The 72089-nt window shown below is 43.9% G+C and overlaps 1 long non-coding RNA gene across 2 annotated transcripts; it reads left to right on the top strand.

Annotated features, from left to right (window-relative positions):
* Positions 1-40378: 40378 nt before the first annotated feature.
* On the top strand, positions 40379-50760 carry LOC142851159 (uncharacterized). Of its 2 annotated transcripts, none has more exons than XR_012910745.1 (3): positions 40379-40442; positions 46341-46417; positions 50248-50760. It is a non-coding gene; the product is annotated as an uncharacterized LOC142851159 (long non-coding RNA). The 2 variants fall into 2 exon arrangements; XR_012910744.1 differs by lacking the exon at positions 50248-50760 and adding an exon at positions 49162-49339.
* Positions 50761-72089: the final 21329 nt, after the last annotated feature.

Genomic DNA, 72089 nt, shown 5'->3' with positions numbered 1-72089 from the left:
CCAGTTCACTTGGCATGCTGAGCTGACTACAGTCATGTCCCAGCGCTCACTTACACATCTTTCACAACGTTCTTTCAGGAATACCCGGGGATTCTTTGTGCACTGACAATGAAGTCCAGGCTTCTTATCAAGCACCAGAGGCCATTTTCAAGCAGGAGCCCGTTCTTTCCCACCTTCTCTCTTATTTCAGAGACTTTTTTCAATGCAAGATAAACTACAAATAACTCCCTGTACAAAAACTCAAAATGGCAATTTCCTCACTATCTCTTTTCACAGCTGTCTACCTGCTGCTAATGCCCACTTCCCCTTCGTGGTTACTCTGCTCCTGTGTGTGTGTGTTTGTGTGTGTGTGTTTGTGTGTGTGTGTGTGTGTGTGTGTGTGTGTACTGTCCTGCACTTTCCTAGTGGCTCATAATGAATAGTCTGTAACTCTAGTTACAGGGGTTCCAACACACTCTTCTGTCCTCCTACACAGACAATTCATGCATGTGGTACACAAATATACATACAAGCAAAGCATATATGTGTGTGTGTGCACACATGTGTTTGTAATTTATTTAATTGCATTTACTTGTTTAGTTATCTTGTTATGGCATGCATGAACACACACACACACACACACACACACACACACACACACACACACACACGCGCGCGCACGTAGAAGCCAAAGGCTATTTTGTTGATAAAGTTCTCTTCTACTATATGGGTTCTAGGGATTGAACTCAGGTCACCAGACTTAGCAGTAAGACCTTTTAACTACTGAGCCATCCCGCAGCCCCTCTGGTATCTTTTTAATGATCTCCACTTGTAAGCACTTACTTAACAACCTCCAGGATTATATCTTGTTCCTCAGTGCATCCTCAAAGCTCAACACAAAGGGTATAGTCAGTACGTACTTGCTCATGATGATGACAAGGCCCACCATTAACACAGCTGTACTACCTCCTGTGACAAGCAGGAAGCCTTGTGAGAAACATCTCCTTAAATGCTGTCGAAAGTCTCAAGAGATTTACAAAAATTTTACTTGAGTGGAAGAGACATGATTAGTGGAAGCGAGGAGAAAGGAAGGAAGGGAGGGAGGGAGAGGAAAAACAAGGGATAGAGAAGGGAGGGGAAAGAAGGAGAAGAAAAAGAGAATGGAGAAAGGAAAGAAAAGAAGCAAGAAGAAGCAAGGGTTATTGTGCAGTTTCGCATGCTGTATTTACTGTACTGCGGCCCAGAGAACTGTGAAGCAGCCTAAAGCTATAAGATCTCTGTCACAACCATGAAGTTAGGCCTCAGTTCCTAAAAGTAAAAGTCCCAAAATATGACCCCAGGCTTTTCCAGTGCCTTTGAGAGTCTCCAAAACGCAAAGCATGAAAAAGACCCAAAGCTTGGGCTCCCAACTGGTGTCACCTGGGATGCAACTTTAACTCTATGAAGAACTGCTTGCTTGACCACAGTCAGGTTACTCAACTTTTCTACACTTTATTTTCTCCTGCTTTGGAAGAGGAGTCACTGTCCTAGAATCTTAGAATGTAATTACCATCCAGCTCTCTTCTTCAAAATCTCAGATTTGTAACTTAAGTGTTTCTGTTTGCTTGTTTTTGAAAGAAGGTCTCTCTGTGTAGCCTTGGCTGGCCTGGAACTCTCAGGGTCAAGGAGGCTGACTCATAAAGATCTTCCTGCCTTTGCCTCCCAGATGCTGGAGCTAAAGGTGTGTGCTACCGCACCTGATTTGTAGCATACATTGATTCCTATGATGTAAGTATTCCTAGAGTAATGGATTTCAAACTACATCAGGTTCACAAAATTCCTGGAAACCTAGCAGTTGGCTTCCACAGGTTCCTCACTAACAGGGTGGTTATGAAGCCGTAATGAATTCATGCACATGAAGTACTTAGAACTTGCTCTGGCATACCGTGTGCTTGGTTTGATGAATATTAGCTATTTCGGGCTTACCATCTCAGTTTGCCCTCTTCTATGGAAATGGGGGATTGAAATAGTATATTGCAAAAAAGCAGTTGCCTTGAATTTAGTTCAAGCCAACCTCCTCTTAATCGCATGCTCTATGTTCCCGACTGCCAAGCAGCTCCATTGACTTACTTGATTTCCTTTCCTTTTCCTTAATTCATCTTTTTGGAGCATTCTAAGAATCAGAAGCCTGGCTTAAAGCCACACACCAGGAAAGAAAAGGGTTTGCAAAAAAAAATATGGATAATCCCAAATGAATCATTTTTCCTGAATAACCATTTTAAGAAATGCTTAAGAATTAACTCAACTAGCTGTGGAAGTTTCTTTGGGTATGATAACGTATCGCCCATTTTGAAAGGAAAAATGAACTGTATTCCACCTAGCCTTATTTTAAAATAATTTTACTCCCTGATATTCTTCCTGACACAAAATAAATAAGAATTTTTATTAAAAAGAATCCCCAAATATATTACTGTGAGCAATATGACTTTCTGCCTTTTGATTCCTGTGGGTATCTCTATGACTCCACCAATAAAATATCTGCTTACGAATATCAGTTACTGGCTGTTGCATCAGAACTAATAGTTATGCAATAAATATTTGCTACCTGTAGAAAACATGGCAGTTTTTGATCTTTAAGCCAAATCTTGGCCAGCTGACAGCTCTATTCATCACCGGGAACTCCAGACTCAGTCATTTTTTCTGAAAAATGCATTGCCTTTTCTTCCCTACCTATTCTGTTCAGCCTTCCTCCTACACCTTCCCAAGTACTTTTCTGCTTCTTTCTCTCACAATTGGGTCATCATTTTGCTCGGGCGATTTCTGTTGTCTTCTCAGTCCCTTCCTGAGTTGTCCATTTCTTCCGGTCCCTATGACATAACTAGTTACTTCTCTCTGGAATACCATACTTCACTGTCCCCCTCAGACACCGGGGAAATGTCAAATTATGAACTTTACTGTTGACAAAATGCAGGAGGTGGTGAGAAGCCAAGGCTGTCATCACACAAAAGTGTCTGCTTGAATTCTCTACATTTAGAAAACATAGAAATGTCTCTCCATGCTTTGCTTGTCATTGCCACCCATCCCTTGCTTAGGGTCCTGGAGACCATCCTTCTGCTCTCTGATTCTGTGATTTTGGTTGTCCTAGATAATATAAATGGAACCACACATTTTCTGTCTTTGTGATGGGCTTGTTGCTGTTAGCATGATGAGTTCGTGTTTCTTGTATGCTGTAGAATGGGACAGAATGTCCTTCCCTTTGATGGCTGAACTTTATTGTATTGCCTGAACACATCATCTTATTTAGTCATTTATCCATCAGCATACAGGAAAGACATCCACGTTTTGGCTACTGTCGATAATGCCATGAAGGATGTGTGTGTGCTCTAGCCCTCATTTTCAGTACTTTGGGAAGATCTCAAGAAGCAGATTGTTGGATCATATGGTAAATCTATTTTAAAATCTTTTATAATTTAAATTTTTGCATTTATTGATTTATATGTATGCATGTACATGTGTGTGCTTGCATGTGTGTTTTGTATATGTGAAAGTATAAAAGAATGGTTCACAGGATTTAGTTCTCCCCCTCTTCCATGTGGGTTTCAGGGATCAAACTAAGGTCATGAGACCTTTCCCACTAAACCACCTCTCCAGTCCCCTATTTCTAATTTTTAAGGAACTGCTGTAATTAAATTCCACAGTGGCGGGGCCACTTTACATTCCCATCAGCAGGGCACAAAGGCTTTTGATAGAATATCTCTTGGAGTAAAAGAACAGACATTATCATTCCAACTTCTCCACATCCTCACCGGCATCATCAGCATCACTGTTTCTTCCTTCCTTCCTTCCTTCCTTCCTTCCTTCCTTCCTTCCTTCCTTCCTTCCTTCCCTCCCTCCCTTCCTCCCTCCCTCCCTCCCTCCCTCCCTTCCTTTCACTTAAAAATAGAACCCAGTTGTCCAAATTTGCTTTTCTTTTATTGTGATAAAACACTGACCAGACCAGCTTGAGGAACAGAAGGGTTAATTTGCCTTATACTGGAGAATCAGAGTCCATTACCGAGGGAAGTCAGGGCAAGATTCAAGGCAGGAACAAATCCGGAGCAGAAACTGGCACCAAAGCCCTGAAGAAATTTGCTTACTGACTTGCTCCCCAGATCTTACTCAGTTTGCTTTTTTATACAGCCCAAGACCACCTGTTTTGGGATGGCACCATCTGCAGTGGAATGTGCCCTTCGACCCCAATATAAGAATCAGGAAAATGCTTCAGACCTGTTTAATCTGATAGGAGCATTTCCTCTTGGTTTCCCAAACATGACTTTGCTTTCTTTCCAGGTGACAAAAATTAACCATCATTTCATCCTAATCTGAATGGTGTATTAACCCTCGTTACTGATTGTACCAGTGATCTTTGTGCTTAAACAAAAAGCTAAGAATATTCATTTCTACCATGTACCAACTCAACTCCATGTTCATATTTTCCACAATTTCTTGAAATATGGATTATCGCCGTCTCATTTTTTGATCAAGCGTAAAACAGCTCAGGGTTTCATTTCCAAGACCAAACTAGAGACTACAGAATCTATTTAAATTCTTGCTGTGCTTGCTAGTGATGATTTCCTTTTTTCATTGGTAGAAGTCGTTCTGCCTGACCATCCAGGTCTGAGAAACAGCTGTCTACAGCTAAAGGGCAATGGGCGACTCCTCTTTGCCCTACAATTAACCTGCTGACCTTCCTGCTTCCTTTTCACCAGCTCCACTTTGTGTAATTTTATAACTCGAATGTAAAATATCGTGGGTTTGAACAAATCTGCCTTATGCTGGAATCATCAGTACAACCATGACGTAGAACAAGCTAAGAGGCGCCGATTTGAACTCTGTGTTAACCCAGTAGAAGTCTAGGCTATGTATATTACGGTTAACACTTACATAAACTACTACTCATAGGTTACAAACTATACCACTCTTATATTTTTATGCTTACTACCTCTTTCGGTTCGGCTTATTATTGGTAGAGCCTTCTTTTGAAAATAAAAGGAGAAAAGAGGCTGGGGAGATGCCTTATTAGATGAAGGGCCTGCATTGCAAGCTTGAGGGCCTGAGCTTGGATCCCCATCGCCCACATAAAATCCAGGCTGAATCCCAGTATTGGGGTGTAGTAGAAGAAGTGGGGCCCCTTGTTTGTCCTGGCCATGGAGGATTGGGCTGTGTCCCACCGCCCAACTAGCTTAACCCCTAAAATAACCACACAGAAATTGTATTAATTAAATTACTGCCTGGCCCATTAGCTCTAGCCTCTTATTGGCTAACTCTCACATCTTGATTAACCCATTTCTATTGTCTTGATAATCTGTGTATCACCACATTACTGTGGCTTACTGGCAAGATTCTAACCTACATCTGTCTCAGGCCGGAGATTCATGGCATCTGCCTGACTATGTTCTTCTTCCCAGCATCCAGTCTGTCTTTCCTGCCTACCTAAGTTTCTGCCCTTTCAAAAAGCCAAGGTAGTTTCTTTATTTAACCAATGAAAGCAACACAAATATAGAAGGACCTCCTACACCATTGAGGAAAGACAAAACTAGTGGATCCCAGGAACTCATTGGTGAACTTGTCTAGCCTGTGGTGAGCTCCAGATTTAGTGAGACATTATGTCTCAATAAATATGATGGGAAGAGATAGAGGCAGATATCTTTGGCATCCACACTCACATGTATACCTAAACAAGTGCACCTATACTAACACATGCCACAGCCACGAGAATGTCCACCCACCCCAAATAAACTACAGAATGGGGAGATGGAACCATTTGAAGAGAGATTGATAAGAGGAAATAGTATACTTATCCTAAAAGTCTATAGGAATAACACAATCTAGAATTACTTGGGAAGGGAGTCTCAGTGAGGGGCTATCTAAATCTTTGCTCGTGGGAACATCTTTGAGGGATTTTCTTAATCTGGCTAATTTAAGTAGGAAGATCAATCTTGAATGTGAGTGGCAACACTTCATGGATGGAGCCCCAACTGAATGAAAAGGAGAGGGAGCTGAGTCCCCAAATGCATGTGTCCCTTACTCTGCCTTCCTGATTGTAGACCTGATATGACAAGCTTTCTCAAGTATCATCTGTCTTGATTTCTAGACGATGGACCTGTGAGCTATGTCAAATCCCCACGCTCTTTCTGGTGGGGTGCTTCATCACAGTGAGAAACGAAAGCAAGGCAGCCGCTGTCACGTGATAGGTGTGTTCCTCCATCTGCGCACTGAATGGCTGTCTTCCCGGGATCTGAAAAACTCATCTTTCCTTTCCAGGACTGGCCCTAATGTTGGGCCTATGGACATGCAAGGAGGTTGGCTTTCTTAGCTCCCCCACTTTTCTTCTCTCCTTTTGTAGAGATGGCACTCCACGAACTGTCCTTGCTTCCGTCCATCACTACTTAACTTTAAAATGCCACTTCTCAATGGAGATATATTTATTCTGCTCCCACCAACTTCATTTACATTTTAGGAGTTTTCTTTTTCACTTAAACACACAGGGCACTGCGTATTTACTCCATGCAGGGTACTCATTTGTTCTTCCAGAAACTTCATTCTGAGTCAACAAACTCTTTACTGAATCGTTACTGTGCAGTGGGCGATTTACCATATAAGAGTTCAATTAGGAACTAAGTTTTTCTCCTTTCCCCTCATTACCTAGGTATCCACCCCGGCCACCACGCCACAATTTTTAGTAGCATTTATTACTATTTCCCTTCTACACAAACACCACTGTATTCAATAGCGCAGGAAAGGGCTTGAAATTTCTCAGCTTGTTTCACAGGTTTTCCTCACGGTGTGATTAGACTTCATCCATTTTGTCAGGTTCCCTTTAATGGAACTGTTTTAATTAGAAGTCCTTTAAGATGCCTTACAATATGTATTTCAAGGCTTCTGTCCCAAATCTCCCCATTCCTGTATAATTCAGTTTCATCTTAACCTCTCTGAATCGTTAATGCTGGGAACTAACCCCATATAAAACAATGCCTTATGTCAAGTCCATTCAGGTGACTGGGTCAATAACACAAAATTTCCCCCGAAATCCTAATAGTTCTTTCCATCTTAAAGGTTCCAATACTATTTGATATTATAAAGCATTAAAACTTAAAATTAAAAACCCAATAGCAATAAATAAGCTGAACATGATCAAAGTTGAAAATGTTATGCTTCAAAGGACGTTATCAGGAAAATGAAAATCCAGTCCAAAAACTGTGAGAAAATATTTGCGAACCACCGTACTGACCATTGGCTCAGCGTGAAGATGTAAGAATCCCTTACAACTAGATAGCAAGAAGACAGATAACCCACTGAAAAATGAGCAGAGGATCTGAATACACATTTCTTTAGCGAGGTAGATAAGAGACCAGCAATTCCATGAACAGATTTTAATATTATTAATAAACACATAAATGCAAAGTCATGTCACAAGAAGATATACCTTCATCCTGTCTAGTATGATTAAAATAATATCTATTTTTTAAAGTAGAATATCACGAGTGTTGGTGGAGGTATAGAACCTGTATATTAGAGCCATATATTAGAAGCTGTAGATTCCTGGTGGGAACACAAACAGTAAACCACTGAGGAAAACGTTGTCATAGTAGCTCCTTACTCAGCCAAGAGTAGAGTCACCCAGAATCCTATTTCTAAGGATAGTCTAAAATGAATCAATATTTGAAGTAGCTCAAAGTTGGGGCAACTAAAACATCCAACAGCAGGGGAATGAATAAGTCAAATGTAGCATAGCCATCCAATGATATAGTACTCAACCCTTAAACATGACTACAAGTTCATGATGTCACACTCACAAATCTCAGAAATGTTATAGAACTGAAGGAACCAAGACGCAAAGCTTCCACTTATACAGAACATCTAGCATAAGGAGATCCATAAAAAACACAGAGAAGGTCATTTGGCAAGAGGGAAGATTGGGAGTGGCTGCTAATAAGGATGGGGTTTCCTTCGAAGGTGATGACAATGTTCTTAGCGTAGGTAGCTACTCACGACTGCACAGCATTCTTGGTGTAAATGCCAATGACTTACAGTTAAAAGGGTAAATTTCATGTTGTATGACTTTTTCCCTTGAATTTTACCCGAAAATCTTATAGAATATTAGTCGCTGTCTATGTGTCAGACATAGTGGGTATGACATTGATTACGGTATTACTGCTCTCTCTGGCCTTTGAGCTGCTCAAAACACTGACAGCTCAAAGGGTGCGGAGTGCTGGGATGCTCCCAAACATTCACACAGCTGCTAGGGGAACATCCCATCTTGGGTGACAGTGGGACATCATGGCCTTCCAAAGGAGGCAACTGAGCAAGATTCTAGGAGGATAGATTGAGGAAGCAGTTAATTCCACATCTTCAGAGTGTTCCTTTTGTGGGACAGGCTCTGAGCTCGGGCAGAAACTCAGCGATGGACAAGCATAGAGGCTATCCATAACTCCTGAATATTCTTTCAGGGATGTCGCCACACATTAATCAAGTTATCAACTACCCACACTTGACGTTTATGCTATGAAGAAAAACTCTCCTGTGAACGGGTAACATAAGCTGCCCGTGAAGCTGGGCTGGGAGACGACTCCTTGCTGGTTAGCTCTCAGGGTGTTGGCAGGTGCTATGAGGCTCCAGGGAGAGCTACTGTCTAAGGTCTTATTTTTAATGACCTCGACCATTCTAAACTCTATCTCAGAAACCCTTTATTCAGAAAACCTCAGTTGCCTATGGGAATTTATTCTTTTCATTTGGATAGATTAATTGTATAAAGCCACGAGTTTCACTGTGGCATTTTCTATTTTTTAAAACCATTATGTATTTGTGCATATCTGTCTATACTGGACATACATATGTCTGTGGGCACACACATGCCGTGGCACACATGTGGAGGTCAGAGGACAATGTCTGTCCTGACTTTCATCTCGTTTGAGTCGGGGTTTTCTTGTTTGTCACTATGTACGCCAGGCAAAGTTGCCCCTAAGATGCAGGGGTTTTGTCTTTGCCTCTCCTCTCTTTGGAGGAGTGGGAGGCCCACAGATGCGCATCCTACTGTCTGGCTTCAGAGTTCATGAGTTCTGAGCTACAAACTGAGGCCTGCATACTTATGCAGCAAACACTTGGCTCACTAAGCCACCTTTCCAGCCTCAACATGACATTTTCATACATGTACATGACTTCCCAACCACATTCATCACTATTACTTTCTCTGATTATGAGGCCATAATTTCAGGGCAACAAGAATTCCTCCATATGGGGTAATCCAGAGAATAGGACACACACTACCACTGTTTGAAGCTTACCAAGAATAGCTGAAATCTGAGAAAGCAATCAGAAAAAAAATGTTTATTTGATGTGTGATCAATAGTCTCTAAATGTGTGTAAAATTTATACATATATAATTTATTATATATTTAATATATATCTTAGCTGTCTTTGTCTGATATTTCTGATTTTAAAAATGGAAGAAAGGTCAAATGTGCATAATATATTCAATATATAATATATATGTATCAGAATTTGTGATATAGACTCTAAAATTCTATACCCAGCCTTTTTTCATAAAAAATACTAGCAGAGCTAAGGGCTTCTTAATAACCTCTGTGTAGTAATAAGGAGCGCGGCGGCGGGGCTGCGTCCAACACCCCAGCTGCCTGCTCCGGCTAGCTTATGCCCCAAATAATTACACGGACACTGTATTCTTTTAAACACTGCTCTGGCCCATTTCTAATCATCTGTGTAGCGCCCCTAGGTGCGCTTACCGGGAAGATTCTAGCCTAAGTCCATCCTGGGTCGGAGCTGGGGCATGGCGTGCGTCTTCCCTGGAGCGGGTAGCATGGCGTATCTCTGAAGGCGTCTGCTCCGGAGAGGAGAGCTGCGGAGTCTGACCTCACTTCCTCTTCCTCCCAGCGTTCTGTTCTGTTTACTCCACCCACCTAAGGGTGGGCCTATCAAATGGGCCTAGCAGTTTCTTTATTGCTTAAACAATGAAATCAACAGATTGATATATGACACTCCCACATCACCTCTGTGGCAGGCTACTTTGGAACTAGCTGGCCTTCCTCCTGCTAATGTAGCAGATGAGAATGAGGACATACGATGGGAGTAAGTAACAAGAGAGGCCTGAGGGGGAAAGCTAAGTCAGGCAGCCAGGGCAGCAGGAACTCTCAAGGAGCTTAAATTCTCCCTCTGTTCTTTCGCATTCTCTGCTCTTCTGTGCCTTTCTCTGTGTTGGAAGGAATACGAACCTCTTCTATAACTCGGTCCTCTTTCTTCTAGCTAGTAGTAGTGGGAACTGGGACACCTCTGGGGATATTGGGCATAGGGGACAGTGTGAGTGAGGTATCCATTCTCCTGGTTGAACTTGGACCTGGTAGTAGGCTTGCATCTCTCCCTGTGGTTTTGCTTTGGAGCAGGGGTACCCTCCTCTGTGGGTTACTTTTCCAGAACCTTTCTCTCACCGGCCACCTCCTAGGCCTTCAGGTTCCCATGATCCTCCATTGTCAAAGCTCTGGAGATGCCTTAGCACATGCTGTTGTTTCCTTGAATTCTTGTCTTCAGTTTAGAAGATCCTCCTTTAGCGTGTTTCCCATTCTTTTGAACACCCAGGTTGCTCTTGGGACCTTGACAGATAAAATTATCTCTACCCGAAAGGGAGCCCTCAGCTCAGACAAGGTGATCTTCTAAAGTCCCAAGGAACTGAACAACAATTTTTACTGACCTCTTTCTTTGGCCTTCATAATGAAAATGAAAAAGGATATTTAAATGTAATCAATGTTAAATTATTGATGGGACAATGCTACCTTTATTAGTGCCTACTTTCCTCTAGCAAGCCCTGCTCCCTGAATAATTGTAAAGAAACTCAAGCAACTACTTTAAAAATTAAGTTTTGAACATATTAAGTTGGATGTATCTTGGTGATACTTCCTAAGGGTTCCCTCATGATTTTTTTTAACCTCTGAGTTCCACATTAAAAAATATTCAGACCTAATCTTTAAAAGCAATGGGTTGATTTTAAGTTCCTTTGCAAAGTCAACTGCTCTGATTCTAAGCTTTATATACTAACATTCATTCATGATTTGAGTGACCAAATTCTCTTGAAGGGGTCTAAAAAGGCATGGGCTTACACATTCAACTCTTCCTGGGACTAATTCCATAGTGAGGCTACTGGGAAGACGATTTTCAGAAGGACAGAGATAAGGACGAAGGCTAGAAATCAAAGGGAATCCTGCCATCCTTACCAAAGTGGCTTGTTCTGGCTTTTCCACACGCTTCTGCTATCTGCAGGCTTCAAGGATTTGGCACACTTTCAGTCTTAGTTCAGAAATCATTCTCCTGATTGCATGGTGTAAACAGGAACACAATAGCCTTAGACCCAGGTACCATGACGTTCTCGGCTAATAGGACTGGCATTTGCACACTGCGTTCAAAAGCTGAATGAACTTGGGTGCGAATGTGTAGTTAATAGTGAGACTTTAGACAATGTTGAGTTTAATGTGACCCTTCAACTTTTTCTCTGCTTGGATTTCTTCTGTTAGAGGCAGCTGTTATCCCCCATCTTTAGTTGTTTTCTATTTATGTATGATTATTATCTTGGCGTGCATAGGTATGGCGGGTGTATGGAAGTCAGATGATAACAGAGGGAGTTGGCTTTCTCCTTCCAACATATCCATTCTTGGGACTGAACTCTCGGCACCAGCCTTGGCACCAGTGTCTCGCTGGGTTGAGTTCTCTCTCTGGCCTGGGTTCCTTGTCTTTTCTTAATTTGGTTCCAGTCAATTTCAGTGAGTCCAGAATACATACTGGGCTCCTGTGATTCCATCTTCCCAACTTGTCGTTCTTTCTCTCCTTCTCTTCGCCATCTCTCTGTTGACTGGGCAAAATCCCCATGTAACTGAGGATCGCCTCCCACGCCTGATCCCTCTACCTCTACCGCCAGTACGCTGGGGTTACAGACACGCACCACCGTGGCCACTTTAGGGGCAGATCAGAGCTTCACGCATGCTCACCAAGCACTTTACCACGTGGAACCCCAGCCCTTGCACCCCCATCTTCTCGACTTTTCTTGGAATAAAAGTAGAGCCTCCCTGGGTTTAAAAAACGCTTTTCTGGTTAATGAGGATCATACGGTTTTATTTCTAATTATGGTAGTCCCTTTGATAATGTCATGTTTCTGGAAGAGATCGGAAAGTTTGCATCCTTAAGTGCCAAGGCAGCCAAACAGTTGCGGCATATATTAAACTCCGAGTAATTACAATATTCTATCAAATTCGTTAAGAGCAGGAGAGAGGCTTTGGCATGAGCTATCTTCAGAGACTCGGAGAGCAGCACAGGAGAGCCTTTCTATCTACCCAATGTTTAGGAGACAGGATGGGGCAGGGAAAGCTGCAGCTCGGAGCTTGTATATTAAAAGGAATCATGAGGCGAGCCTAGGAGATGCCTTTCTCAGCTCTGCCTGCTCCAGGAATTATTTATCTCTCCCCTTTCTTAAAGAAAAAGGTGACCTTTCCCTGCTTCTTTGGTAAACATGAAGAATCAAAACCTCACTGGTTTAGAAGGCCCTGCTCGGATCATACGCCTCTATTGTAGTCTGTGGATACTGAGTTTCAGTGGACGTTTCAAAACATTCCCTCGGATCCCTCCTCAGCAGCTTTTTGACTCCTCCCTGGGGATATCCTGTCCCTTTACTTTGACTTTGTATCTTTCTAGTTGGTTCCCCTCTGTTTTGATTTTACTCTATATTTATTCTTAACCTGCAAAACCGAAGATGGTTTGGCAACCGTCTTCCCCCTTTATACACTGGGGTGAATAGCACCTGCCTTACCATCAGTGGGAATTACAAACTAAGCTAATAAGGTGCCCTCTTTGCCCACAGAAGCACTGGTCATGCTAATTCAGGTGAGGCTTACTTCTCGGAAGAGGCCAGTGTGGTTGCGTAGAATCCTGATGGCTGGCCTGCGTAACCACACATGACCTTTGAACTCCGCGTCAGCATCTTGCAGGTGAGCTAGGAGATAACAATCCTCTACCTAGAGCAGGAATGAGCCTGGCGCCGAGGGACTGATTACTATGCCAGAGTTGCATTTCCTGCTTGCAGCAAGGCCATAGAGAACCTGCTTAGGAAAGAAAAAAAAAATCAACAAATACTTTAGGATTGCTAACATAGTTTAATGTGTTCGCATGAGCAACTGGAGAAAAAAAAAACAGAAAATTGGAGCAATGAAACTGGTTACACGTAGTGAACCTTTGCTCCTTCAGGCAAGAGGCAGCAGGAACATCCAGCACCAGGGATGTGTGATTGAGCAAGAGGTTCCCAGCTGCCTACTCTCTATCAGGGATACCATCAGCTTGAGCTCTCTGCAGACCTCCTTAAGACATACTGAGTTGAGCAAGACCCTGTGCTCAACCTTTAACCCTAAGAAGACAGAGGGAGAGGTGGGGGAAGGGAATACAAATAGATCAGACTCAAAATGAGGTATGGGGGCTGGGGACGTGGCTCAGGAGGTAAAAGTGCTTGCTATGCAAGCGTGAGGGTGTAAGTTAAGGCTGGGGATGGTGGCATGCCTCTGCCACCCCTAGGTGGACTAGGTGGACCCTTGAGGCTCACTGGCCAGCCACTGTAGGCCAATCAGCCAGCTTTAAGTTCAACTAGAGACCATGTCTCAAAAAAAATGGGTGGAGAGTGGAAGAAGACACTGGACACCAACCTGGCCTTCATATATTCCTGCACACGTGGGCACACATATATACCACGCACAGACATGCACACACAATTAAAAAATAAGTATGTGTTATATCCTTCTAAGAACATTCATGCGGGGCAAGGCGGGGGTAGAGAACTCTGGGCGTTGCTTTGTTTGGTTACTTGTTTGTTTGGTTGAGAAAAGGTCTTGCTGCAGAGCTCAAATTGGCGACAAATTTAGAATCTTGCTGACTCTGCTCCTCTAGTTCTGAGGTTACAGGTATGGAGTGTACTCACGTGCTCATGTGGTTAGAATAGTGAGCTTTGACTCCAAGGCTGACAGTCTATGGGTCACTTGTATATCTCTGAAATACAGTTGTTGTTGGTGTGGGTGCCCGTGAGTATATGAGTATGACGGTAGAAGCTATGGGCCCGGAGTCTCCCACTAAACCTGAAGCTCCCTGATTCAATTAGACTCACTGGCCAGAGTCCCAATGACCTTCCTGTCTCTATCTCCCTAGCATTGAGGTTACAGATGGATGTTGTCACACCTGAGTTTTCCGTGCATGCTGGGATATGAACTCAGGCCCTTTCAACTACTGCCTGGGCTATCTCCCCAAACTTGATTTTGTTTTTAATCAGCAAAACAGGGAAGGACACTTTTGTTGACATCACAGAAGTATATAAAGTCAAGCTTCTCAAGCTTCTCTGTGTGTATGAAAATACATCTTTCTGAGAGATCTTGTTAAAATGCAGAGTCAGTAAAGGAGGTGGAGTCTGAGATTCCATTTCCAGCACTACGTATCAGGTACCAATTTCTGGTCCGCTATTATAATGTAGGAAGGACTGAAAAGTGTGTGGGTACAACAGGTGGAAGGTGATGTCATTAGGTATAGCAGTGTTTATATGGCCTACTTGTTTTTTTTCCTAAGTAACACTTGGGATGGATGCATGCCTTTCACCTCACTTCTCAGTGCTTCAGCTAGCACCTGTATCCAGTCATTTTTTAAAAAGTCTGACAAAACAGGGTTAATAATGGATCTATCTTACACAGTATAGCCCCTGGAAAGAAGAACAGGAAGGCTAACGGGAAGAGGAAGCAAAGGACAAAGGTTAGAAATACGCTGTGCTTCTTGGAAAGAAATAGATGTTTTCTCTTAAAGACAGGTAGATGGGATAGAGCTTCTGGCAATCAACAATAGGATAGACGGTGGACTGGAAGGCGTGAGTAAGAAAAGGCAGCCAGGCAAGTGTATTTCTATTGATGATGATGAAGTTAGGGCTGCTATTCAGAATAGCTTTGACTTGATGGAGTTCCAGAAATTATTTCTGATGTCTCATCAATCTGAATGGCAGTATCTACTCAGAGACCCTGGGAGTGAGACCAAAACGTGGGGGAAATGACATTTATCACAAATATTTGTAAGATCAGATCCAAGACCCCTGGCTCTGACCCGAAAGCCAAGCATGTTTATTGGGCCCCCACTGTGCTGACAACCTGATTCCAGGTACAGATCCTCTCCCCAGGGCTTTGTGGCCCATGGCTGTTCTGCCTGCTCTTTGGCAAGGTAGCCCTTGATGGCAAGGTAGCCCTTGATGGCAAGGCAGCCTTTGATGGCAAGGCAGCCTTTGAAGTTCTGAGAAGAATTTACGGAGGACTCAGTTCTCTCTAGTAAGATCTGGACTAAGGACAAGGACAACAAAAGAAAAAGCTCCCAAGGATTCTTGACTCAAATGCCACCTCACTGTATCATCCAGTCTCAGATTCTCCTGGCACACAGAGACCTCGCCACCTTGCTCACTTCCTGCATAGCACCTTCACTACCTTAGACACTCGGCCTCTGCTGTGATCACTTGTCTTACACATTTAGACACAATCTCATGAGCGGGGTCTTTATCATCCTCTCTTCTCCAGGGTCCCAACAGCTGGATTTACATCTGCATACAGAAGTTGCGCACTAAGTGTTCTTTGAAAAAATAAATAAAGGGTGAAGGCTTATAGAAGGTTAATAGCTAGTAAAACTTCCTTAGAGAGAAAAGGCTGTGACTAACACTTGGGAGGTGAGGCAGGAAGATAGCTGCAAAATCCAGCACTATCTGGGCTAGACAGTGAGATGTTTGCCTCAAAATCATTAAAATAAACAACACCCCCCCCCCAAAGTGGAGTGAGACTGTGAGAAGGAAAACCTAAGCGTCTCATACTGTCTGTGGAGCCTTTGCCTGGGTTGTGTAGGCCTCATCTAATCTCTCACTTAGCTCCTTCTCTTCAGATAGGCAGCTTTCTTGCTAATGATGGCACCTAATATAACACCCTCCCTGGGATCCACAGAGGTTTTGCTGAGGGATGAACACAAACAGGACACGTTTCTTCTGGAGACTTCCAAAGACAGGTGCTCATGGAACAGGGAGAGAGAGAGAGAGAGAGAGAGAGAGAGAGAGAGAGAGAGAGAGAGAGAGAGAGAGAGAGAGATCCCTACTTTAGAACACCCCATAGAATACAAATGACTGCTGAAGACCCTCAGAGAGGCTGCCCTTCCCTTCACCTCCGGGAACCACAGGAACAGGAGAAGGAGGAGAGTTCATTCTTAGCAGGAGAGACTTCTGAAGGATCCCCATGTAGCCCCTACTACCATTCCGTGCAGCATCTCCCTAGGCAGGCAAGAGTGCCGGGAAATGCACATCTGACTCCATGTTCCCCAGGATCGTGCCAGTTGCATTCCTGTCGAGATCCTGCTTTCCTCCTACCTTGGGATGCCTTCCAGGTAAGGGTCACTTTAACTCCAGGGTCACTGGGGAAGCTACTGAGGTGGCCTTGGTTCACTCTCTTAACCCTTTAAGGGTGTTGCTAATGGTGTCTAACAAGATGGAGTGTCCTCGTGACCTGACCTTGGAAGTGGTTTGGTGAGGGCTGAGCTCCCGCTTGTCACTCCTATTTTCATTCCTCACGTAGTTTGAAGATTTAGCCCGATTTCCAGACCATCTCCTACCCGTGCTTGAAAATGGCTTTATTTCACACTCTGCGGCAGGAGGTAAGTGGGTTTCTATGTGAAAGTGATGGTGCCAAAGACATTTATGAACATTAAAAAATGTCTGAACATGGCTTAGAGCCACTCAGCCTATTTCTCATCCTGCGCCATGCCTTGTGGAGCACATGTGAGTTCAGAGCTCTCTTTGAAATCAGTGGCAGTTATGAGCTTGGAGCAACTCTGTGGGGCGCTGAGCAATATAATAAATGAGCCCCTTTGAAGGCCAACCATTGTAGCTGGCCTCTTTCTGTGCTGTGTGACACTGATTTCTCGGGGGTGTTCTGTGGGGTGGGAGTGGCTCACCAACACAATGCCCTCTGGGTTTCAACTTTGGTCTTGAAAGTTGGGAAGGGTCTAGGAATATAAGCTCTTTCCATTTCCTTAAAAGAATCGGCCTAAAGCTTTTGCTATCCTTTTGATAGCAACAACCAGGATAAGCCATCCCATGTCCACATGCCTCCAGTTAAAATTAAACCAAACAAAAGCTGCCTCTCCACCCCCACCCTGACCTGGGCTTATGGCCTATGCAGCAGCAACAGTTACAAGAAGGAACCCCAAAACAGGACTTGGGCATCATCTGCCAGGAGATAAAGTAGGCTTATTTGCATGTAGGGGGTTTCCCCCCCAGATCATTAATTTAATTAAAATCAGAGAATATAAACAGATAGTTTTTATGTTTCTCTGTGACACTGAAGGCCAAACTGATGTTCTAAAAACAAGAAATCTCTTCTTCTTCTTCTTCTTCTTCTTCTTCTTCTTCTTCTTCTTCTTCTTCTTCTTCTTCTTCTTCTTCTTCTTCTTCTTCTTCTTCTTCTTTTCTCAGTGTAACAGTCCTGGAACACCATCTGTAGACCAGGCTGGCCTCAAACTCACTAAGATCTGCCTACCTCTGTCTCCGAGTGCTGGGAATAAAGGCATGAGCCACCACCACCCGGCTAATAAAAGATTTCTTAAGGATGATAACTTTAAAGCATGTCGCTTTCCTTTAACGTGTGTGTGTGTGTGTGTGTGTGTGTGTGTGTGTGTGTGTGCTTGTGTCTACATGCTACAGTACATGTATGGAAAGAAGAGGACAATTACAGGAGCCTACTCTTCTTTTCCACCAGATAACTTCCAGAGACAGAACTCAGGTCATCAGGCTTAGTCGCCTTACTTGCTGAGCCATCTTCTCACCAGCTAAAGTATGGTATCCTTAAAGCAGCATTAAAACTTGTAGTTTTTACTTGTAGCTAAATATTTTCTAAATAGATGGTGTCAATATTTTGGATAAGTAAGTTCAACGAGGTAAGTATGGCTAGGCTGTTTGCCTGTCCAGATCGTTTAGAAGGCAGAATTATTGGTCCCAAGTCTCAGTTTGAATGACTGTCCATTGCCTCCTGAATAGGATGCAGAACCAGCCAATCTTTGCTGAAGCTTTTCTTGGCTTCTCATAGCCTTCTTTGCTTCTCACTGGCAGATCTACATGCGAGCCCTACTTAGCCAGAGACCAGAGAGTCCCAGGGTAGACTGGGACTGCTGTGTAAACTGACGACAAGTGACCCCCAGGGCAGACTGCATCCCATTGCAAAAGTTTAGCCCTTTCTTGAGCTGCTAGTCTACCCCACCCTGCAATTATAGTGACATGATACTTATCCCCAATGAAAAATAGGCAAGCAAACATTGACCCGAAGCCCCCAAAGGAGTCAATCAAAAATAATTTTAAGAATGAGGTGAAATAGGTGTCAAGGAAATTTACATTTTAACATGCAAATGAGAAACAACAAACTTCTGTGTCCTCTCTACTGCCTTTGAAGCTTTTCCTAAAATGGAGAGGAAAAACATAGAATGGTGCCTTCATCATTACTGATGACATAAGACATCCTGTAGTTCAGATATAGTCTGCTTCATGTCAAAATGATGTTAGGTGGATATTAAATATAAAAATAAGTGGTGTGGATAAATTACAAGTGGAAAAATCATATTAAGTTGAGACCAAAAGGAAATTAGTACATTAAAAGGTTGCCGCACTTGGAATGAAGACAATTCATAAAATCCTAACCAAAAATTCAGCTGTCATTAATGTCACCAACAGCTAATGTGTACTGGGAGTTGACCAGATGGAGTACTGAACACTTTTGCAATGACTATCTTGCACTATTATTTTTGCTATTGTGTAGATGAAATAAAAGGAAGCCCAGAGAAGTTAACAGGCTCAAGGTTATGTTGCTAATGCATGGATACAATTTGGTTTAGAGACTGTGCATTTTGCCATCTCTATTCCTGTACCAAGGAAACATACAGACTTGCTGGTGTTGCTCAAGTACAATTGATTGTGTCCTGGTGTTTAGGTCTAAGAGAAATGCTCTTGGGGCCCTCAGGAGAGGAACCCAAATGGTACAGAGAGTTGAGTGTATTTTTCTGAACATCCTTCTATGATGCTAAAGGAATTAAGACATTCAGGGCTGTTTGTTGTTTCTTGGGTCCCCCAGTGTAAGCCAAGGCCCAATGCCAACACACATTTTAGGAAAAGCAACAGTTAAAAAAAGATCAAAATAGAATGGCTCCAGAGTTTAGTTTGGATGGTTTACCTTGATCTTGAGATGTAATCTAAACTATCTGAAGAGATGGATGGACTTCTTGTCCTTCAGCAATCCTCTGTGGACCCTCCTACGCTGTAAACATCCCACAAGTGCTGTTCTGCTGAGGGAACAAGAAAAATCACAACCACACAGACTGGAGACCATAAATCTGGATTGAAACTAATCTCAGCTGTGCCTTTAATGTTGCTTGCCAGCCCTATTACATACACTTCTCCCATGTCCCTCGGCTACTACTCTAAGCCTCTCCTGCTCTTCGGAGCGCTCAATCTTCTGTCTTCAGGATGACCTTGATTTGAATTGAGGGACTAGCAGCCATCAGGAATGGCTTCTTTCATTTCACCATTCATTCACCCAAACCCACCTGGACCTTCTGCATCCTTCTTCTATAAGCATCTCTAGCAATTCCACCCATGAAGCTAAGGACTTTTTTCCCACCATATGGATATCCTCAGGGAATTTGCTTCATCAATGTCCTTTTAACTGCAATATTCCTTTAGTTATTCTTAATCCTCAAGGGTGTTCCTTTTCAAGGAAAGCACAGAGCAAACAGATAAAAACCCTGGCCTGATTTTAGTCTTCTCTCTTTCATATACTAGTTGTTCTTTTAGAAAATGCTACCTGAATTTGCTGTCTGAGATTCCACATCCTCCATTCACCATCTGATTTACTCCACGGTGGTTCTACCCATTTCACTGCACAGGCAACCTTGCCTTCTTCACCTCCAGAGCCAATGCCCTGGTCCTCATTACTCTTCTGTTCTTAGAACATTGACTTTTAGGCAGCCCAGCTCTTCATTCTCTTCCATTCTACTTCTTCGTAGGGTGTGCCTTGGTAGTTTCTATTCCTCTGCTCTTGCTCTGAAGTCAGCATCCACCCACTTGATTGACCTTTGAGAGAAGTTGTCCTTGCCAACGCTTCACATCTAAATTAATCTTGAGCCTCTTATGCCTCTAAACTTTTTCTAAAGCATTCTACGCAGATGTCGCCTACGGGCCATGAAAACTCAGGGAGTCCAGAGGTTCCATGCAGTTCATCTGTGCTTTGTTGCCACAAAACCTATTCTCTCTCCTCTATCAATTAGTGAAAGTTTGGGGAGCTTCATTCCATTTCCCAAGCTGTAGGCTAGAGAGATTTAGACTCCTATCTTTCATCTAAACAACACACTCTATTTATTATTTTCCTTGCATAGTGAAATAGCCATGAGTCAGTCCATAAGCTCCCTTACTTCCTGGGCTATCGTCCTCGATCTTTCCCAGGTCTCCAGGAATTCCCATCTCTGATCTCCCTTTCCTTTTGGCCTCAGTGTTAAAATACTAAAATTGATCATGTTACTTCCTTACTAGTTGAAATATGGCTTTTCTTCTCTGGGTGTAACATAACATGTCCATTCCACCACCATCTTAGAGTAAATGCTGTTTTGGCCAGGTTGCGATGGCAACTAACTGTGCAGTACAGTTCAAACGTAGCTTGGTATATGCTAACAGGAACGAATCTATTGATAGTTCCTAGCAGATGGATGAAGGGATGCTCACAGACTCTTTGCTTGTAGTCCAGCCATTATTTTGTCTTGGAAAGGAAAGGTTAACTGAAGGGGACACTCCACGATGGAACTTCCATGAGAGTCTCATGATGAGTGAGTGGGACTTTACCATGATGCCACTGCCTTGCCATCACCCACACTCCTGTAAATGTGAAAGTGTCCATGTCTGTAATAAGCCAATAACCTCATTGGCTCTCCAAGCTGGACTTTGGTGGAACTGTTACTTGGTCTGCTTTTGCACTCTACCTGGTGGCTAGGCATTTGTTTACATCTCCCTAGGAAACACTGGCACAAGAGCATCCCATGACTGATAGCATATAGTTTAAAATCTTCTGTCTGCCCAGGAAACACCTATTCATTCATGTTTCTTCTTCCTCTGCGAGGTTTTCCAGGGCAGATTAGATGCATTATTCTGTCGCTCGGCTTTGGGCACCATTCAATTTAGTATATCTCATTGTTTTGCCTGCTTGCAAGTCTGACCCTTCACTTGTTCAAACACCTAGACAGCACACCCTTGCCTTTCTTAACGTTGCATCTTTAGTGTGCAGTATACTAGTCTCTACTCAATAAACACCGAGTGACTGAAGACATATATGCATTTTAAAGTATATAATAATGATAAGTAGGAAGACATTTACTCAGGGAATCACAAAACATTATCCTGCCAAAATTAAACTCAGGAATGTCTTCTTGATTATATGCATAACCCTCGAGACACACTTAGGGATATATCCTGACCACAATTTGTGCTGCAGTCAGAGTGTGTTTCCCGAATCACTCTTGGTACATGCATTTGTAAAGCATTCTATATCATGGTGATGATTGTGCTTAATGTCCTTGACTGGGAGAGAGCAGCTTTGGCAGAGAATCCACTGGAGTGGATGCTGGGAAAGGGATGAGGTAAGAGGTCTACAGACACCTGTTCTGCTGAGACACTTCTCTTTGTGGAGACGGCTTTCGGGATTTCTTCCAACAGTTCCCTTAGCTCATAACGTATAAATTTCAAACACTAATCAGAACCCAACCATATGCCAAGGTCAAAGGTTCAAGGCCCTTCTCTGGGATGGCATTGCCTTTCACTCAGTCTCCATGTGCAGTGATGGGAAAGCCCTGTGGAGTTTTGTTTTCAACGTAATGTTTTTCCACTCTTCTAATCCTGTGAACTTTCGCTTTAATTCCTATCATCCCAACAAGAGACCAATATTCAATTACTTCTTCTTAGCAGCTCTATCTCCCTCCCAAGGGAGACATCTATACAAACTTAAAAGATCATATACTGAGCTATGAAAAGTGATAAGATTTGCCAGGAAGCAAAGATAAAAAAAAATAATGTACAGCCGCTTTAGGAGCACCTTGGAGGCAGGTGGCTTGTGATGGACATCCATTTTCAAACCAGATACCTGGAGCAAACTTCTTACATTCATAACTAGGGCTCTGCCTCCTTCCTGACTCTAAGATTTTTATCATAGGGAAAATGAACTTTATCAAAATCTGTCTATTTGGACTCTTTGTCTAGTCTCCATGGGCTTTCAATCCGCACAGCATTTGTTACTACAGTCAGCATACAACCACGATGCTACTAGAGGCATATGGGCTGACATCTTCGTCTTTGCCACATTCTTCAGTTGATTTAATGGTGGATGAAGCTGAGCCTAGAGCCTGCTTCATTCATTGGAATTTTGACCTGGCCTAGAGTTTTATTAAAACTTAAATTTTAATGGTCAACTTGTATTTTAATGATTAAATTTGCTTAGCTTCCCCTTTGAACCCTTCAAAGAACACCCAAGTTACTAATTTTGAATTAAGATAAATATTCAGATTTGGAAATTAGGGCCAGTAAGCTGGTTCAGTGGTGGGAAAATACTTGAAAAGAGCCCGATGCCCTGAGTTGGATCCCTTAGAAGCCACCTAAAGGAAGCAGGAGAGAATGGGCTCCAAAAAGTTGTCCTTTGACCTCTATATACATTCCCTGGTACAAACGTGTGCACAAATAAGGCATTAACATGCATACACACACATACACACTTGCACGTACGCACACACTAATAATAGACGAATAAAAAATTTAAATGAGAAATATAGGAGAAGCAGCCAAATTGCAAGAAAAACATGGGAAAAAAGCCCTATCACCAGTGCCTCTCTCTTGAGGTGAGAAACGTGTGCTGTAGCACAGTGGTACTAGTTGCTCAAGACCAAAAGCACCTAAGCGTTTTTACACGCTCACTCTCTGGCTAATGAGTGCCGTAAGAGTCAGAACACACCACCAGGCAAGGCTAATTATGTCCCTCCTCTTACCCGCCTGGTAAGGCTATCCCAGGGATGAAGTGCCATACCGACGTGATCGCAATTGGCCAGTGACGAAGCCAGGGGCTTCTAGGGGCTGGAGAGATGGGTCCATTTGGGCTCAAGGATGAAAACTTGAGTTAGGACCTCATCATTATGTGAGAAGGTGGGTGCGGTTACAGGCATGTTGTAACCTCAGGCGCTAGGGGGGATGGGAGAAAGGATAATTGGATGATTAGGGTTCCAGCTGCCTCTCTAGTTCCAGGTTCATTGAGAGACCTTGCCTCAAGGGAATAAGGCAGAGAATGATGGGGCAGGAGAGTTGATGGCTTCCTCTGTCTTTCAAAAGCATAAGAGCTCAGCCATCCACAGAGTCACACACCAGATATGCCCCCACCACCATTCTCTCCAAAATATCTAATATTGCCAGAACACCCACTTCTTAGAAGGTTAGATTTGGGGTCACTAATTTCTACTGTGGCTCCGTGGGCTGTCATGCAATGGGTTTCAGAAAACATCAGGTTTACAGGCACAGCGTAAGTTGTCCCCCAAAGAATACCAAAATATACCACCTGCAGAGATTTTATTTGCTTTAAAGGCCAAGGATCTTTTCCTGATTTTCCACATGCAAAAGACTTTGTGTTTTTGAAACAATAAATGCTGACATCTCTCAAGACTGAAAGCGCTATTGTCTCGTCTGAAGCACCACCTTATTATTAGGTGAGGATGCTGTTGGCAGGAATGAATAATTAGGTAAGTCTTTGTGGGCACATTTTATTCTGGTCCCAAGGGGAATATATGATTGTAGCATCTCCTTGGATTATTTCACAAGCATATGGCGAAGTGAAGCACCTGAGCCAGATGTACAAGCATATTCCAGTATGTCTGTTTCAACTTAAAACTGTGAAATACATCAGATGGCAAAGCTATTTTGGTCTTGCACATCCATCATGGAAAGAGCGTGGAGGCATCTTTTCCTTTGCTGTCTGGTTTACCTGGACTGGAAGTAATCAAGAACAAAATAGTTGGGAAATCATCACTCCCAGCCTAGGGTTCCGGGCAGAGTTCAAGACCTAATGAAGTTTATGGTGTGGATTTACATGGGCCTCCGCCGGCTCCACATCCTTTATTCATGTCTGGTCCCATTGTTCCCTGCTGCCAGGCCTGGAATCTCAACTTACCCATGATTATTTTCAATTCTCTTCCCTTATCTTGTGCACTCACTCCCCTGGAGATGCATATGTGTAATTTAATATGGAATTTTTTAATAATGAGAAGTATTCTGTACTGATTCTGTAGGGAGTTTCTGTTGTTGCCTTTTTTTTTGAAAGCCTATTTTATTATTACAACATCGGTGGTTTATTTTACTAAAGAATTTGCATCTGATAGTGACTTCTTGAAATCGCACGGATCAAAACAGAAATACCTCCTCTCATTTGCTAGCGGAAATGCTGTATTTCAGCAAGAGTGGCATGATTTTTAATCCGAGTTTCCCAGGTCCCAGAATTAAAAGATCTTGATGCCACGGGGGGCTCTCAAGTGTACAATACCGCTCTTGATCTACAAAAATGGAGAACATACAGGCATTGACAGCTGTGTTTTCCCTTCTGCACGTATGTGCAAATTCCATCGGTGTTAGTGAGCACTCTGTCCCTCTGCTGAAGAGAATGTCGACCAAGTCACGATGGAATCTATCGCTCTATTGAGCCTAAGAGGAAGGGGGATGTGTCATCCTCTTACACTCAAAGCAAGAACTGGAAATACGGCTTGCGAGAGTATGCAGACAGAATAGTGGGCAGCCCCTGTGGAAAGGGTACCCACCTTCACAGACAGTGGAGCACAGAGTGGAGATTTTGAGGCCGAATTAGTATAGTTAGTGAAAGTTGAATCTGACAAAGAGGCCCACAGAACCTCAGAGATTCTGGTTTCTGTGTAGCCTCAAAATAAGGAATTAAAATATTTATGAGCTTGATTCTGCCTCTCTGCTCATCCCCCTTTTACAGTGGCAGTTCCCTGCATGACGACAGGTATAGACGAGCAGTTCAGATGTGTTCCCAGCCCGCTAGGAGCCAAATATGTGGTGCACCTGTGTTTTCTCGGTCACCCTGCTGTCGCCGGGGTATCTTAAAGCCTTGGCTCCAAAATAATTAAGGGGCGGGAGATGGAGGATGGGAGACGACGGCAGGATTACCGTTTTTCTTCCTTCCCTCGCTTTTTCTTTGATTTCTTCTCATTTGGAAACATAGGTTTAGAACATAGATTTGATTTCAGGCTAAGGTGTTAGGTTTATCCAAGCAGCGAAGATACTGCGAATCCCAAGGTGGAACCGCAAGCAGTCCGCTTCGCCCTTGTACGTTACCTCTCTCCCGGGGACGCTGCTGAGTTTCTAAGACACACATCTAATATTGCAGAGCTGCGGAGGTCAGGGCACTCTCCGCACATGGTATCAGCAAACAACCACACAAGCCTAAGCCACACAGAGCCTCCTTTGTAACACCACTAATCCACCAACTCTTCCCTGGGCCCGCTGGGCCATCAGTGTATCCCTGACCCTGGACCTCAGCCAGCATCGCACTCTGATGAGTCTGAGAAATGGACTTTTAGCATTGGGAGAGATCACAGAAAGCGAGACAAAAATGACTAGCCACGAAGGCCAAAAACATCACAGAAGCATGGACTCTGCCCTCACCTCCACGGCCCCTCTGAAGATTTAAACTTCTGATAGTAAAAGCAATAACGCTCTGACCTTAGAGGCCAGAGGTTCGGTTGCCAGGAGTCATTTAAAGAACCGTTCCCCAGTAGCCCTTAGTAACACACCAGCCCAGCGGCTGCAGCAGCCATGGCAGTGACAACCACGGGAACTGGAGTTCAGTCATATTGGCACAGGATTCTGGAAAGGGGTGGGCAGGCGGGAGGGAGTCTATTGGCCTAAAAAGCTGAAACATCTGCTGGAGTTATTAACAGCTTTTTGGCTGAGTTCAGCAGCAGGGCACCTTGTGGTTGATAGATTCTTCTCTCAGCAATTCAAAACAATGCAGTTAAAGCAGATTTCTCATTTTCAGAGCACAGCTTAATGAGGCATACAGTATTTTAAAAATAGTCCCACTTAGAATGGTCAATAGCAGCGAGTGCGGGTGGCGCCTACCTCCAGCTCTCTGTTTCCTTGTTAACTTCGGCAGGGTGATTATAGAACATGGGGCTTTTCGGAAGACCACGTAGCTTGTAGTTAACTCACGTTGTGGGGACTTAACATTATTTGTGACGTGTCTATAGATTATCCTGGGGTGTAAATATTGGCAAACTTGATCAAACCACTTAGAGACTTGATGGTCTCCCTTCTCCAAAGTGCATGTTAAGCCGCTGTACACTCAGAAGTCCGATACCAGGAAAGGTTGCGAGGGTCTGGATTTTGCATTGGAAATGAGACCAAATATGCAGAGACGGTCAGAGCTGGAGAAGCGCCAGGCTGGAAGTCAGGGGCAAGGGTTCTAGCCCTCATCCTACTATTAGCTGTCTGCGTGAGTCCTCGGAGGGAGTTACTTAAGCTTTTTGCAACCATTTTTTTTCCTGTGAAAAATAATGAGGCCAATTAAGGAGTATGTCTCCAAATGTTGCCAGCCAACTCTGCCATCTTGGGACCAGCAGGATTCAATTCCAACTTTAATCTTCCTTATGAAATCCATGAATTCTAACCAAGCTGAGCCTGTGCTCATCAAGACACGGAAGTATGTGTGGCATTCGGGCGGGGGCATCAGACAGACAAGCACTGTTGTCAAGTGAGACAGTTCTGCCCCCCCCAGCCCCCTTTCTACCACTGAAGGCACCATATGCAGTAACAGACCATGGGCAAAGAACAGCCAACCCCGGCTGGATTTATTAGCCTGTTGGGTTATCTGGCAGATGTCAGTGTCCAGCCCAAGGACTGGTCAGGCATAGCTCTGTGCCCTACTGGTCCCACATGCTATCTCAGACAGAAGGCAGTGGGAGGCAAGGGAGAGAGGGGGCAGACTCAACATCTGTGACGGAGCTCCAGGCAGCCCCGTTCCTCCTGTATAGCTTGCCCCTATGCCCAGCGCATGGAAAGAGAGCAAGGAGAAGTTTGCCAAGTCATTGCATCCCTCAAACAAGTGGACGATCTGTTCTTACACTGCAGAGGGACTAAAATGAGTACCCCCCCCATTTTGATTTAGGAATCTTTAAGAACAGATATAGTATTCTTGTTCATCCCAAAATTTTTCTGGTTGATTTTAAGATAGATTTATGCCCTGGTAAGAAAGGGTCCACAGAACACAGGGGTGACGGGGGTGCTTCCTGTTTCACTAATGGTGTCATTTCTGTCATTCAGGTTGAGGCCTGCGGTTCAAGGTCAAATGCATCTGTCTGGTTCTCTCCTTCAGTAAGATTTTCAGGTTTCATTCAAAACTGATCATTGAACTGTACAGAAAGAGAGAGAGAGAGAGAGAGAGAGAGAGAGAGAGAGAGAGAGAGAGAGAGCAAAGCCAGGGTGCAGTCCCTGATTCCTGGCCCACTTTAAAGGGGAAGTTATGCCCTGTGCAGAGCCCCCTGTCTGGTGGGTGAGGAGGAGGAGGATGCCTTTAAGTTTCCTGCTGCAGACTGTACTTGGGCAGTATAGGCTCGTGTCACATGGGACAGTATCTATAAAAGGAAACCACACCTGGCCAAGAGGCTGGGAGATGCTCCTGAGGGCATGGGAGCCTGTGCTGCAATTGAAAAGAGACTCGTCCTAAAGGAACACTAGCCAATAGGAGGATGGTTGTTGGCACAGTCTCACCCATCACTGGGCAGTGACATTCTGGAACCCTAGGTAACCAGACCCAGGATCCAAGAAGCTTGCAGGGAGCTGGGGTTTGGGTGATGATCATCTGCCGGGCTGGCCCGTCTCTCACAGGCCATCATAGGTGAACCTGTGGCTTTGTGCCTCTGCGATTCTATGTTCTAGACCTAGAGTACCAGGATCACCAACGGGTGTGAGGCTGGGGTGGGCTGGGGCTGGAAATCTTACTCAGAAGTATGCAGCCACCATGGACTCTAGTGAGAAGCCACATCTGAACTCTTCCACAGAGATGCAGGTGAGAGGGAAAGGGTCACCTAACCTCTGCCGAGGACAGTGAGACTTGAGTCCCCAGTGTTTTAGGGACATCGACTATTCAACTCTCATATTCACTATAACTTAGCTTGGGACTGTAGACTTGTCTGAAGGCCTGTATAGCCTAAGATGCTTGTTCAGCATTTTGTACGCTAAGCTTGGGGAAGGTCTACAGCAACCAGCCTGCAGGACACTGCACAGACGTAGCCACAGTCAGAGTCAGAATCACTGTAAGCTGACTTTACAGGGGTTCCTAAGGCAAACACTGAAATGCAGTTGATGGGGAAAATTACCAATGTCGTGTCACACGCATGCATACATATACCCCCAAAATCTGTCGGAAGGCAGCTACAGACCTGTCTTCATGTGTGGACATATACATGTGTGTGCATGTATTTCCAACAACATATCGCCCTTCAAATTAGGGCTTGAATGAGCCCTAATAGGAAATATGTTTTGTATTAGTGAATGAAAGGGATAGCGCTCTAGTTAAACTTTGACGTAGTCACCAGCTGCCCTATTAAACTATAATTCTAATGCCTCAAGGGCATCCACTGTAGCTCAGTTCTAGTTGGTCTTAATAACAAAAACTCAGAGTCACATATTAGGGGGTGAAAGTTGAAGGATCAGAGAAGCTGAACAGCCAACCCCTAGAGAGTTCTCGCCTCTACCAATGCTCAGACCTAAGGGGTGATCCTATTCTCAGGCTGTCTTCTCTGTGTCCTGAGACTGCACTGAGCTCCTGCCTCTTCCCACCTTACAGTCCTGTCTGTGTCCAGCCATATCACTCCTGTCTCCACCTCCCTAGTACTGGGATTAAAGGTGTGGGATTCCTAGTGCTGGGATCACCATTGTGTGAGCTCTGTTTCTCTTTTAGACAGATTCAATTTCGTGTAGCCCAGGGTGACCTTGAACTAACACAGATCCATCTGCCTCTGTTTCCCAAGTTCTGTATGCCATCACTGCCTGGCCTCTAGTGGCTTAGCTCTGCACTCTGATCTTCAGCAAGCTTTATTTGTTAAGACACAAAATATCACTACACCTTCAGCAATTAGTAAAACCAAGCAACAGAAACTCATGGGTTATCTTTGGTTCTTTTTTTTTTTTTTTTTTTTTTTTTGATTTTCAAGACAAGGTTTCTCCGTAGCTTTTGGTTCCTGTCCTGGAACTAGCTCTTGTAGACCAGGCTGGCCTCAAACTCACAGAGATCCGCCTGCCTCTGCCTCCCAATTGCTGGGATTAAAGGCGTGTGTCACCACTGCCTGGCTATCTTTGGTTCTTTAATAAGCTAATAGTTCATTCTGAATACAGCTAATCAACCTCTGTATTGTGATATGCCTTTTTCCAAAGTAAAGAAATAGTAAACATTACCACCTGCAAGTAAAACATAGGCCATCACAACTTTTCAGAAGTAACATACACATTTTAGAGTTTGATAATATTTGAATTATAGCTTAACACCTGACAACAGGGACAGTTAGTCTTCTGCAACTTGAAATAAATCTTAAATCAATTTATTACTTCAAGGGGGACTAGTTCTTAGCATTGCTGCATCCACAAAAGATAAAAAATAATAGAGACAGCACCAGCTTGGTATTCTCCTGCAAAGCAAGTATATTCTTGTCACTGTCCAAAGGACAATGCAGGTGACCTGGACTTATCTTACTGTTAAAAGATATGAGAAACGCTAAGCCCACTTATCCATGGCTACGCAGTGAGGTTTCTTTACAACAGATTAAGTTTGGTTTTAATGAAAACAACACTCTTAGAAGACATTACCAGAGGGCAAACAAAATGGCTCAACAGGTAAAGGCGGCTGCCTTGCAAGCTCATTGACTGGAAACCATGTAAAAGTAGAAGGAGAGAACCCACCCTATGAAGTGTTTCTGTGATTCTACATAGGGGCTGTGGGGCATGCGTGTGCATGCACACATAATAATAATGAACAAAAACCTTACATACAAGACATGCTACCAGAGACTTAATAAGCAGATAGGACTAGTGACATCATCTTCCTAGAGCTGTGATGAGGAAGGGCATTTTACATCAAGGGAGTAAATGCTGGCAGGGCCTGCAGAGTGAAGACAGGTGAGTCGGTCTTGTTAAAGTCTTGAAGTACCAGCAGACAAGAAGCTTGGCCTTGGACTCTTAAGAACTGGATTCGAGAATAGAGGGTTCAGTGAATACCCGGGGCAAGAGCAGGCTGTAACAGGTTACTTTGTTGTAAGGCAGAGCTCTAACAAGAGGAGACAGTGAGGTCAAGTAGCTTTCAATATAACGGTGTGGGCATGACGTGGTTCCGGTGATGCTGATGATACAATACGAGTGAATGTAAAGATCTCCCAGGCTAAAGAAGTGCTTCCTTAAGAAGGCTAGGTGGGCCCTCTTTTGGCGCGTGGCATTGGGAGCTGGATCCCAGTCCTCCGGGCGCCCGGGCGGGCCGCACTTCCTTTGTTTCTGTGGCCTGCCTGCACCAAGGAGGGTAGGCGCTTTGTTTGCGAGCTGCCCAACCAGCACGGAGGTCTGATCTCTCGGCCCCAGGAGAACCAGCGTTGGGGTGAGTTTCTGGCCGCGGCGCCAGTCAAGGACAGGGATCTCGGGGGTCCCTTGGCCTCCTGTCTTTCTTGGGCTCTCTGCAGGACCTCTATTCCCTGGGTACTGCCTCTTTCTTCCTGGCCCACCCAGCTTCCGTCCAGAGCCCTCCCCACTTGCCCCCCCCCACCCTCTTTTGGCGCGTGGCATTGGGAGCTGGATCCCAGTCCTCCGGGCGCCCGGGCGGGCCGCACTTCCTTTGTTTCTGTGGCCTGCCTGCACCAAGGAGGGTAGGCGCTTTGTTTGCGAGCTGCCCAACCAGCACGGAGGTCTGATCTCTCGGCCCCAGGAGAACCAGCGTTGGGGTGAGTTTCTGGCCGCGGCGCCAGCCAGGGACAGGGATCTCGGGGGTCCCTTGGCCTCCTGTCTTTCTTGGGCTCTCTGCAGGACCTCTATTCCCTGGGTACTGCCTCTTTCTTTTTGGCCCACCCAGCTTCCGTCCAGAGCCCTCCCCACTTGCCCCCCCCCTGCCCTCTTTTGGCGCGTGGCATTGGGAGCTGGATCCCAGTCCTCCGGGCGCCCGGGCGGGCCGCACTTCCTTTGTTTCTGCGGCCTGCCTGCACCAAGGAGGGTAGGCGCTTTGTTTGCTAGCTGCCCAACCAGCACGGAGGCCTGATCTCTCGGCCCCAGGAGAACCAGCGTTGGGGTGAGTTTCTGGCCGCGGCGCCAGCCAGGGACAGGGATCTCGGGGGTCCCTTGGCCTCCTGTCTTTCTTGGGCTCTCTGCAGGACCTCTATTCCCTGGGTACTGCCTCTTTCTTCCTGGCCCACCCAGCTTCCGTCCAGAGCCCTCCCCACTTGCCCCCCCCCCTCTTTTGGCGCGTGGCATTGGGAGCTGGATCCCAGTCCTCCGGGCGCCCGGGCGGGCCGCACTTCCTTTGTTTCTGCGGCCTGACTGCACCAAGGAGGGTAGGCGCTTTGTTTGCGAGCTGCGCAACCAGCACGGAGGCCTGATCTCTCGGCCCCAGGAGAACCAGCATTGGGGAGAATCAGCATTGGGACGAGCCAGGGTTGGGCACGGAGACCTGATCCCTTGGTGCCAGGAGAGCCAACATTGGGGAGGCCGCGTTGGGTAGGCAAGGAGACCTGATCTGGTAAAAGAAGATCCATAAGGGAGTATTTGGAAGAAGAGATGGGCAGACGACAAGGCAAGAATTCGCCCAACAAACTGAAAAGCAACATGAAGCCACCAGAAACCAGCGACCTCACAACGGAAGGACATGAACACCTTAATCAAGAAGGAGAAAAGATCGACTTCATGAAAGTTATTGACGCCTTTAAACAGCATGTAAAAAACGCCCTTATAGAAATGGATGAGAAATATGACAGAAAGTTTGAAGAATTGAATAAATCAGTGAATGATACCCTAGAAAACCAAGGAAAAACAATCAAACAGATAATGGAAACAGTTCAAGACTTGAAAACTGAAATAGAGGCAAAGAAGAAAACACAAACAGAGGGCCGGCTGGACATGGAAAATCTAGGTAAACGAATAGAGACTACAGAAACAAGCATAACCAGCAGAATACAAGAGATAGAAGAAAGACTCTCAGATTCTGAAGATACTATAGAGAAAATAAACACACTGATCAAAGAAAACAGCAGGTCCAACAAACTCTCATCACAAAACATTCAGGAAATATGGGACACAATAAAAAGACCAAACCTAAGAATAATAGGAGTAGAAGAAGGAGAAGAAGTGCAGCTCAATGGTCCAGAAAATATATTTAATAAAATTATAGAAGAAAACTTTCCCAACCTAAAGAAAGATATACCTATGAAGGTGCAAGAAGCATACAGAACACCAAATAGGCTGGATCAAAAAAAAACATCCCCTCGACATATAATTATCAAAACACAAAGCATTCAGAATAAGGAAAAAATATTAAGAGCGGCAAAGGAAAAAGGCCAAATTACTTACAAAGGTAAACCTATCAGACTTACACCTGACTTTTCCATGGAAACCATGAAAGCCAGAAGGTCCTGGATAGATGTACTGCAGAAACTGAGAGACCATGGATGCAAGCCCAGATTACTATACCCAGCCAAGCTTTCGTTCACTATAAATGGAGAAAATAAAATTTTCCAGGATAAAAACAAATTCAAACAATATGCAGCCACAAATCCAGCCTTACAGAAAGTAATAGAAGGAAAATCACTAACCAAGGAGTCCAATAATGACCACAATAACTCAAGCATCTAGAGACCCTTCATCAACACAAACCAAAGAAGGGATACACACAAACTCTACGACTAAAAAAATGACCGGAGTTAACAACCACTGGTCATTAATATCACTTAATGTCAATGGTCTCAACTCACCTATAAAAAGGCACAGGCTAAGAGATTGGATAAGAAAACAGGATCCAACATTCTGCTGTTTACAAGAAACACACCTCAACCACAAAGACAGGCACCTACTCAGAGTAAAGGGTTGGGAAAAGGCCTATCAAGCAAATGGACCTAAGAAACAAGCAGGTGTGGCCATACTAATCTCTAACAAAGTTGACTTCAAACTTAAATCAATCAGAAGAGATGGAGAGGGGCATTTTATATTCATAACAGGAACAGTTCATCAGGATGAAGTCTCAATCCTGAACATCTATGCCCCTAATATAAAAGCACCCACGTACATAAAAGAAACATTGCTAAAATTCAAGGCAGCCATCAAACCGCACACACTAATAGTAGGAGACTTCAACACTCCTCTCTCACCAATGGACAGGTCAATCAGACAGAAACCTAGCAGAGAAATAAGACAATTAATGGAGGTAATGAAACAAATGGACTTAACAGACATCTATAGAACATTCCACCCAAATAGGAAAGAATACACCTTCTTCTCTGCAGCTCATGGAACCTTCTCGAAAATCGACCACATAGTCGGTAACAAAGCAAACATCCACAGTTACAAAAAAGTATTACTAACCACCTGTGTCTTATCAGATCACCATGGATTAAAGTTAGAATTCAACAACAAGGCTACCCCCGGAAAGCCCACAAAGTCATGGAAACTGAACAGCCAACTACTGAACCATACCTGGATTAAGGAAGAAATAAAGAAAGAAATTAAAGTCTTCCTGGAATTCAATGAAAATAAAGAAACAACATACTCAAATTTATGGGACACTATGAAGGCAGTCCTAAGAGGAAAGTTCATAGCACTTAGTGCCCACTTAAAGAAAACAGAGAAAGCTCACATTGGAGACTTAACAGCCCACCTGAAAGCTCTAGAAAAAAAAGAAGCAGACTCACCTAGGAGGAGTAGGAGACTGGAAATAATCAAACTGAGGGCTGAAATCAATAAAACAGAAACACAGAGAACAATCCAAAGAGTCAATGAAACAAAAAGCTGGTTCCTGGAGAAAATCAATAAGATTGACAAACCCCTATCCAAACTAATCAAACGTCAGAGAGAGAATTTGCAAATTAATAAGATCAGAAATGAAAAGGGGGACATAACCACAGACACAGAGGAAATTCAGAGAATCATTAGATCTTACTACAAAAGCCTATATGCCACAAAACTGGAAAATGTAAAGGAAATGGATACTTTCTTAGATAAATATCATTTACCAAAGTTAAATCAGGACCAGGTGAACAATCTAAATAGACCTGTTAGTCGCGAAGAATTAGAAGAGGTTATCAAAAACTTCCCTACCAAAAAAAGCCCAGGACCAGATGGTTTCAACGCGGAATTCTACCAGAACTTCCAAGAAGACCTAATACCTATACTCCTTAATGTATTTCACAATATAGAAACAGAAGGGTCATTACCAAATTCCTTTTATGAAGCTACAGTTACTCTGATACCAAAACCACACAAAGACTCAACCAGGAAAGAGAATTACAGGCCGATCTCACTCATGAATATCGATGCAAAAATCCTCAACAAAATACTGGCAAACCGAATCCAAGAACACATCCGAAAAATTATCCACTATGATCAAGTAGGCTTCATTCCTGAGATGCAGGGCTGGTTCAACATACGAAAATCTATCAATGTAATCCAGCATATAAATAAACTGAAAGAAAAAAACCATATGATCATTTCATTAGATGCTGAAAAAGCATTCGACAAAATTCAACATCCATTTATGTTAAAAGTCTTGGAGAGATTAGGGATACAAGGGTCATACCTAAATATAATAAAAGCTATATACAGCAAGCCGACAGCTAACATCAAATTAAACGGAGAGAAACTCAAAGCCATCCCGCTTAACTCAGGAACACGACAAGGCTGTCCACTTTCACCATACCTCTTCAATATAGTGCTGGAAGTTCTAGCAATAGCAATAAGACAACATAATGGGATCAAGGGGATTCGAATTGGAAAGGAAGAAGTTAAACTTTCGTTATTCGCAGATGATATGATAGTGTACATAAGCGACCCCAAAAACTACACCAAAGAACTTTTACAGCTGATAAACAGCTTTAGTAATGTGGCAGGATACAAGATCAACTCCAAAAAATCAGTCGCCCTCTTATACACAAAGGATATGGAAGCAGAGAGGGAAATCAGAGAAGCTTCTCCATTCACGATAGCCACAAACAGCATAAAATATCTTGGGGTAAACCTAACCAAGGAAGTGAAAGATCTATTTGACAAGAACTTTAAGGCATTGAAGAAAGAAATTGATGAGGATACCAAAAAATGGATGGACATCCCTTGCTCTTGGATTGGGAGGATCAACATAGTAAAAATGGCAATTCTACCTAAGGCAATTTATAGATTCAATGCAATCCCCATCAAGATCCCATCAAAATTCTTTACAGATCTGGAGAGGACAATAATCAACTTTATATGGAAAAACAAAAAACCCAGGATAGCCAAAACAATCCTATACAATAAAGGATCTTCTGGAGGCATTACCATCCCTGACTTCAAACTCTATTACAGAGCTACAGTAATGAAAACAGGGTGGTACTGGCATAAAAACAGAGAAGTCGACCAATGGAATCGTATAGAAGACCCGGATTTTACCCCATAAACCTATGAACACCTCATTTTCGATAAAGGAGCTAAAAGTATACAATGGAAGAAAGAAAGCATCTTCAACAAATGGTGCTGGCACAACTGGATGTCAACCTGTAGAAGAATGAAAATAGACCCATATCTATCACCGTGCACAAAACTCAAGTCCAAATGGATTAAAGACCTCATTATCAGCACGAAAACACTGAACCTGATAGAAGAGAAAGTGGGAAATACCCTACAACAGATGGGCACAGGTGATCGCTTCTTAGGTATAACCCCAGAAGCACAGGCATTAAGGGCAACATTGAATAAATGGGACCTACTAAAACTGAGAAGCTTCTGTAAAGCAAAGGACACTGTCACTAAGACACAAAGGGAACCTACTGACTGGGAGAAGATCTTCACCAACCCCGCAACAGACAAAGGTCTGATCTCCAAAATATATAGAGAACTCAAGAAACTAGACTTTAAAATGCTAATTAACCCAATTAAAAAATGGGGCACTGAACTGAACAGAGAATTCTCAACAGAAGAACTTCAAATGGCCAAAAGATATTTAAGGTCGTGCTCAATTTCCTTAGCAATCAGGGAAATGCAAATCAAAACAACTTTGAGATACCATCTTACACCTGTCAGAATGGCTAAAGTCAACAACAACAAGGATAGCCTTTGCTGGAGAGGCTGTGGAGGAAGGGGTACCCTCATCCATTGCTGGTGGGAATGCAATCTTGTGCAACCACTGTGGAAGTCAGTGTTTCGGTTTCTCAGGAAATTTGGGATCAACCTACCCCTGGACCCAGCAATACCACTCTTGGGAATTTACCCAAGAGATGCTCTATCACATGTCAAAAGCATTTGTTCAACTATGTTCATAGCAGCATTGTTTGTAATAGCCAGAACCTGGAAACAACCTAGATGCCCTTCAATGGAAGAATGGATGAAGAAAGTATGGAATATATACACACTAGAGTACTACGCTGCGGTAAAAAACAATGACTTCTCGAATTTTGCATGCAAATGGATGGAAATAGAAAACACTATCCTGAGTGAGGTATCCCAGACCCAAAAAGAAGAACATGGGATGTACTCACTCATAATTGGTTTCTAGCCATAAATAGGGGTCACAGAATCTACAATTGGCGAACCTAAAGAAGCTAAGTAAGAAGGTGAACACAAGGAAAAACATATCGTTATCCTCTTGGATAAGGGAAGTAGACAAAATTGCCGGGGAGAAAAGTGGGATCTTGGGGGTGGGGTGGGAAGGGGGTAAGGGGAGATGGGGTGAGAAAAGGTAGAAGGGAAGGAGGGGGGACTTGGGGAAATAGGAGGATCGGGATAAAGGAAGGTTGGATAGGGGAGCACGGAACCACAATCCTTAGTTAAGGGACCCACTTTAGGGTGGGCAGGAGAATTGACCCTAGAGGGGCTCCCAGGTGCCCAAGCTGAGGTCCCCAGTTAGTTCCTTGGGCAGCTGAGGATAGGGAACCTGAAATGACCCCATCCTAGCGCAATACTGACGAATATCTTGCATATCATCTTAGAACTTTCATCTGGCGAGGGATGGAGATAGAGACAGAGACCCACACTGGAGCACTGGACTGAGCTCCCAAGGTCCCAATGAGGAGCAGAAGGAGGGAGAACATCAGCAAAGAAGTCGGGACCACGAGGGGTGCACCCACCCACTGAGACAGTGGAGCTGATCTACTGGGAGCTCACCAAGGCCAGCTGGACTATTACCAAAAAAAGCATGGGATAAAACTGAACTCTCTGATCATGTCGAACAATGAGGGCTGATGAGACGCCAAGGACAATGGCACGCAGTTTTGATCCGACGCAATCTGCTGGCTTGGTGGGAGCCTAGCCAGTTTGGATGTTCACCTTCCTAGATATGGACGGAGGGGGGAGGACCTAGGACTTACCACAGGGCAGGGAACCCTGACTGCTCTTTGGACTGGAGAGAGAGGGGGAGAGGAGTGGGGGGAAGGGGAGAGGGGTGGGAGGAGGGGGAGAAGAGTGGGAGGAGAGGGAGAAGAGTGGGAGGAGGGGGAGGGAAAGGGGAGGCTGGGAGGAGGTGGAAATTTGTTTTTTTTTTCTTTATTCTTCTTTTATCAATAAAAAATGTTTAAAAAAAAAAAAAAAAAAAAAAAAAAAAAAAGAAGGCTAGGTGGTCAGCTGCAGGCAGGTGGAAGGACCTGGAAAAGGAAGTTATGCTCAGATACATTTGTTGAAGGTGCAGTCGTTGACCACACTCCATAGACCTGGTGCTGTTCTATTCTCCACGGAGGCAGCAGTGACCGTCTGGGCTGCTTGGGAGGACCTGGGCATTGGGGCATCCACTGATAGGGATAGGGCCCTTGTGAAGAAGAAGTGGCCCTGCCCAGAAGACAGTGGCTTGGAGGGAACATCAGGCAACCCAGGTGAAATTGTAGACTAGGCAGGTTGCGGTAAAGAACAATGTCCTAGTGGAGATTGGTGCTGGGAAGAGAAATTAGAAACTTCTTCTGCCATGGGAGATATAAACCGGGTATCAAATCCTTTCCCACCATTCCCACTTAATGTGGCCCCCAGCCTCCCTGTCTCATTAGGTTTATTTCATCAACTGAACCCTCATTTCTTTTTCTCAGACCCCCATTTCTTTAGCCATGTCTTCTGGTCACAAAATGTTGCTTATCAAGGAAACATGATACCTGAACAATTTTATTTATTTTTTTCTACCAAACTGTGTGTGACCACCTTGGGAGAGCTGTATAATATTTCCACCCTATGAAGTGCTGAGGGGTTGCTCAAGTTTAAGAGGTTTACAGAGGTAAGGAGGGTCATACAAAACACAGCTTCTGATTGAGGGAATCTGTTGTAATAGGAGTGGCGGGGCTGCGTCCCCAGCACCCCGGCCGCCTGGCTAGCTTATGCCCGAAATAACAACACACAAACTGTATTCTTTTAAACACTGCTTGGCCCATTTCTATCTAGCCTCTTCTAGGCTAATTCTCACATATTAATTTAGCCGATTTCTAATCATCTGCATAGCACCTCTAGGTGCGCTTACCGGGAAGATTCTAGCCTACGTCCATCCTGGGCCGGAGCTGAATTGCGTCTGCCTCAGAGAGCAGAGCTATCGCGTCTTCCCGGGAGAGGGGAGCATGGCGTCTCTGAGCTCACTTCCTCTTCCTCCCAGCATTCTGTTCTGTTTACTCCTCCCACCTATGTTTTAACCTATGGGGCCAAGCAATTTCTTTATTACTTAACCAATGACCTTCCTCCATCAGGTCTCTTCTAATTTGAGTTGTCTGGGATAGACTAAATCAATATAAACTCTGCTTTTCTCCCAAGGCTGCTGTGGCTCCCTAGGCTGTTGCCTAGGACCTAACACTGAGTGGTTTTGGGGTCATTATATTATTAAATCCCCAAGGCTTTCTGCTGTTGCTGATTTTTAAACATAGGCATGGCACCTGAGAACAAAGATGACGAAATTGTGGTAATGTAGACTCCATGGGAAAATGGACACGGTATATAGCCAAGTAAAGACTCATCAAAGAGCAAACATTGCCTGGGATGTGACTTCCCTGTCAGGTGGTCTGAGCAAGTGTCACACAAAAGTATCAGACATGGTGGGCAAAGACAAGAAGTGAAGATGGGCAATTGTATTAGTGGCACCTGATTCTGATGATCCTGCTTTAACGACATAGTTAGCATCTTCTGTTGCAAAATCCCCTTCATTGCTTGGCTATTTGGAAATAAGTGTAATGTTTCTTTGTTGTTTCCTTTGGATGAGGTGTAGGCCTTAGGTGGACATCACAAATCAATGAAAACCATATTGAAGTAGACTGGATTTCATTCATAAACTGGATTTCATTCATAAAGTGTTTGAGGAAGTGCGGAGATCTTGCCAATGTCAGAATCTCCGTGCTGCTCTGTCTATGTTTATCAGGGTTACTGAGCTTCTCAGTAGAAGTTTACAGCTCACTGGAAGTACTTCTATATATGTGTTTGCATATATACACACACTTGTCTCTGTGTATATATATTACATATGTATGTATATATATTTAATCTTTCAGTGATTCCTACTTCTGTATGTCTATCTTCCTATATCTAGAATTATCTTGACTTTGGGGGAAAATACTCATTTGTTAGGAATTGCCTCCTATACCTCAGAGTATCATAACTACTATTCTGTCTCAGTTATATTTTCTAATCAGTTTTAATCTTTGCACACACATATGCACACACGAGTGGCATATGTACATGTTTGGGTGGGCACGTACACATGTGTAGGTATATGTGTTCACACACATGTGTACATGCATGCACATGCATAGTGGAAGCCAGAGGTCAATAATGAGTGTCTTCTTTGTCACCCTACACCTTTTGAAAGATAATATTAATTACATTTCCACCATGTATTTATTTATTTATTTTGGTGTGTGTGTGTGTGTGTGTGTGTGTGTGTGTGTGTGTGTGTACATGTGTCAGGATCCTCCTATGGAGGAATGATGGGGGAGAGTCTTCTGGCTTGTGTTAATTTCATTGGTTAAATAAAGAGACTGCCTTGGCCCTTTAAGAGGACACAAATTAGATAGGTGGAGTAAACAGAACAGAATGCTGGGAGAAAGAAGCTGAGTCAAGGAGTCGCCATGATTCTCCCACTCCAGACAGACGCAGGTTAAGATCTTTCCTGGTAAGCCAGCTCGTGGAGTTACACAGATTATTAGAAATGGGTTAGATTGATATGTAAAAGCTAGCCAATAAGAAACTGGAACTAATGGGCCAGGCAGTGTTTAAAAGAATACAGTTTCCGTGTAATTATTTCGGGTAAAGCTAGCCGTGCGGGCGGCCGGGTGCCAGGACGCAGCCCACCGCTCCTATTACAACAGAGGAAGGTCAGAGGATGGCTTTGGGAGTCAGCTCTTTCTTTCTACCATGTGGGTCCTAAGAGTTGAATTCAGATTGTTAAGTCTTACTGACAGCAACCTCTACTCACTGAAAAATTTTGTAGGACTCTTCATCTCTATTTTCGAGACATTGTTTTTTTCCCCCACTAAACATGGAGATTCCTTTCTCCAGCAAGGCTGGCTGGCCCAGAGCTTCAGGGATCCGCCTGTTACAGATTTCTAAGACCAGGATTACAAGTGTGCGCTAACGTGCCGTTTCTTAACATGGATGTTAGGTCATCACGCCTATAAGCAAGCACTTTAAAGACTGAGTTGGCCATATCAAGAATGGTAGAGGGGGGAAGAGCACCGCTCAGGTAAGGGCAGGTGGTTTCTAACAGGCCTGCATAGGGGCACGGAGGTACCCACTAGAGTTGGAGAGGGCACCCGGGAGGACTTCTCAAATGGAGTTAAATAATGAAGCATCACCACTAGGGGGCGCTGTGCTCACCTTTGCTAAGCTAGGGATCACAGGACTATGGGGGCAGATATCAGGAGTTTGCCAGAGAGATGGGGGTGGGGCAGGAGAAATGGCACAAAGACAAAAGTAGTCAGGTGTGGGGAATGAGCTGACAAAGGCTGTAAGAGATAGAGAGGTGGGGTGTGACGGAGGATCCCGGAAGAGCTTCTTTCCCTCAGAGTGAGAAATGAGGCTGAAGGGCCAAGGGAAATTGACTTTTAGAGAAAAATAGTAAATACAGTTTTGGACATTGTTTGACCATGGGATTCACAGAAGCTACATAGGAGAAAGTCATAACAAAAATCTGGAAGTTGGGAGAGCTCGTGTGTGTGTGTGTGTGTGTGTGTGTGTGTGTGTGTGTGTGTGTAGGTGCTCTGCCATGTCCTGCAATTGTGGAGGTCAAAGAACAAACAACTCGTGGGTGTTTATTTATTTATTTTGTTTTGTTTTTTTTAAAATTTTTTTATTGATAAAAGGAGAATAAAGAAAAGAAAAAAAAACAAATTTCCACCTCCTCCCACCAGCCTCCCATTTCCCTCCCCCTCCTCCCACTCTTCTCCCCCTCCTCCCACCCCTCTCCCCTTCCCCCCACTCCTCTCCCCCTCCCTTTCCAGTCCAAAGAGCTGTCAGGGTTCCCTGCCCTGTGGTAAGTCCTAGGTCCTCCCCCCTCCATCCATATCTAGGAAGGTGAACATCCAGACTGGCTAGGCTCCCACCAACCAGCACATTGCGTAGGATCAAAACCGCATGCCATTGTCCTTGGCATCTCATCAGCCCTCATTGTTCGCCATGTTCCGAGAGTCCAGTTTTTTACCTCCACCATGAACCAGGGTCATCAGGGTCATCAGGGTTGGCAGCAAAGCACCTTTACCCGTGAACCTCCTTAGAATTAGTGCTTTAACAACTGTATCAAGAACTCAGGATTTTATACCTGCCTGTCCTCATATCCTCAGAGTGTATGAGCTCAGCTCCCTTCCTTGCCAAGAGATGGCTGCCATTCCTCTAGCATTCCACATGCTCGTCAGAGACATAGAAGGAAACAGGTGGTATCCTGGGTTTCTCTCTCCCTCCCTCCCTCCTTCCCTCCCTCCCTCTCTTCTTTTCTCTCTTTCTTTCGCTCCCTCCCTTCCTTCCCTCCTCTCCCCTTCCTTCCTTCCTTCCTTCCTTCCCTCCTTCTTTTCTTTGTAATCAGTAAAAAGACCTTTCTCAGAAGGCCCTAGGAGTTTTACTATTATGTTTAGTATTAAATTGTAGGAATGAGCATGTGGGCTCTGAGACTGTGTGTCCGGGTTTATATTCTGACTCTCCCTACTTGATTGAGCAAATATTTCAGCCTTTCTAATTCTCAGGGCCCTCTGCTATGGAGTTTGGAAGCCACTGAATCCTCCTCATAGGATAAGCTGCTGCTTATCCGAGTGCTTGGGGGCAGCTCCTGGCAGACGTCCTGAGAGTTCAGTAACTGTTTGTTATCACTATGCCTGTAGTGTAGTTGTTCTAATTGAACACATACCCACCCCTTAATTAGTCACTAGCAAAGAGAATGGTACTACTATGATTAACTTTGAATAATCAATATTTATCATAGAAGTGATGCACAGAGAGGATGAGCTGAGGGCGAGAGAGATGACTCAGTGGTTAAGAACACTTGCCATTCTTGCAGTGTACCAGGGTTTGGTCCCTAGCACCCACATGGTGGTTTACAAACACCCCTAGCTCCAGTTTCAAGGGAGCTGATGCCCTCTTCTGAACTCCAGGAACAAAAGACATGTACAGAGTGCACATACATTCTTGCAGGCAAAACACTCATACACATAAAATACATTATTAAAAATATATATTTCTATCTACCTACATACCTACCCTCTCTCTCTCTCTCTGTGTGTGTGTGTGTGTGTGTGTGTGTGTGCGTGTTGAAATAAAACTTTGCCACTGTCAATGGGAATGCAACATGGCCTTGGAAGGTGACTGACAGCTTCACTATGTACAAGCTGAGTTTATTATCAGTTTTCAGAGTGATACTAAAAGACAAAATGATACACAGAATATTAGGCTTGCTGTACTATTGATACATTGACAATACGCGTATTTCAGACAATTCATGCTCGAATTCTATTAAGCAAACCACGAAAGCACATTTAGAACACCTAAGCATCAATTCCAGTGTCCTCTCAGACATCACTTTCCAGCACCTTCTCTTTCTGCATCAATTTGCAGAGCCTCTCCTGCCTCCCTTTTCTCTTGGAGTTCTTCCCACAGGTGATGTATGAAGGAGAGGTGCTATTACCATGCTCAAGGGGATGAAATTGAGGCTTTTAGAAATCTCATTAGAACCTGGGATAGGGAAGGAAGAGGTTGCAGAATTCAGGCTCAAAAATCAAGCCACCCATTTCCTAGTAAGATGCTGCTTATATCATTGTGTCTTCTCTATAAAACAATAACCATCATCAGCTACAGCCCCCTACACTCCTACAGCCAAGATTAGATATAGCATATCAATTGTACGCCAGTATCACCAATGTGACACACTTGTAGCCCAGCTCATTCATGCAGAAGTGAACATATACATACTTTTACATGTCCACCCTCTAGGGCTACCTAGAGAGTTTTGTCATTGTGAGCATTCATCAAGTGTCCAGTGGTAACTGGAATATTTAATCATTTGTAGACAAGGGTTCATTACATAGCACCGGCTGGTCTCCAACTCACCTTCTTGCGCTGGTTGTGTCCAAGTCTGACTCCTAATTCCACACTGCAGCGGACTTTGTAGCAATGGGATTGGAGAAAGCCTCCAGAGAACTATGAGAAATTGCCAGTGACTTACATGTCTTCCTTATGCTCTTTTTTTTTTTGTGTTTATATTAGACTGAATAGCTGGTGGCTTTTTCAAAACTGAATTAGCATTTCATAGGGAGCCTTTGGCACATTCCACAAGGCTACTATAATCATCACTGTTTTCATCAAGGCACACTCTGTGCTTCTCCAACTGGGGCCCTGGCCTTGTGGTGGACATCTGCTTTAAATGTTTCCTACACCCCATCCCCCTTTCCAATTCTAAAGTCCATGGCTAGCCATGTTTATGGTTTTTCCTTGCCTCCAGGACTCTGTTGTGATACTCAAAGTCTGCTTCAACTGAGCAAGGAATGAGACTCCAGGCTCTTTACTGCCTTCTAAATACAACAAACAAAACCCCAAATATAAATATCAAACCCCAGGCTGGAAGATAACTCATCTGGAAAAGTGCTGGCCTTACAAGAGTGAGGATCAGACTATGAGCCCCAGAACCCATAGACACAGGCCTGGCATGCCTGTGATCCTAATGACTAGAAGGTGGAGATGGGAAAATCCCTGTGGCTCTTTACCTTTAGCCAGTGCCTGGCTGATGAGCTCCAGGCTAAGGAAAGACCCTGTTTCAAAGATGATAGACACTATTTCTGTGGATGACACTGGAAATTGTCCCCTGGCCTCCAGGGGATGTACACGAACATCTTCAAACATGCATGCCACTCCCCACCTCCCAACATCACCACAACCACTAAAACAAAGATCACTCCAAAAATGTCATGATGTAAAAATGCTACCAAGGGTTGCTAAGTTCACAAGTAGTACCGTATTGAGACTCCTGGTTGTCTTTTCAATGTTGAGTCGAATAAATGAACATGGCTCTACCTTTTTCTAAGACAATGTATCTCTAAACCCGAGGTCTCAGCATCTCACTTTCTTCCCATCCGTTTCCAAGGGCATGTTTTCTTAGGAATGTTCCATCAGTAACAGGTACTGTTGTTAACTCCCAGTATCAAGTAGCAAGTTCTTCCTGTCTCTCTCTGATCTACTTATTTATCATGCATACGTGTATCTGCCTGAATGAAGCAAATTTATGTGTACCACACTCATGCAGGAGCTTTTAGAGGCCAGAAGAGGACACGGAATCCCTGGAGCAGGGGAATTACCTGGAACAGAGTGGATGACCTCACGAGTACTACAAGAGCAGTATACACTTCCAGCCACTGAGCCATCACCTAGCCTTTGTCATTTTGAGACAGCCTGAAAGCTAAGGATCCCTAGGAACGTAACTCCTTGCTCCAGCCTCTGAGTGCTAGGATTATGGACATGTATCTCTAGGCCCAGAATGTTCCCATTTCTTCACATTTGAAAGTCACCTTTACTGAATTCAGGTGAATCACGGTTAATAATAATAAGATTTAGGAAGTGAACAAACAGGAGGCTCAGAAAGTAAACAAAACTCCCAAGGTTTAGGAAGTCCCAGAAACTTAGAAGATTCCCAAGGCTCCTTCCCCGTGGTTATATTATTTATTTATACTTATAATATAAGTATAAAGAAAAGCTATCATTAAGTGTGCTGTGTGTAGCTAGCTGGTGGAGCATACACTTGCCTGGCATACATGAGACTCCGGCTTCCATCTAGCTGTGTGACTTTCTCCTAGGGAGACACAAGCATATGTCTGTTCACCTCAGATAGGGCGCTGATGACAGACCACAGGGACAATTCCCTGTAAATCCCTCCTAGTGAACTAGTGACTGTACTGGGACTATTTAGAGGAGTATGGGTTACTAAAGTGCAGTTGTATCACCAAAAAGCACAGCCCAGCGTGGGTAATGACTCATGAGAGCTGCCTCTCTGGAGCTCCCTGCACAGCTCACAGGCAGCTGGCTGGAGAGTCTCCTCTGCCCAGACAGCCTGGTAATTGTAATGACTAATATAGCCAGGGGGAAGGGGCCTTAGGAATCTTCTAAATTTCTGGGACTTCCTAAACCTTGGGAGTTTTGTTTACTTGCTGAGCCTCCTGTTTGTTCACTTCCTAAGTCTTATCAGCTTCACGAGCCACCTTCCTACCTCTAGGACATTGGCTCTCAACCTTGCTAATGCTGTGACCTTCTAATAACAGGTCCTCATATTGTGGTGACCCTCAACCGTATAATTATTTTTTTCTATAAATGTATTTTTGCTACTGCTATGAATCATAATGTAAATATTTTTGGAGACAGAGGTTTGCCAAAGGGGTTTCGACCCACAGGTTGAGAACCACTGCTCTAGGAGGAAGGAAAGAAATGTTTACTTGTTCTGAACTTTCCTTCTATGCCTTTTCCTAAGTGAAATCATCACCTTGTCTAAGGATTGGCAATGATCTGAGAAGCAAATCTAACTGTTTCATGGCTATTTTCTTAGGGTTCTTTTGTGTCACGGCAGCAGAGTTGAGTAGTGTCATCAAGAGAGCAACAGGCTCACAAACATGAAAGTGCTTTGTATCCTTTACAGGAAAGTTTACTAAACCCTGTGTTCAGCAGCTCTCTGGAAAATACTTTTCCAGTACCTAGAGCATCACAGTTAATTTTTCTAACACTTCCCTTATCCCCTAACACATCAAACAACCAATTCTCCTCATTTCACTGATGTGAATGTTTGAACGTCACTACCTCAAGATCACGGTGGTGTCGACAAGGTTGGGACTGGTTCAATCGGATGTTTGTACACCCCGCAGATGACACCCTTTATGGGGGAGCAATGGCTCACCTTCAGATGGAAGTAAAGCGCTCACTGTAAGCTACAGTTTCGATGGTTCAGGAAGACTGTTGGCCATTTTTGTTTCATTCTTGAATTCTGAAATTGGCTGGCTTACTTCTCTCCTCCTTACCAGTCAGGAGGCAGGAGATGCAAACATGAAGATGAATAGCTGTGGGTTAGTTCTTAATGTCATTTTCATCCGGGGTAGGATTAGAAGGCATGGGAGCACTCCCCAGAGCCCAAAGGCCAGCCATTGATATGTGGGCACCTCAGAGCCCAGCTGCCGCTTTGGCTTAGATTTGTCCGTGGTTGAGATCAGGGTGGCCTCACTTTGAATTCAGTCTCTTTTTGCTATATTAATCAGGCTGTTGTGTGATCATAACACAAAATAATGGTCATGGTTTCAGTAGGAAAAGACCAAAGGGGAGGAGAAAATCACATTGGTTTGCATATTACCAGTACTCTCCCTCTGTGGACCTATACTGCTTCTCATATCAAGAAGGGTTGCAGTGTCTGACTTCTTCTTTCTCTAACCTGGCCGATGTGTGGCATGTTTGATGGGCAAGCACCCTCTGGGACTTCTGATACACTCCTGGAGGTTGACAGCTCACATTTGGGTCTCTGGGAAGGCTCAGCCTGAGACATTCTGTCTCAGAACAAACCAGCCACATCACGGAATACAAAAACTGCAGAGCAGCCATGAGCAGCACCGTTGTCAAGAGTCCCTGTTAATTTTTAAGACAACAGCCAGCATCCATAGGCAGCTGCATGGGGCCTCAAGATCAGCAGGCCAGGAAGCATCATATGGCCTAGGAAGCTGTGGCAGTTACTGTCCTGCTCTCTCGAGTCACAACATTTGGACATGGATTGATGCATCCATAAATGACAAACAAATTAAGGTTGAGGAATTAAAGAGCAATTTAAGTATAGGCTTGAAGAATGAAGATATGTTATAAACTGCATGCAACCAAACAAGGGACTTATCTCCCAGTCAGAACCAGAAAACAGACCACCCCTCACTTTGCGAGCTTAAAGAATTAGCGAGATTTAAGATTCCACTTATCTTCTTTACTCCTTCTGGGGAGGGTATTGACTGAGGTGGGGATGTGGCAGATGATGAAGATTGCTAAGAAGATGTTATTTTAACTAATGCCTCAAAATGACGTTGATAGTAAGAAAAATTTCCCTCTTGTAGCTGTTTCAGCCTTGAGAATTCTTACCCTTGGAGAAAACTGAAAAAAATGAACAGAATAGAAACTTGGAACAATTTTTTTCAAGTTAGAAACCAGGAATGAAGGTCTCTAAAGTTTTGGTTCATGAAAGCAAGAGAAAGAGGAAAAGGGTGTCACGTCCTCCAGGGGATATCGACGTCCGTCTGAGGATGGTTCTTGTGGCCTGAAGGCGGCCAGTGGGAAAGAAGAAGAAATACTTTGCTCTGTCTGCTGGTCTTCATGCATAGTCTAACCAGCAAGTGCGGTCAGACCGTGCATTGCTCCGGGAATCACCGTGTACTTCTCGGTCTCTTTAGTGTCTCGATTTCAATGGGCTGGCTTCCTTCACAGGAAGGAAGATGTCAGTCATAGCCTGTAATGGAGAGTATCTGAAAAATTCGCCCTTCAGCTTAGAAGAGCACAAACGTCACCATTATGTGCTTGAGATTTTAGAGGCAAGCGTGTGCATGTGCGTGTGTGTGTGCGTGCGTGCATGTGCGTGTGCATGTGCGTGTGTGTGTGTGCGCGTGCATGTGTGTGTGTGCATGTGTGTGTGTGCCTGTGTGTGTGTGTGTGTGTGTGTGTGTGCGTGAATGTGTGTGTGTGAGTAGAAAGGTAAGTTTAAGTCTTAAATTTCATTCATCTCCCACTCCCATCCCAAGCACGGAGCTCTCTTTTCTCCACGCTCCTTCCTGCTGCAAGGCGTATATGTAATGTTCTGTCCACTCAGATGTCCTCCGCACTCGCCGCTACCTGGCTCTCGACAAGAAAGAGAGCTATTGTCTAAGACCTTCACCAGTGGTCCCCCTTGTCTACCCTCATCACGCTAGCTCTGCAGTGTCCAGCCCTGAGAGAGACTGAGAGGAAGGTGGAAACCAAAGCAGGGTCTTTCTCTCCTGGTTGCTTCCCTGCTGGGTCACCTGGGGACAGTGGTGTGTTTGGCTCAATGACCCAGCTCCTGTTGGGGGAGGGGGACTCTCTTTGCCCTTCTGGCAGTTTTTGGTTCCAGTAGCAGCCCCCCTCCCCCAAGCCCTCTCTTGGGTTTGAGGCTGGTAACAGCTGTGCTTTTATTACCCAGGTTGCTGCACCAACCCTCGTGGCTTCTCTGTAAATAGTCCCTTTATTAAATTCTCCTGGAAGGATCCTAATTTGAGCGTGCCAGCTATTTCCTGCCGGGAACCTCACCAACACACTATTCTATATGAATGGCCATTCACATCTTAATGTAAATTCAGTTCAAAGTTTTCCTTTTCCTTGACTCTTTGCCATCTCAGCTCCAACTCCGACAATAAAATGATTTGTGGCCTCATAAATTTCATCGATAAACAACAGGGTGGGCATCACATCGAGGAGAGGTCAAGATTAAAATCGGCCCCTCGTGACTCGCACCCAGAGGGTCGTGCGCTGTCTAACACCGACTTTATATAATATCACACAAATTATCTTTATGAAGACATTAGTTATGCAATTAATAGTTAAGCAACTGGGGGCGGGGGCCCAATCCATGGGACTATGACAGAAGCTGAATACGTGGATACAAAGGAGGAGGGATATTGGGGGCGGGGGAAGGTGGAGACTAATACTTCCTATTCTGTGACAGGGAAGACCAACCAACCATGACAGTGTGCACTGCTTCTAGAAAGGAAAGAACAGGTTAGGAAGGTGGTTTCTACCTTCTCTGGAGTGATTCCTTCAGAACATCTGGTTTCTCAAAAAAAAAAGGGATGATATTGGCAATGTTCTAGAAGGTCTTCAAAATGATTCCTGAGTTTTCAACTACTCACTTGCTCAGTGGTAAGCAGGAAAGTCAAAGGGAGCACACTGCGTGCCCTGTTAGTAAGGAAGCCGATAGTCAACACCTAGGCTATCATCTGGGAACTTCTGGTCCGGCTCCAAGTCCTCCCTCCAGCCACCATTCCCATTTCGAGTCCATTTTCCTTCTTTTCCCTCGATTCCGTGCAAATGTGGCTGTAGTTGCCTCGCTCTCCTTCTTGACTTCCAAACACACACACACTTTCTCACCTCATGGCCTTTGCTTAACTTTTCTGTTAACAAAAAGTCCCTTCCTCCACCTGGCCAGGCTTCCCAGTGGGTGGTGAGGTCCTGAAGGAAGAGATTCTAGATTGCCTCCTCTGGGGTAACCTTCCTGACTAGGCCAGTACCTTGCACATTCTAAAGACGGCCCCTTCCCCGAGACATGGTAAAGTGAACTGGAGTGGCGGATCCAAATGGCAAGCTTTCAGAAACTGTTTCTAATTTTCTTTGCTTGAGCAAAGCAGACAAAGTTAAGGCTTGAAAATAAGAGAGGTAGACCGCAGGGATTCCATAGTATCCTAATCCTTAACTCTTGCTTCTCAAAGCGACATCTGCAGATCTGCACATCTAGTCTGCTCCGTCTTTCTAGTAGTTGGATGCTCCAGAGAGATTCCTCCAGTAAGGAGTTAAGGCTGGATGTGGCCCAGTGCCCAGAGAAGTCCTACGGGAGGCCAGAGAAAAGCAATGGCTGAAGCATTATGGAAAATGTGACATCCAACTTTCAGTTATTCCCCAAAGATGGGGCCCTGATCTAACGTTTACCCTGCACCTTTTAATAGCATCTGGGGAGTCATGAGAAGCCTTGGGTGTCACTGTTTTAATTAAGAGTAAAAGTTCTGCATGGAGCAGACATGCTGAGGCTTTCGCAGTGGTGATCCTGGGGGAGAAGCGCAATGTGGGATAAATGTGGGCTCCTAGCTACTTACCTCGGGGGCCCAGTGCCCACACATGACTTAAAGCAGGTTTTAAAGGAAAACCTCGTCCAGCAAGGACTACAAAGCTGTCGTGATGAAATGGAACATTAGCTCTTTCCTCTGTCTCTGACTGTGCCCTTGAAATTCAGAATTACATAGTAAAACTCTTGGAGTTAATGTTGTTGTTTTTTAACTTCTATCACAAAGTAAGCAGAGATTGAATGGTTACACTAGCCTACAAACTTAGAGTGACTTGGGACAGCATCTGCCACACTCTGGATCTTCCTCCTTAAGCTTCATCCTTGGACACCTTGCCTCCATGATTTCTGTAACTTTTGCAATCAGTGAGGTAATAAAATGTGCTTATGATTATTTCCCCTCTCAGGGCTACACAGTTTGTTACTCTTCAGCAAACCCAGGACATACTTCGGAGGTATGTTTTCTTCATCTTACCAGTTACCTTTCATGATAAACAAAGAAACTATCTTTCCAAAACTCTAACTTATTGGGAAACATAGTTGCTGACTGAGCAGATTCCAAAGCCTGACTACCTTCTTCAAGATTTGGAGGGAATCCAAGACTCTTTCTTTAAGTACAGTGCAATCTTACAATAATAAAATACTGTATTTGAAACATTCCTCAATAACTGCTTACATTAGGGTGCTACAGAGTTAGCCATTACAACTCTATCCAGGGTATATTATATCAGAGGCAAACACTAAACTTTTAACGGTTTCCTCCTTTGGGGACTGCAAAATCACTACGCGTGGATTAATGTACACACACACACACACACACACACACACACACACACACACACACTAATATATAAGACATAGCCTAGGCTCTGTCAAAATGGCATCTTGCCCTTTGCAGATAGGCACATCTGCAGACATGCATCCATGAGTGTGCGCATGCGAAAAGCTCACAGCTTTGAACAGAGCAGTGCAGCGTGCTAAGTACAACTAAACAGCAACACCCCAACCCCCAGTCCAGAACACTAAACCAGAGTCATTTACCTGGGACTTCGCACGGTCCAGTGGTTCCACGTGCAGGAAATCCCTCCAGAGACACAGTCACTAGTGTGTTAACGTCTTTGATTACTTTCATATGGTGCACTTGGACTTGCTAACACACAGCTGCCACACATCAGAAGGGACCAGGAACAATCTGTTGGACAATCCAGCAAAATGGCAGTAGATGAGTTTCAGACACACCCCCTGCTAGAAACCAGAGAGAGTTTATATATATATATTTTAAAAAGGCAAAGCAACAGAGATTCGAAAAGTGCCAAACGCATCAGGAAAAATCCCTCCAAAGTCACTGGCCTTTTGTGGTCTGAAATGTCCTTTTAATATTAAAGTCACTCTGCTGTATTGCTAATGGGGGAAAAAATAGAAACCCTTCAGGATTGATTAATACAGCCCTTTCTCCCCTCGAGATAATTTTGTTTGTTAAGAGCAAACCTGACAGTTTGGGAAGACTAATTATGATCCAAGAGCAACCCAGGCCTTCGGAGCAGTTCTCAAGAGGTGAGCCAGTTTATGTGGCAGCTCTCAAGCCTGGTGACACCTCAGGGGCCCGGGTACCTATGCTATGCTTAAAGCTTTCCGATGGAGATGATTCAGCAATGCGGCTGTCTTAGACGCTCAGTCGGTGTCAAACTGACCATCTAAAAGGAGTAGGGAAACATCACTCAGGGTCCCTGTAGGTGTGGCAGAAAGAAATACATGGGAGAGACTTGAATTCTGCCTAAAATAGTCTCTGGTTGCAGAACATGTCTTAACCAGGCACAGTTTTGGAGATCAGAGTTTCCATACAATACACCGCCGGGTTCAATGCTGCTGGTCTAAGGAAACGATCATTTCTCTCAGCAAGAGGTTGCAGGTTCCCATTTGTGATAGGTTTGCTGGCTTCATAGCCCTGGGTTAGAAAGGGGCCGTTCAGGACAGCCGAGACAGCTGAAGTTTCAGCAAAATCAATGTTAGAGTACTGACCGGTGAAGGAAGTCATTGTACATGCATCCTGGAGACATGGGTTTTAAATGGTATGCCAACACATGTAAACAAATCAAGATTACATATTCTGAGACAGAAGTTGCCTCAGGTCCCATTTACCAGGAAAAGGAAGAGGAACAAAGATGTAGAAATGATTCCTTTTTTTTTTATGTTGACCTATGGTAAATAATTTTCTCAATTGCAGAGAGATTGGCCATCATTTTACAATTGACTCAGCATTTCTCGAGGGGCATTTTCCATGTGCCAGTTGGTAATAGGCAGGGACCACAGCCATGAATGAGACTGATAAAGACCCTGGTTTCTTTGGTATTTACATATTGTTGGATGGCCCTAAGTTGTGGGAAAGTAGCTGAAAAGAATTCCAACAGGGCAATCTGAGCTAACGATAAGTGTCATTAAAACCAGGCAACCACACAATAGGAAGGTGGCTGTGGATAACAGGATAGGATAAAGCTCTGAGAGTCAGCACAAGGCTCTCTGAGGAAGGGACATTTAAGGTGAGATCTGAGAGACAAGAAGGAAGGAGCCGGGCATCTTTGGAAAGCTCTGGGGGAGAACAGCCCTCATCAACAGAAAAGGGAGCATAAAGACCCACGTGAGAGCAACTTCGTGCAGGTATATTCAGACACCAAGCAAGGCCAGTCAGGCCTGAGCATAATGGGAGTGGCATGCTGGGCTTTTATTGAAGCAGTCTGCATGATTTTTAGATCGCAGTCTGTGAGCTCAAAAATAAAAAAAAAATATTAAGCACTTTCAAGATATTGCACACCATGCCTGATTATGGATATGATTTTAGCTTTTACCTATTGTCCCGACTGTCAGAGAAAACATCTGTTTCCTCAGAAGTAACACACTATCGTCACTTGTGTTTGCTGGTTCTTGCCAAGGCACAGAAATTCTGGATCTCAATCCTCCGCAGAGTGCCCCTCCCCCACGCATCTCTGGAGGCCCCAAGGGTAGCTCACATATGCTCACAGATAAACGCATTCTTGTTATGTGGCTGTCTGATCATTCTTTCAATCCAAGCTGTCTGATGAGAACCACCCCATGTTCTGATCCCACTGAGCCCCCATCACGGGGGACAGTGACCACCTCTGCTGGGAACAGCCTCCTGGAACAGCATGGCCACCTTTGAAGGCATGGAAGACCTGTCTGTGCAGAGTGCCTGAGGTGTTCAAATTAACAGGAACTTCTGCAAAATGGAGGGGAACGAACTTTCTACGCTTGCTCACCTGTAGACGGACTCAGTAGCCAGGCTATTTTTGACAATTCTTTTCCAGTCATGTGACAGTCCTGGCAGGTCCCAGTGACAATGCCACCCTGCCCTAACCTCACATCTGCGACACAAACATGGTTGTATAGAATTCTCCCCAGATGAAAACGGTATGAGGAGCAGCGCACTGCCCTCAGATCCATCCTTTTCTAGGCACTTGCAGGATTTGATATTCAGTACCCCCTCTTCGGCCGAGCAGGTCTCTGTCTTGGGAAGCATTCCAACATAGACTCAACAGGATCATGCTTTCTAGCTCTCCCTTATACCCAGGCATGGCTGATCTCCATCCCGAACATCCCTTTCTCTTCATCTGTTCTCCCACGTACCAGTGTCTGCTCAGTGTGTTTCAACTCTGTGAAAGCCTGCACTTCCTCCAGGTTCACCCGCCGTAGCCACTGATGCAGGCACAGGGAACCAAGGGGTGAGTGAGGCTGCCCCTTGTTTATGTCCCCGAGCCTCTTATGGCAGTGGACCTTTTCGTCTTTTCACAACGTGACCTTTTCTAACTATGGGATCTTTAGGCCTGTGATGACCTTAAGGCACAGACGTGACACTCTGTGGCTATGTAAGTTCCTCTCTGAGCCTCTTACCCTTCTGTTACTGTTTGGAGTTGTCTGGAGTTGCGAAGCAGTGCTACCCAGATGCTGTCTCATTAGACAGAAAGGCTAATGCCCCAGGATACTGCTTTAGCCTTGTGCTTTCTCTGTTGAAGTTGAGAATGTGCCTCTGCCTTGTACCTCCATGAATGCACCCATCCTGATTTATTCCTCATAGATATCAGGATACATTCCACAAGCCCCTGCTTTTGTAGCACATTAGGGCAGGGTGGGCTACTCAGCCAAGTGGCAGCTTTTGGGGAATTTACAGATGCGTTAAAGGACTGGGACTCCGCCCCTTGCTTGAAAGAGGCTATCAGCCTTAAAGCGGTGTTTCCCTGTGACTGGCCATGGCTGAGCAAAGCCATTGTATGCTACCTTGACAGGAGCTGGTAAGAGTTGTTCATTTTCTTCTCCTCGTGGTTTTCTGGAGGCTAGCCTAGGATCTCTATTGCCTCCATCTTTCCAGTCTCACCATCTCACAGGGAGAAGACAACGCATGCCCACGTTTGTTTCCAGCTCATATCTCACAATCAAGCTTATCATTAAAAGAACCGGAGAGACGTTAAATGCTCCCTAGACAATATTCATTAATTTATAGCAAAAGACATTTTAATAGTGGTACCTCAACCTTGAAAGTGGGCAAAATGATGAGTATTTTAAGATTCTTCTGAGGTTCCTCAGCTGTGAAGTGGTTTTCCTTGTCCTTGGAGAAGAATGACCAGCCTAGCTCATGGGTATCAGTCTGAGCTCCCAAGACATCAGGAAAGTGGTTTTCCTTGTCGTTGTAGAAGAATGACCAACCTAGCTCATAGGGTATCAATCTGGGCTCTCAGGACATCAGTTGCTCAGGAGTTAGGCAATTAAGGCGACACTGTGCAATTGTTTTTATTCAAGCCATAGAAATCCTTCAGTATGGTAGGAGAAAAGAACCTTCTCTGTAAGCTTTCACCTAATGAAAACTTCTCAGGTAGCTCTTCCAATTTCACGGAGTTTCTCAGAGCCCGTAGGCAGTATCAACTGTTAACTCGGACATATCAGGCATCATCGCAGGAATCATTTTTGTGTTCCTCCTCATGTCTGGTGTTGAAAACCCTGTGTGATGTCTACTTCTGCCTCTCCCTCCCGGTATTGATGGACGTGCTGGCTGCCATATTAATGAAACTGCAGCCTCTGATGGACCCAGCTGCTGTCTCACCAGGCTAGCACCCTCCTAGCCACTGTGACAAGCCTGTCCAAGGAGCCATGAGATGCCCCAGCTGTCCAGAATCCCACTGTGCAATGAGGGACCTGCTTTTCTTCATGTAGGCCTTTTATGATGCTGCTGTATGGTCTCAAAGCAATAGGGCACGGCCTCTGCACTCCTCAAATGGCCCTCGTGAACAGTGTGATACTCATTTCATTATAGACACAAACTCCTCAGGACTGAGGCATTGGATGGTTAACTAGGTTAGATGATAACTCACGTGACAGATACTCTGAGGTATTAATAATCACCCTCCATGGCTCTGTCCCTGATCCAACTTGTGTTTGGTTCTCTTTCCTATTCGGATAATGTCTGTCCCAGAAGCTGCTTAGCACCACATGCATTGACCTGGGTACCTACCTTGCCATTTTGCCAAGAATACAAAGCCCCTCATTCCCCAGCCCATACATCTTACTTTCAGCCTACATGCCATCACCCTGACCAGCTGTTTTATGAAAGCATTTGAAACATTCGACCACCATTTTGGTGATGTCTTAAGTGATAAAGTACATTAATGAGAATTTCAATCAGTAATTCTCTTCCATACCTCACAGTGCAGTAATGTTTCAAAAGGTTGTAATTAGGATTAATTTGTTTGGTGGTTAATGAGGTCATCGTGAATCAAAAATGGAGAGTAAAAAGTTAGCGTGCTTGCTCATTTGTATTCAAGACTATGTATTGCTGATGAGATGGTCAAACATCGGAATCCAAGTGGAATTCATAATTGTTCCTAAAAGCTTACACTTGGTCATTAACTGAATGTTCTAGAATTCTCAGTTTGGCATTTCAGAGGCCTCCCCCCTTTCTCCTCAAATCATATTCAGAAGTGTTCTAGAAGGTCACCAGAAAGCCCTTTTCACTGAAGAAGTGGGACATGGATGTTCCAGAGTTGGTGCTGTTGGTAAGCAAATACAAAGACCAGAGCGACAAATATCAAACTCCATATTGCTTTCCCACTTCTTCTTATAAAGTTTCCTTTGCCCAGCCCTAAAACAGTTGCATACTTGAGCAAATTTAAAGTTTGAATTTACATTTGTGTAAAATTGGTCCAGAGATGTGCTGGCACGCGTTTAACCCCTGAGATACACGTGTAGACCCTACAAAGGCACAGGCCATGTACTCTGCAGGAATATGCCTCTAACTTGGGAAAACAAACATGGACCTACCACTTGTGGGTTACATTAGGGTGACCCGCTACAGCAAAATTTTACTTCATTAGAATTATTTTTAAAAACCTTCCTCATTGAACTCTATTTTATTTTTTCTTTCAGAAAGCACATTTTTTTTCAAAGTTGGTTTCATGAGGACTCAAGAACATTTCTTAGTTGATATACTAATTTGTAAACCTCTCTATTATAATAAAAAATACTTAGAGACAGACTTTATAAATACCCCGTGTAACATAAAAAGACAAATGAACAAGACAAATTTCTAATGAAAGTCAAAGAACAAGGCTCAACAAGGGGGAAACTGCCCTGGTAGCATGCTTTAGACTAGCGACTGGTCACTTCAACACAGGAGCCACCAGGAATTTTCTAGCAGATAGGACAAGACGACAGGAGGAACTCTGAACACGCAGATATGTAAGTGCTCTGGGCTTTGACAATCATGCCCCAACTTTGAGGAATTTCAAGTGCTTTGGGGGATGGGAAGTGAAACCCAAACAAGGCCAGAGGCGGCATCTGAGCTGTGTAGGTTATAAAGAGAAGCCACGAGCAAGCAGAGGGCCAACACACATGCAGAACGAAGGAACTGACAGGTTGGAAGAGTAGTCAGAGAGTAGCTGGCCATCGACTGGCCTACATTCTTTTTGTCTGGCGAGCGTCTGACTATGTGGAGTCCTTTTAGCAACCCCAGATTAAAAACTGTGAGTGGGGACATAGGCACCCGGTATGGGCGGCATTGCACGGACTCTCATAAGTACACACAAGGAAGATTGAGGTTACTCAGCACTTTTCTCCATGATGTGTGCTGTGAAGATCTTTTGATGTGTGTGCAGAACAGAAGAATGGGGAGTTTGAGCTGTGCAAACAGAGCAGGCTATGAGTTGCACACCCATTCTCTGTGCAAATGGAGAAGGCTATAAATTGCACACCCATTTTCTGTGCAAATGGAGAAGGCTATGAATTGCACACCCATTCTTAGACTCAGCCTTGCCTGTCACAGCTTTGTATTACCAAATAATGACAAAAGATATTTTACTGGGCTCTAGGTGTTTGTGGTTCAGTTATGTAATTTTCAAGAATTTAACTTGACACGAAAGTTAGGAAATCATTGAATAACTTCCCAATATCAGTTATTGAAGGTGGCTCTTTGATATTAGGTTAGGTGTTTCATCCATACACCTGCGGACATAGGCATTACACCATGCAATTGTTTCTTAAAAACATCTAGGAAGTGTGGGAGCCACGGCTTAGTGGTTAAGAACACATACTGCTCCTTCTGAGGCTACTATGCAGAGGACCCAAGTTCGAGTCCCTGCACCTACACAGTCGGCTTACAACCACCTGGAACTGCAGCTCCAGGGGATCTGATGCCCTCTTCTGGTGTCTGAAGGCAACTACACATATCCACACACATGCAAACACATAATTAAAAACAAATTAATTTTTTAAAAATTTAAGAATGCACTGTCTTTAAAGAAAATTCCCAAACCAACATTTCCATAAATCCCAGTAATATGCAAAATCAGTAAATACTTTTGTTTACTGTTTCTTAATGGAACTTCTCTCTAGCCTTGGCAGACAAGTAGACATAACATTTTCCAAATAAGAAAGTAATTCTAAATGGCTGATCTTTTATTCCTCAGATAGAGAACAAGAAAGCTGGCATGAACCTCAATAATAATGAGGATAGTGGCTAAGATGAACCGAGCTGAAACCATGAGCTAGATACCATAATAAACATGTAATTATTCCCATTGCATAGATGAAAAAACCCAAAACCTCAATGAGCCCAAACAACCACCACATGAAGAAAAGTCTCAAAATGCTGGTTTATACATTTATCAGTGATTTGGGGAGTTGTCAGCGAGTTAGTAGTTGATGCTAGGGATAGAGCTGGAGCGCTAAAGGCACCATCTAAAGAGGGGCTGGCCAGATGTTCAATGTGAGTTGGTAAGGTAAAGACAGGAAGCCATATGTTGTCAGCCACAGGCATGCCAACGAAGAAGGCATCAGAGTAAGAGCGAGGCACCAGAAGGAATCCCTCGAGAATGTGACTTCTTTGAACTGCTAAGGAGGTACAGGATGGAACCCAGGGCTGACACACTCAGCACCTGGAATTTGGGAAGTCCTGTGGAAGATGCCTGTGCTCAAAGATGGAGTTGGTATAACCTGGTCTTCTAAATTGCATAGACTGTCCCTTAAGGACATCAAGAAGTGACCGTGGGGTGGGTGGTGATGACACACACCTTTAATCCCAGCACTTGGGAGTCAGAGGCAGGCAGATCTCGGTAAGTTTGAGGTCAGCTGTTCTAGGACAGCCAGAACTGTTACATAGAGAAATCCTGTCTAGAAAAACAAACAAACAAACAAATGCTGTCTTGCAGAGGACAGTTTTGGTTTCCAGCACCCACAGGGCAACTCACAGCTCTCTGTAACTCCAGTTCCAGGGGATCCATGCCCTCTTCTGGCCTCTGTGGGTACTGTACTCATGTGGTTCACATATACACATGCAGGAACACACTAATACACATAAAAGTAATAATAAATAGGCTTTAAAATATGAATCTGAGCATGGCAGTGGTGGCGCATGCCTTTACTCCCAGCATTTGGGAGGCAGAGGCAGTTGGATCTCTGTGAGTTCAAGGCGAGACTGACTGGTCTATACAGTGAAATCCTGTCTTGAAAAAAAAATCGGACTCCAGGACAACAAGGAAGGACCAATTATGGAATTAGATTGGGAGATATTTGGGCTCAATTTTCACCTTTCACCAGATTTTTTTTTATTTACATACAGTATATACTCCCATGTCTTCCTTACTCTATAGGATTTTACCCTCAAGCTCTTAATGACTATGTAGAGGAGAAAAGTCCTTTGCATAGTACATAGTGGCTGTTGGAATTATTAGCAGCGTCTGTTTTGAGACACCTGAATTGTCGTTATTCTTGAAATAGAAAAAAAAAATAACGATGAGATTACTTTCTAAGGCACCTGGGTCAACTGAGCATTTATTGTAAACATCCCATGACTTCACAAATGGAGAGTTTGGAATCACTTCCCTAATGTCTGTTAGCCCCACTTACATCTTTTAAACCCTCACTATGAGGTCTTTCAGCTCATTAGCCCAGAGCGATCATTTATCTGCAATACCATGACATCATTGCACACAAAGTTCCACCAGGAATCCTTTACCTTCTTTGTGGCTCTGGTTCATCTCTAGCCCTCCAGGGCATCCTTCCACGGAAGGGTGCCTACATCCCCAGCCCAGCCCAGATCTCTTGCTTGACTTCCAAGCTCACTTCGGACTAGTCAATTTCGTCATAGTCCCCTGACGTACCTGCCTGCAGATCTCAGATACCTAAATTCATGCAGGATCAAACAGGGCCATCATCCTTCTACCACCACCCCCCCCATCTCAAACCAGATGTTCAGATGTCGGGGATTTGTGCCATTGCGGTTCCATTCGCTTAGGCCAGAAATCTTGGATGCTTCCTTTTAGCCACCCGTCTTCCTGCCCGGTATCTGCCGATTTAGTGTAACAGCACTTGATGTACCCCACCCAGCTTGCCCTCCTCAGACTAATGCACTCTCTAAGAGGCACCCAGAATGAGCCTCCTTAGATGCGGATCTGATGATGCCACGGCACCAGTGGAGAGACCTCCTAATGGTTCCCTATGCTCTCAGGAAAGAAGGATAATTCCATAGAGTGACTCACGAGAGGTCCTTGTTCATCTGGTGCCGACTGCTTTCTCTCTCCCAGCCTAGCTTCCTGTCATCCTACCGTACCTCCCCTGACTCCTGTGGAATCATAGATGACTCCTTCCTATCTATGCAACTTAGTTTTCACCGCGCCCTTTGCTGACACTCACGCTGGATCACCTTCCCCTTCCTTAATTCCCATTGGTGTTTTTCCAGCTCAGATGTCGCCTCATTTCGGAAGCCTTCCTTGCCCCGGAGCCTGGGTTAGTCATTCCTCCAGTGAGGAGTCCTGTGGAGACAGATTCTCTTTTCCCCCTCCTTGCCTGGGCTCTTGTTTATGGCCAACTGTTATAGTGCCTAATTCAGCGCGTGACATAGGGTTGACGCTCATACTGGTTACACTTTGCACACCCTGTATCCAAAATGCCTACTGAATCTACCGGATGATAACGACATCAGTATCAATTCAGCGAGTAAACGAAGCCTATGAGTTCCCAAATGCACTCTGCTAATACGGTGGCAGCTGAGGCCTGCCTGGTATTTCCTTGTAACCTTTAGACCCAGAGGCATTTTAATGGAAACTTGAGTCATTCTTTTCAAGCTTGCCTCCATTTTACTTTACAACATGACATTGGCACCTGTCTCATCCTCTTTCCAATTCACCCTTAGGTGCTACCATGTCTCCATCAGCCGCAACTACACCATCTGGCCATGTCGGAGCCATCACAGTGTACAGAACTATTTATTACATGTTTAAGGCCTGTGTTGACATGGCAAGTACCCGTGGATCCTCAAAGCTTTCTAACGTGGATGATCCAGGCACCTGTCATGTCACGTTGGCATACAATCATAAGCCTTCATGAAATGTTGGCCATGTATCCAGCTTCCTCGTACTCTTTACATTCAACCATCCATTAGCTGTGAATGACTTCCCAAAGGGAGATCCCATGTTCGTTTCTTCTCATGTTCTTCTACTGCTGAAAGATCCTGGAGAAATGGGCTGAATAGTCAACCAGTTCAGGTTTTGTGTAGTACTAGCTGAACCCTAGAAAACTCCAATGCAATTAAGAAAACCTTTCCTTTAGTTATCTTGTTTATACACTCTCAACCTCCTACGGCTGTTCCAAAAGGTATCTCTTTTTTAAGACTATAGTAGAGGGCTTTTTCTTGGTTCATTAGAGGACTTTTTCTTTTTTCCTCCCCCCTCCCCTTTTTTGAGAGAGAGTTTCTCTGTAGCTTTGGAGCCTATCCTGGAACTAGTTCTTGTAGATCAGGCTGGCTTCGAACTCACAAAGATCTACCTGCCTCTGCCTCCCAACTGCTGGGATTAAAGGTGTGCGCCACCACCGTCCGGCTAGAGGACTTTTTATACAGTACTAATGGGATCACTGGGCTCTGTCTTGGCGGAATCACTTCCTGTTCTGAAACCATGGTGTTGAAAGAAACGAAGTCAAAGAAGAGCTTCCAGATGATAGGCAGAAGCTGGCCATGGGAAAGAACAAGATCCACGATGGGAAAAATGCAGAGGTGAAAAAAAAATATGGAGAGAATTCGATTTAGAAAAAGTTTAGTTCAAAAAGTAAATAGCAAATGCCCTGGCTTCCCTAAAGAAAATTCCTAAGATGCTCTATGCTTTCTCTCACATTCAGAACTTATAGTTGGTGGGGAATCTTTGTCAGCCAATGATCTTTAAGAGGTTGGACCAGGTTAGGGCGTGACCTTTTGGGTACCCAGAGAAAACCACAGGCCCACCCAGAGTTTGCTCTCTCTGTAGTTTCCAAGCTACACAGCGGAGGGTGGACTTCTTGTTCCTGTTTTGTGAGTTTGTCTCTTATAATAAAGAAAACATAATTAAAATATCTTGGAGTTAGCCTGGGATTCTTTGACCAGCGTACATCCCTCAACATATAGTTCTTTAAATTATTTATTTATTTGCTGTTTTTTGAGACAGGGTTTCTCTGTGTAGCTTTGGTGCCTGTCCTGGAACTCGCTCTGTAGACCAGGCTGGCCTTGAACTCAAAGAGATAGGCCTGCTTCTGCCTCCTGAGTGCTAGGATTAAAGGCTCGTGCCACCACTGCCCAGCCAAAATTTACATTTTATATATGCGTGTATGCATATTTTTTGAATGTATTTCAGGCATGAAACTCAAATGGGGACCATGAGGGGGAAAGTAGAGATCTTAAAGGGAGGAGAGGGGAAAAGAAAGCAACGAAGATATTGACCCTCCAGGCCCATCTCAGGCCCATCCACACATCCTGGGCTGTGAGCCAGGCTTACTGGTATAGCTCTCACCCCTCATCAGGGAAGCTTCTTGTTGCAAAAGATGGTTACTATTTCAGAGATCTACAGTTGATCAAAATGCAGAGAATTAATGACCACGGATGCCACAATGTTTCTGCTGTACAACCTCTACATTTCCGACTCAGGGCAGAGTTTGAAAAGATTTTTAAGAGCCAGACATTTGCTGTGGGGTACTATCTTCTGTATATGACAGGGAAGCTATACCTATGAACTCTCTACAATATGGTTGCCAGAAGAAGGCCAGCACAATGACAACACTAGTTGACATGACAATGTGGACGGGAAATTCTACATGGTCTCATCTCCAGATGAAGACCTATGGGTCCTCCAGGAATGAGCTACCACATAGATGTCTAATCCCAAGGGGTCAGTTCTGGACACAGGCAAAGCTAAAAGTAACTCAGAAGGTTAAAATATACATTTATGAATATATATATATACTATCTATATACTCACATAACAGTAATAATTGAAGAGATCATGAATTTGGTAGGTGGTACATGGAAGGAGCTGGAGGAGAAGAGATGGGGCAGCAGTGAGTTAGATGCAGTGACCATGTGGTGTGGGAAGTCCTTCTGTATATGTGTTGCTTTTATTGGTTAATAAAGAAGCTTTTTTCAGCCAGTGACTTACCAGAATATAGCCAGGCTGGCAGATATATATATATATATATATATATATATATATATATATATATAGAGAGAGAGAGAGAGAGAGAGAGGAGAGAGAGAGAGAGAGAGAGAGAGAGAGAGAGAGAGAGAGAGAGGAGAGAGAGAGAGAGTAGGCGGAGTCAGTGAGAAACCTCAGGTAGCCACCAGAGGGGAAAGACGCGAGAGGCCAGCTGGAACCTTGCCAGTAGGCCACAAGCTTCGTGGTAAAAAATAAAATAATGGAAATTGGTTGATTCAAGATGTAAGAGCTAGCTAGCAATATGCTTAAGCTATTGGCCAAAGAGTATTGCAAATAATACAGTTTCTGTGTGATTATTTCAGGAGTCTGGGTGGCCGGGGAATGAACAAATGGCCTCTGCCGACAACCATGTATGAAAAAAAGTTAAAATTACTAAATGAAAGCAAAGGAAAGAGAGCAAGCACCAAGATGTGTGTAACATGAAAACAGAAGGGGGTCTACAGGGAGGGAAAGGAGTCCTGAGGGAGCGGCCAGGAGAGGGCAACACAGAAGAGCAAAATACGGGGGCTGGAGAGATGTCAGCATTTAAGAGCACATGCTGCTTTCGCACAGGACCTGGGTTCTGTTCCTACCACCCACTTGGTGGCTCACAACTGCATGTAACTCCAGTCCCAGGGGATCCGATGCCCTTTCCTGGGGTTCTCAGACCTCAAGCATGTACATGGTGCACAGAAACATACAAGCAACACAGACACATAAAAATCTTAAACAAACAAACAAACAAACAAAGTCTGTATAAAAATGCCCAAGGAAACCTGTTATCATGTTAACAAAAGGCAGGACAAAGTAGCATGCTACATTATAAAAGTTATAAATACTAAGTCAATTAAAAAGGAAATTTGTGTAATTAAAAAAAAATCCATACAGTCTCATTGGGGCACTGGTGACTTTTGGCCTTAAATTTCCCATCACCTGAAGGAAACAGCTCTCCTAACCTGAGGAAAATAGTCGTGGCCTAAAAGTAGCCAGGCCTTCTTAGGGTCACAGCAACTCTTCACAGGGTAGGTTTGGGATGACACAGAGGACTCTGGGAATGTGTGCTGGCATTTTGTTTTTGAGAAGATGACACAGGGCCTCCCTTGGCATTTAGTGACTGGGGACTGACACTGAAGAGGACTGACCTTTACTTGAGAATCACCCCACCTGGAACGCTGATAGTGACCCCTTCACTCTACACTGTGGAAGTCTTGGAGGCCAGGCCCATTAATCACCCTTTTTGGGGTACCTCGGCAGTGCCACTTAGGACCAGCTGAACATATAGGAGTCACTCAATGACACCCTGGGAAATAACGTCTGCCTCTACAAAGTTGAATATGGTGCATTTTTTGTAAGTCTGGATGGTTTTCTGTCAACATACATTTTAATTTCAGAGATGCTTAATCTTCACTTCTGATTGACTTTTAATTGGCAGTGACGCCTAACACTGAGCGAGCTCAGTTATTAAAATGGAACCCTGCAGGGAATCCATTTGTAAAGCGATAAATCCTTTTACAGTGTGAATAATCACCCATTAATTGATCTGGTTTGTAAATTTGAATTTTCATCTGCTGCATTTTCTTTCTTGAACATGAGTACCATTATGGTCTCTTCATTCTCATCTTAGGAGTTCAAGAGGGTCTAACACATATGAAGGTTTAAAACAAATTTTATCAGAGTCCTTCTAGGTAACTAGTAAGCTTCCCCCTTTACTGCTTATAGGATGTTTTAAGCCATTCTGGTTGAATAATCATTTGTTGAATGTAACACTACTGGTCTGCTTACTTGGTTTTAAAATAAAATAGAAAAACTATTTGTCTCTAGGGAATCTCTGGACAGCTAACAGGGTTTTAAGCCATATTTTTTCCAAGAGAGTATATATATATATATATATATATATATATATATATATATATATATATATATATCCTTCCTGTTACCACACAGTGCCCCCCACCCAATTCTGCCAAGTTAGTGCCAGTGGCTGGGATGCCAACAGAATTCAGATCACCTCACTTCTCATTAAATACATGCCTCTCGACTCCATATTTCTTTAATTTTAAAGGACTGTGTTCATGACGCTTTCTGTGACTGGCATGAAGCCATTATGAGAAATGGTCACTTGAGTGAGTCCCTCTGGAAACGGATACAGGTGTCTGTGGGTAGAGCTGACGCTAACAAATCTCGTCCCCAGCTTATTTCCGGGAAATGGACTCCGTCATATTAGACTTTCCCATTGCTAAACCCATGTTTGATAATATTCCATCCTGCTGCTTTGGGTATTATAGCAGTTCATGCAGAAAGTACTGGATTAGCCTCATCACAGATGATGATGGGGGATATAAGTGTGCATGGAATATTATTACCAATAATTACAGAGGCAACATTTAGCCTGGTGTTCAATCCACGATGCCCATAGTGTAGGTTATAACATGAAGACTCTCAAATGGTCTAACGGTACCTGCTTTGGAGGCAATCATACCACAGGGGTCTTGGTAGCCTTAATTAATGTGTATCATAACTCCAGGAGGGATTTTTATTTAAGGTTGCTATAGTACTCTCCCCTCCACCCATTTCCATTTCAGCTTCTTTTTTTTTCCTTCGTGCCTGCCTGCCTTGTTCAGATTGACACAGGCATCACTCTCTATAATATATTTCCCTTCTATTATTCTGTCCTTGGACTTATTAATCCATCATTTTATTTGGCCCCATTTTTTTCAAATGTTAGATGTGAGTTGTGATATTTGTCTTGCCTAGCAAAATGCAAGGGCTATGAAGATTCACTCCAAATACACCTTTCCCGTGTTCTTTTATGTCTCCAAGAGAAACCTGGGAGACTTACTACTTCCTTGCGATTGCATGCCCCTCAGCCTAGCACCCCGCCCCCCACCAGCCTGTCTCCCTTTTATCTGTAGATAACATTTGGGTCTCCAGAGCTGGCTAATGATTTCCCTGTCCACATGGGTGGTGGAAGCCAGTAAAGGGAACATGGGGGCTTGTCAGAAAAAAAAAACGTCCGCTGTGCTGTCTCAGCACAGTGCCTCTCCACCTAAAGAGAGTGGGGGGACAAACCAGAAAGAGACAATAACATTAAAAGCAATATTTCTGTCACGAGGCCTTCTCAGAGCTATGAAACTAACCTGCTTGTGTTTTTTTTTTCCACAACCCATAAAAGGGCTCACAGCCAGAAAATACAAATCCCATAGGCTGCTATTATGCTGATGACAGTGAAGAAAGAGGCAAAATTGTTTCATTGCTGAATTGCAGATATAATTATGACATTTTCTATGTTTTGCAGGGTGCACCAAAGAGTTGGATTAATATCTCCCATGCCCTGTAGCTGGAGAAGAGTTAGCACCTCGAGCGGGGGATTCCAGAGTCTGATTTTGCTGGGATTGAATCCCCCTGGCTGTTTACTAATAGGAATTTGGTGCTTAAAGGAGAAACGCAGAAGCAGGTGATAATGGCTGCATCCTTTGCAGGACCAGCTGATTCATACAAATCACTGGTACCAGCTCAGGGAGCGAAGCTAATTGCACTTGCACAGTGTGTCTTTCATTGCCAAGATCTGCAGCAAAAGTCTCATTGCTTCCTTTAGCCAGAAAGGGATACAATGAGGCGTTGAGAGACATTTAAATACTGAGCCCTAGTTCCTGGGAGAAATGTTTGGGAGTTGACGTGGGGGTTCTGCAAACCTACTCAGAGACGACAAAGGTGAAATGCCTCTGACTCACAGGTGCTTGTGGGTCGAGAGATTGGGAAAAGGTGTGTGTGTGTCTATATCACTATTCAGTGTAGCTCAGGACTGGGGTTGGTGAACCAGTCCACACCTCATATTAAGAATTAAGTATTCCTGCTCAACAGTGAGCCAATAAATAAACAAACAACATTTTGGGAGATGCAGAATAGACAGGGAAATAAAATGTATAGTAATGAAATATTCATAACCTTGCATTTTATGGACCTCAAACTCTAGTTCGGTGATTTACACTATTTCTGTATGCAGTAGTATGGGATCTGCCGAACACTAATAAAGATGGCATCAGAATACTTTTGCCTCAGTATCACGGCAAAGGGAGGATTCATCAGAACGGTATGGCGGCTGTAAACTTGAGTAAACAGAAACACATATGGGCATCACTTTGTTGCACATGCCAAAACAGAAACGCATATGGGCATCGCTTTCCTGCACACACTCTCTCTGGCCCATGAAGATGGGGGAGGTGAGAAATATTGCAATTATGAAAATGATGAGTGCCTGTACCCAGCTTCCTATAAACCCCTCTATTATTCTCTGAGGTGTGTGTGACTGCTGCCGAGTCACCTCTGCATCCCAAGTGTGTCCCATCTGCATCCTAAACTCAAACTGCTGTACTCCGTTGCTGCCAGTCTCCCTGAAGACAAAATAGTGTCTCAGTTTCAGCCCGGCTTTTGTCCTCATCTCCATCATAGAGGGCTGATCTAGAAAGATGGACTGATTCTTAAAATAATGGCAGGAACACCCTGTTAGCTACCAACCTCAGGCTTTTGGTGTTTGCTCTTGTCTCAGATTTTCCCAGGTCACCTGGCCTCCAGCGCAGGACAGACAGCTTCTGTTTCGACGTCCTCCTCTCTTCAGAGTTCAGCTTTGTTCCATTTTTACCATGGGATTATGCAACACTCTTGCTTGGTGCTTAGCGTACCCTTTAGCTGGGATGAAACTATAGTAACATGGCAGTGGTCCACGAAAACCATGTTATTTTTCCATTTGTCTCCTGTCCTTCAGATTCACAAGGCTCTGACTGACACTAGAGCCCTCCTCCTTCCATCTTCCTTATCCAAATGAAGAGAATGAATTAACCATTGACGTGCCTCGACAGTGGAAGCTCGGGACTCAGGATTCAGCCACTACACTTCCCATGGGACAAGTTTGCACAACCTTCATTAACACTGTAGCCCCTCTTCTTTCGTCTTATCTTGTCACGGTAAATCTTGATATCTTCCATTCTCCATGATGAAACAATGGGAAGCTAAGCTCCCTTCAGTTGTGTGTTGGGATTTAGATGAAAATGGCTTATCACATCTTCATCTCCTCCGACTTTTATTACTAGGGTCCTGAGAGGGCAGTAATAACTAAACCTTTCAAATGACTAAGTTCAAATTACCACAGAGAGATAGTACTATTATTGATGACAGATATACATAAGTAATAGATTGGCTATCAATCCTGAAAAATTAAACTTTGCTTCTTGATAAGCTTCTATTCTCATTGTTCAAAGCTTGAAGAGATGAACACACAGTAAAAACGGCTGATTCTGAATGTTCAAGAAATGAATAAATGAACCCCATGATTTTGGTGAACTGTTCTTGCTCCAACATTCTACAGAGTTTGGCTATCATCTTTTTTTTATTTGAACAATTAATTTAAGATAGGATGTGCTATTGTCAAGAGTGACTTAGTGGGAACAGTGAATTTAGTTAAAACACAGCATTTATTGGTTTTTCTGGCTGTATGCTTTCTTCTAGAACCTTCTTTTTTCCCCCACATTCTTCCATTGTCTAAGTACTGGCAGGTCTCGGACTTGGAACCTTCAAACATTCTCTTCCTAATCAACCAATGGAGCATCAGCATCACTTGGTAGTTGAGCAGGACTTGCTCAACTCCAGCTCAGTATTTTTTTGACGTGTGTGTGTGTGTGTGTGTGTGTGTGTGTGTGTGTGAATGGTATAACATAAAGAGCAAGCAGGTTAATAAACTAGTGTTCTATAAATTTATTGCCGGCCTCAGGAAAACCTTAAAATAATAAAATCTTAGAGTATTTTCGTCCAAGTAGTGTGTTTTTAATTAAGTGTGTATGTGTGTGTGTGTGTGTGTGTGTGTGTGTGTGTGTATGAGTGTTTTGCCACATCCATGCCTAGAACCCACAGAAGTCAAGGGAGCATTACATTCCCTGGAATTAGAGTTATGGATGTTTGTGAATTACCATGTAGGTGATGGAAACCAAATCTACATCATTTTCAAGAGCAAGAAGTGTTCTTAACTGCTGAGACATCTCTCCAGCCCACATACACACATACATACATAACACATAAAATGCGCATATATATAATATGTGTATAATATATAAACGAATTAACAATGTTCAATTATTAAGAGTGATGAAGAGCCGGGTGGTGGTGGCACACGCCTTTAATCCCAGCACTCGAGAAGCAGAGGCAGGCGGATCTCTGTGAGTTTGAGACCAGCCTGGTCTACAAGAGATAGTTCCAGGACAGGCTTCAAAACCACAGAGAAACACTGTCACAAAAAAAAAAAAAAGAGTGATGAAGATAGCTAACTCGTTAAAAGTAATGAGAGAAACACTGCCTGCCTTGGGAAACCAGTGACATATGCTATCTTGTTATTTATGCAAAATGATCCATCACCAATCAGAAGTATCAGCTGAGATATGACATTTATCTGGGCCACATGGTTCTGAAGTCATGAAGTTAGATGAACCCTTTCAGACAGGCAGTTCTGCTAACCTGTGTACTCAGAGTCCTTAGGATCCCTATCCAGACTCCCTGAAAGAGTCTTTAAAAGAAAAGTACCTCGTTTTCAGAGCAGTAATAAGAGCAGGTCCCCAAACGAAGTTGCAGACATAATAAGTTGCAAACTCTGCCTTTTTCTTCCCTGCTGGCATCCTTATAGATGTCTCACTGTCTAACATTTTGGATAAAGCATACCTTCCCAGGGTTCTCGATTTGCTGATAGAAAAAGAACCCGAGTGTGGCCAGTGAACTCGCTGTGAAGGGCTTTGACTTCAAGTGAGCTCACATCAGCTTATCACCGCGGTGTTGCGCTTTGGGTTGTAATTAAAAGATTTTCTTATGGAACATGACTGTGCTGTTTGCACCTTCCTTTCATGTCCTCAAGGAAGAACAACATCAATCACTCATTTGCCTTTTATATGTTTTTTTTAAAGGCAGCATGGTGAAATAAGAAGAGCCAAGGCCATACAAGATCTACTTTTAAGTCCTCACAACGGTATTTACTGTGTTTTTTTTAACTTGGGCAAATCACTTAATGCTGCTAGACTTCAGTTTCTTCAGCTGCTCAATGGGCCAGTGTCTTTGGCCTTGCCGGGTTCCAATGGGATCAAATAAGGGATGTAAAACATTCATAAATTTACAAGCATGCACCAAATACCATGCACACCATCTTTCTAGATTTGGTCCCTTAAGTATTATCACTTCTTTATGCAACGGTGTGATTCTTCTAGGCTCCAGTGAGAGCTTAAGGGGACTGGGGAGACCACCGAGCTCATTTCTTTTTGGTCAGAGAAGGCTGAAAAGACTCCCACTCATGAAGTAGTTCCCACTTTTCTGTGAGAATTTATCCTTGCCCTGATCCATTCCAGCACTTTGCTTCTGTCTGTATCTCAGTCATAATTTAAATATATATTCTTATTTGTAAATATAAATATATATAGCTTCATAGTTTGTGGGTTGCATGAGTTGACCAAATTTGAGGAAGGTCCAACTTTGTTTCTGCCACAGATGCTAAAACCATGTTTGGCCAGCTCAGGGTATTGCTTGTCTAGGGTAGAGATTGCAGTAGGATCATTTTATGGATGAGAAAAAGGAAATCAGTTGAGTCTATCACACCCTTCAATTCAATGCAGTGGCTCACAGTTCAGCAGGAGAATCAGTTCAAAGGTACATTATTGATTATCTTTTATTTTTTATCTACCATCTATCTATCTATCTATCTATCTATCTATCTATCTATCTATCTATCTATCTATCGATCTATCAATCGATCTCTCTGTTATCTACCTATACCTTTTTTGCTTTTTGAGATTGGGTCTTGTTCCGTAGCCCAGGCTAACCTTAGGCTCACAATCCTTCTGCCTCAGCCCCGAGTGCTGACTTCTCTAGAGAACAGAGCACATAACACGGGCATGCACGGCCACACCTGGCTTTCCTATTCTGTCATTAACACATGCAAGAATTGCTCCTAACTTTAAGCTCAGTTCTCGAAGAACCTTAGGAGATTTCCTGGGTTTTCCTACCTGTCGTCCTCCTTGAGAATGTCAGAGTTCATCTCTCCTTCCCCTTCCTACCACCTCCAATACAACCAGGAAGAAATGAAGTCTGTCCAAAGGTTCTACATATCACTGTGCCTTTAAAAAAACTTCACCTGGGGCTGGAGAGATGGCTCAGAGGTTAAGAGCACTGACTGCTCTTCCAGAGGTCCTGTGTTCAATTCCCAGCAACCAGATGGTGGCTCACTACCATCTATAATGAGATATGTTGCCCTCTTCTGGCATACAAACATACATGGAAGGAATGTTGTATACATAATAAATAAATAAATCTTTAGAAAAAAACTTCACCCGTGGTCTTCAAATGGATGGTTAATAAGAACAGTGGCCCTCACAAATTATGGCGAGGACGGGATGCAGGCAGACCATTCATTCCTTTCAAAACCTCTGAGAGGCAGTGCAAACGGGATGATGTAGCAGTACTTCTGTAGAGGAAGGTAATA

The sequence above is a fragment of the Microtus pennsylvanicus genome, chromosome 5 (assembly GCF_037038515.1).
Source record: "Microtus pennsylvanicus isolate mMicPen1 chromosome 5, mMicPen1.hap1, whole genome shotgun sequence".
Taxonomy (NCBI): domain Eukaryota; kingdom Metazoa; phylum Chordata; class Mammalia; order Rodentia; family Cricetidae; genus Microtus; species Microtus pennsylvanicus.
Note: the sequence above shows the minus strand (reverse complement) of the source record. Positions and strands in the feature narration are given on the sequence as shown.